Source organism: Pollicipes pollicipes, unplaced genomic scaffold (genome assembly GCF_011947565.3).
Source record: "Pollicipes pollicipes isolate AB1234 unplaced genomic scaffold, Ppol_2.1 Scaffold_3447;HRSCAF=4054_pilon_pilon_pilon, whole genome shotgun sequence".
Lineage (NCBI taxonomy): Eukaryota > Metazoa > Arthropoda > Thecostraca > Pollicipedomorpha > Pollicipedidae > Pollicipes > Pollicipes pollicipes.
In genome coordinates, this window is record NW_023596297.1 from 23,832,304 (window position 1) to 23,888,997 (window position 56,694).

The 56,694-nt window shown below is 51.3% G+C and overlaps 2 protein-coding genes across 3 annotated transcripts; both read right to left on the reverse strand.

The window, feature by feature from the left end:
* Positions 1-2,893: 2,893 nt before the first annotated feature.
* On the reverse strand, positions 2,894-33,691 carry LOC119092650 (complex I assembly factor ACAD9, mitochondrial). Of its 2 annotated transcripts, none has more exons than XM_037215612.1 (11): positions 33,265-33,691; positions 32,673-32,851; positions 32,054-32,290; positions 31,521-31,637; positions 30,544-30,664; positions 30,026-30,190; positions 28,892-29,012; positions 28,321-28,427; positions 27,774-27,940; positions 27,266-27,472; positions 2,894-2,923 (listed from the first exon to the last, which is right to left on the reverse strand). In XM_037215612.1, exons 1-11 carry the CDS (start codon positions 33,590-33,592, stop codon positions 2,903-2,905), a joined length of 1,770 nt encoding a protein of 589 aa, XP_037071507.1. In that variant the 5' UTR covers positions 33,593-33,691; the 3' UTR covers positions 2,894-2,902. The 2 variants fall into 2 exon arrangements, with proteins under 2 accessions (XP_037071507.1, XP_037071506.1); XM_037215611.1 differs by lacking the exon at positions 2,894-2,923 and adding an exon at positions 24,294-25,213.
* Positions 33,692-37,487: 3,796 nt separating this feature from the next.
* LOC119091735 (succinate-semialdehyde dehydrogenase, mitochondrial) lies at positions 37,488-46,374 on the reverse strand. Its single transcript, XM_037214588.1, has 8 exons — positions 46,303-46,374; positions 42,092-42,286; positions 41,469-41,552; positions 40,490-40,660; positions 39,526-39,980; positions 38,881-38,989; positions 38,517-38,745; positions 37,488-37,999 (listed from the first exon to the last, which is right to left on the reverse strand). The coding sequence occupies exons 2-8, from the start codon at positions 42,284-42,286 to the stop codon at positions 37,788-37,790; spliced, it is 1,455 nt and encodes a 484-aa protein (XP_037070483.1). The 5' UTR covers positions 46,303-46,374; the 3' UTR covers positions 37,488-37,787.
* Between the last annotated feature and the right edge of the window lie 10,320 nt (positions 46,375-56,694).

A 56,694-nucleotide genomic window follows, 5' to 3' on the forward strand; every position in this document is an offset into this window, starting at 1 on the left:
CTGGGCCCAATTTAGCACCACCCAGCTCAGCTCCGCGGGGACCTCCTAGACCTGGGCTTTGGCAATGGTGTGTAGCTGTAAAACTTTCCGTTTGGGCAAAAGAGGGGATCGCGACATTTTTCAAAGGACAAAATCAAACTCTTGCTTCCATGTCTGATGGCAGATGGCAACCGGTAACTGCCCCCCCCCCCCCCCACCCACCCACCCCATGATGTGCCGCCCCTGATGATACGTAATTGTGATTAATCGGATTGTTTTTGGTGCGGTTGTGTTTGATGCAAATGCGTTCAGATGCATTCCTAACGATCACCCACTCTTTACCCTGCCACCTGTATAAATGGTACATAGGTAATAACCTTGTTCATGCATCATAAAGTAATTTGAAGTGTACATGTTATTAAGAACGTGTGCCTTGATACACTAATGTTGTTGTGCAATGGGGCTCATTTATACCGGTGTTCATTCATTCATTGTCTCATTGAGCAGAAATCATGGCAACACGGCGTTTTGGGGGCCTCTGATAAGAGCGCACATGTATTCCACGCTCGAGTGATTTGCAACTGGGAGGGACTTGTGCAACACTTCAGACCCTAGTGTATAACTGTGGTGTTGCTTTCTATAGACGCATGTGTTTGAATATTTTTTCTCTAGCCTGGAATGTGATTGGAGCTCAATTTGTCATTTTGTAAAATATATTGTTGCGTTTGTTTGTGGACTGTGCCAGACTGTTGCAAATAAGAACACTCATGATATAAAAAGATGTGATAACATCAGCATCGAACATTAATTTGCAGCCAAAGGCAATTGCATGCCCAGAGAGGGGCACATTTTGCTAAGGGCAGCCTGGTAGCTGCCAAAAACAGCAGCGCGTGGGTGACCCGGCAGCCAACTTTTCGACATCCGACTTTGGATCATCCTATGATTTTTGCCGAGATTTTGTGAGATTACAATCCGCTTTGGCATACTACCTCAAATTGGCATATGGCCTTCTTGGTGCGTATTGACAAATTTGCGAACCATTGGCCTCAACCAATTGCACATCCCAATTTAGCAGTTTCCGCGTTATTTGCATTCAATCGTTAATGATTTCAAAATTCTCGCCCCGCTCAGGATGCAAATGTTGTTCTTGTGTAGCTTGCAATTGTACTTCTTCAGAGGGTTGTTGTGCTCACGTGCTGCAGTTGTTCGCTAAATCGTTTTCTTGTCCCGTATTTGGATTTTCCATGATATCACACTCTAACCTGCCTCGTCAAATAGCTCGAAGAAATCGAGGCTTTTGGCCATAAACCAGATTCATTTATTCGACACATACGCCCAAAAAGGCATATATGCTCCCTAGGGCACACACACACACACACCAAGGCGCGGTATAAATGCCCAAAAGCTCCGTAAACCACATTTGACCGCGCCTATGGCATCCCTGATGAAAATGTCCCTCTCTGACCAAAACTCTTGGATCTGCCCCTTACAGCAAGCTGCCAAAAAAGAACCTGTTCTCATCATCACTTCGCGTACTTTGCGTTCAACTTCGCGTACTACTCAGATTCACGCGACTTCAAAAGGATGTTTGAATGGCGCCTAAGGTATTCCCGCACTAGCCGCGAGTTTGTCCATATGGAGTCCACAATTTGCCCAGTCTCCTTAGTGCCTGGCAAAGTTGAACGCTGCGCCAACTTATCAAATCCCTTTCTCCTTAATTCGACCCGGCAGCTGACGCGATTAGCAAGAGCTTGACTTTCCACTCCTGAGCGTGTGACGTCACGTCTGTCGGGGGCGAGAAGGCGTGGCGTCCCGGCCGGCGGTCTGTGTGGCCGCGGAGTGCCGGCCGGCCTGGCCCAGTCCGGGCCGCGCTCTCCGCCTGGAATCTGGCGACCGGGGCTATTTTTACGGACCGAAACCGCCGCTCCAAGTAAAATGTTTACCCGGCTCCAAGTGATGCTGCAATTGTTGGAGCCCGGCTTTATTCGACAGATTAGAACTGTCATTGGTTGAGAAAATACGAAAGTAAAGCGTGGCTGCGTAGGGTGGCACCAGAGCGCCGTCCACCGGCACCGCGAGCCCAGACACTAAGAATACCGGTGGCCAAGGGCAGGCAAACAGGGAGGGTTTGACTACCATCGGCCGGGCCGAGTGGCTTCAGTTGTTATTGGCCGGCCGGGACCGGCGTGACGGCATTGACGACCCTCAGCACATGTGGAGCGGGACGGGATGTGGTGCTGGAGACGGGACAGGGCGAGGGGGACGAGGCAAGGTGTGCTGGGAGTCTGGGAGGTCAAGGTCAGGGATGTGCAGCAGTTTACAAGTAAGCGTGTGGTGGAAGACGGGCAGAATGGGAGGCAGGCGGGACGGCAAAGGGAACAGGATGTGGTGCAGGAGGCGGGATGGGCGTCTGATGGAAAACGGTCACAGGGTTGTCAGTGACATAGCACGTTGTTGTGAACTGGTGCCATGTGTGGTGGGACGAGACAATGGGGCTGGAGGGAGTGGGGTCAGGGCAGGCCCCATTAAGGGAGGCGGTACGGGTGTCAGAAAGACGGGGCGGGAGTGTGATGGGATACACGGAATGGTGTGCAGGAGAATGGCACGGCCCTTGTGGACGGCCGTTCGTGCTGCCCAGTCATCCGCCCCAGACGATGGGGATGTCCGGGCCGGCGCCATGAACTCTGGCAGGGCGAAATCGAGCTTGGTGTGGAGCGCCAGGGCCGGTCCAGACCTGGCACCCCACTGCTGCCAATTCGGCATCAAATAAATCCGCCGATGTGGAAGGGTCGGATGAGGACAAACAGAGGCGCGCCACGGGTGCGGCTCCCGGCACAGGTGCCGTTTTGTTGTTTGGCCCGCTTGGTCTGTGAACACGGAGAGCTCTGGTTCGACGTATTCAAACGCCGCTGCGCTGCGCTGCTCACGGCATGGAACATGGAACCTGGAACGACACGACATGGAACCTGATCAGCCCTAGCCTGCAGGGACACCACACATCAGGGTATAGGCCACAGGTGATGATGTAATGCAAAACCATTGCTGAGATTTTCGATGCAAAAGCACCTCGAATGTTGCGTTGCAGTTTAATTATACCAAAAGAGTCTTTGGTATCGGACATCATTGGAGCTGGTAATCAGTGGCAAATAGACTTCAGACCATTAGCCCAGGTTTCCTGGAGATGCAAATAGCAAATGCTAATGAAACCATTTCTCTTTGTCAGTCAGATGCGAATCGTGAGCCACGTATATGGGACATAATTTTGACATGTTAAAATCTTTAGGAAATAGTTTGACTTGACGAATAACTATTACTCGGCAATAGAGCACTTCCCGGACTGCGTTTTATGAATCCGGTCCAGTAATTCCGGCGCCCCAAGATCCAGTCCGCCTGCCAATCCGACTTTTGAAATCTCTGAATGGAACCTGGTTCGGTCCGGCTTAGCAAATATATACTTATAAAATGTCACCCTAATTTGTGCCCAAATTCTTTTGATTTTGACATAAAATGACAAAAGTCGTTGCTTTTTAACACGTTTGATATCAATATTCTGACTGGCTGCAAACACTAACATTCAACAAGTCAGTTTGAAGCACTGGCCGGATGTAAAAATTGGTCACTACCAATTAATACGCTTCATTGTTAACCTGCTTGGATGGAGCTAAAAATACATCTCAGCATAAATCTAGGGCGAAAATTGGTCATAAGTTTTGGTTATTCCGTTTTTACGGTATGGGTCTTTATTTCTCAGAAAGAATGCAGTATTAGTGAAAGGAAAAATAAATATTTGGGTCGTATGGAACAGCGTCATATCAGATGTCAATAATTTGCGTTTAAGACTTCATTAGCTATCTACAGCTGGCCATCCCTAGCCACCAGTGACATTTCGATATATTCTGATATTTTGAACATCTCTGATAATTGACTCTCTCTCTCTGAGAAATCATATGCGCAAATGCTTAAGCTCTCCTTAAATGCTTAACCAGTCCAGAAAGCTGGCAAATCTTGAAGACATCGGCCCGCACGCAATTTGTAAATCATACATTGCTTTCTGCCGATGCAACGTCATTAGGGCGCTTCAGTTTTTCCAAACATGGGAAGTGGAGCGATTTCCCGCTCCCTCGCCGTACCTGAAAGTAAAGCTAGCTGAAAAGTGTAGGGCACCCGCTCAGCATCCTGATCCGCGCGCAACAGCCTGATCCGCGCAGCCACCCTTTAAACAAACCGGGTATCTCACCTCAGTTATAACACCTAATGTGTTTTTGCCGTATTAATCCCAGCAGGATGAACGGCCAAAATCGAACTCACTATCGCTGTCAGCTAAATGCCTAATTTCCAAATCGTGACTGCCGCGTTCCAAATGGCCTTTCCGGCCCACGAGGTAAGCACAACAAACTAGAAGCACACTGCTGGGTCTCGATAAGGGCTTCCACAAGTAGACAACAATATACCATTCTGTGTGAACTGTTGCGTCACCTGCTAACGAGAACTGTCTGTTAGAGGAGGCGGAGACGGAACACATGCCATTTTAGCGCATTACTTACCAAACCAGTTGCTCCACGTTTAAACTCTGATATGTTGCTAAATCCTTTCTACTCTGTCAGATTACTCAGCATAGATATGGACATCCAAAAACGCTCATGCATCTGCCACTTCAGCACGAATGAATTATGTTGTACAACTGCTTTCCCAATTGCAAAACCCATTGTTACCTAATGTAACTCAATAAGACCTACTTGTTCCTTGCCAGAAAAGGCACGACACGCACTGCATGCATGCCAACTTACGCACACACAACTTTACACGGTGGCGGTGAAGAAGTAAAGCAACTGATCTGGTATCCACTCTTAAAGAAACTACGCTCTCGTCGGGTGTTCAATCGTTTCAGTGACGTGATATTGTCTTAGAAAATAGCATTTGTTCCTAGCCAGCTGTATGTACCGATGGAGCATTGTCGACTACTTTAAAACCGAATTCTTGCTATTTCTTTTTTGGTTCCTCTGAAGGCATAAGCAAAATAATCCATCATGATACCGATATTTCATCGCACCATTGAGGGGTTGCTCGAGAAATGATCAGCACGGCCCGTGTGTCTCTCGGGATGGCAGTTTTATTATTTTAGGGCGACGCGCCAGGCCATCAGTGCGCGATGTATACATTTCACGTATTTGGCGTCACGATGACAGTTTCGGTTTGGACCATGTAGCATTCTGCATGATTCACTGGTATTGATAATGAGCGCCTAAAATAAAATGCTGAAAATGGCACTGACCTGTATTAAGTACTTCTCTGCAACGCTAGGTGAACGCTTGTCAAAATGGCAAATAATAAGCTGTTATTTCTTTTCCATTAATCAGGGTATTTATGGTGTGGCTGTATGGTGCACAACATTTTGACTATGCGTTATGTACATTGCCAGTAATTTTCCATTGCTTGGCCCTGTCAGCTGTATAGATGGTAATCAGGTGATGGCTTGGTATCAAATTACTGGCATTACAAGTTAGTAGCCACGTTTGTGGACTATACCTCCTACTGGCATACTTATACCAGTAATCTAGGATACCTTTATATTAACAATGCTGGAAACCCGCATTCTTCGGTATGATTGAAGCTCACATCATATAATTGATGCAGTGAGGATTGTAAATCCAGCTAGCACCCTTCGAAATCAAATTGCCTTTCAATCCGTTCAATCACCGGGGTCCGCCCCGGTGGCTCAGTTGGTTAGAGCGCCTGCCTTCCGATGCACCCACCCGTGGCGGGGTGGGTTCGAGTCGCTTTAGGGCGCTCGCTATTTGCCCTTGACAGGTATGGCCTGCGGCCGGTGGCAGCGGTCGCGCTAAAGGTCAGTTGACGTCAGAGGGCAGGACGGACCGTGCCGAGCATTGCGGCACTTTAAGCTTTCGCCACCAAATTCTGCCGTTGCCTGAAATTGCGCGATCGGATGGTAGGGCTCAGGGCTCACACAACAAGCACTGCTTAGCGTGAGCTCTGATCCCGGAAATACATCCATTCAAAGGGTTCGGATCAAATCTTTAAAAAAAAAAGAAAAGAAAAATCTGTCTGACCTGGCAAATTCTGAAATCTGATCCGGTGAAAGTTCGTGTGCTGTCCAAATTGTCTAAACCTGTCCATGTGCCTCACGGATCCACCCGCCACCATGGATAGATCCAATCCATAAATTGTTCTGTCGGCAAATATCAGGCAATTTTCGCAAGCGGGGTGACCTGGGGTCGAACTCAACGAGCAGCGCCAATGAAGATTCTTCATTCGCTGACAGTATTTAATGTTTTTCTTTTGCGCATAAGGCTGCTTCTGCCGAATGCGAGTGATGCTGGTAATGCTATCTTTGACAAGTTCTGCTGAAAGACCCATGCTTTTTGACATAACTAAAATGAGGTCAAACAAGACAATAAATTGTAGCATGAATTTATGGTGTATATTTATGGCGTATCTAAAGCACGCACACTTCAGCAACTTGCAAACATGGAAAACATCGCGCCTAGATGGCTAAAAGATCTCGCAGCTATTACATATAAAACTCAAAGGACTCATCACGTCTTATGGCGGCCGCCGTGGCCGCCGTCCCCTGACCGCCGTTATTACCGCCGCCATGACCGCCGTTATTACCGCCGCCATGACCGCCGTTATTACCGCCGCCATGACCGCCGTTATTACCGCCGCCATGACCGCCGTTATTACCGCCGCCATGACCGCCGTTATTACCGCCGCCATGACCGCCGTTATTACCGCCGCCATGACCGCCGTTATTACCGCCGCCATGACCGCTGTTATTACCGCCGCCATGACCGCCGTTATTACCGCCGCCATGACCGCCGTCTCATGGCCGCCGCCGTAGTCGCCGTCATGACCGCCGTCGCATGTCTCCGCCGTGACCGCCATCTCGTGACCGCCGTTACGACCGCCGTCTCATGAGAACCGCCATGGCAGTCGTCTCATGTCTCCGCCATGGCAGCCGTCTCATGTCTCCGCCATGGCCGCCGTCTCATGTCTCGGCCATGACCACCGTCTCATGTCTCCGCCACGATCGCTGTCTCATGAGAACCGCCATGACCGCCGTCTCACGTCGCCGCCACGGCAACCGTCTCATGAGAACCGCCATGACCGCCGTCTCATGTCGCCGCCACGACCGCCGTCTCATGAGAACCGCCATGACCGCCGTCTCATGTCGCCGCCACGACCGCCGTCTCATGTCGCCGCCACGACCGCCGTCTCATGAGAACCGCCATGACCGCCGTCTCATGTCGCCGCCACGACCGCCGTCTCATGTCGCCGCCACGACCGCCGTCTCATGAGAACCGCCACGACCGCCGTCTCATGTCTCCGCCATGGCCGCCGTCTCATGTCTCGGCCATGACCACCGTCTCATGTCTCCGCCACGATCGCTGTCTCATGAGAACCGCCATGACCGCCGTCTCACGTCGCCGCCACGACAACCGTCTCATGAGAACCGCCATGACTGCCGTCTCATGTCGCCGCCACGACCGCCGTCTCATGAGAACCACCATGACCGCCGTCTCATGTCGCCGCCACGACAACCGTCTCTTGAGAACCGCCATGACCGCCGTCTCATGTCGCCGCCACGACCGCCGTCTCATGAGAACCGCCACAACCGCCGTCTCATGAGAACCACCATGACCTCCGTCTCATGTCTCCGCCATGGCCGCCGTCTCATGTCTCGGCCATGACCACCGTCTCATGTCTCCGCCACGATCGCTGTCTCATGAGAACCGCCATGACCGCCGTCTCACGTCGCCGCCACGACAACCGTCTCATGAGAACCGCCATGACTGCCGTCTCATGTCGCCGCCACGACCGCCGTCTCATGAGAACCACCATGACCGCCGTCTCATGTCGCCGCCACGACCGCCGTCTCATGTCGCCGCCACGACCGCCGTCTCATGAGAACCACCATGACCGCCGTCTCATGAGAACCACCATGACCTCCGTCTCATGCTTTTGCCCTGGTCGCGCTGCCGTTTCATGACCGCCGCCGCCTATCGTCTCACTTTAGTTTAACAGTCGCTCCCGTCTGAACTTGTGAAGAGTCTTTTTTCCACTCACTCAAGGCACGTCTTGATCGCCACCTGATCGAAAAGAGCATTATTTTCAAGTAAGCTCAATCAACCGCCCCCACTCAAATATACCTGATGGGACGATGGATCCGCTTATTGTTCCAGTTCCGTCCCAGCGCGCCTCAGGTTCCATGCGCTCGTGATGTTGATTGTTGTACTCTTTTTTTGGATGACATTTCTGTGTGGTTTCATGTGTTTGTACTAATTTGCACTGTTCTTATTCATCGCTAGGCTTTTGTTGGCTTTGATGGTGCTTGTGTGCATGCGTCGTGTGATGGCATATGTCATTGTGTTTTCTTGTTGCATGTAGGTGTCTTGCTCGATGACGGGCCTATGTGGCTCTTTGTACAGGAAGATATACATCCAACGAGTTGTAAAATATGAGCGATGGTGCCATAGCCATACGTAACCATAAAACATCTATGAGTCACAATTGCGCAATGTACATATGTAACCTATCTAGGCACCCGCAATGTTTGGCGGTCGTTGCTCTTCATCTCTGAGATGCTTTCCTAGGTAACACAACAGCTGAACGAGCAAATCATATCCCTAAAACATTTTGTTTTTATGAACATACTGCCTAGCGTAATCTTTGTCGCCTATTTAAATGCGAAACTCAGAGCAGCCCTGTATGGTTTTGGTCACCGTTATCTTCCAAAGGTCAAACAAGGTCACTGACCTTAAATGAGAACGTGACTTTTCGCTTAGAAACAGTTATCTAGGTTTTGCGGGCCCTTTGAAGACCAACGTGGAATTTGACCTCGTTTGACCTTATTTGTTTAGAAGGTCATGGCCTAGAGACCTCAAACTTTGACCTAAGTGAATCCATGTACAGGTCAATATACTCTGTGAATTGCGTATCTCTAGCTTTCTATGTTCCCGAGATCTCAGGGGGGTCGAATTGACCCCCACCCGAGCAAAGGGTATCCAGCCGGTCATCCGGGCGCGTGTTGATCTTCAATATGTTGTACGCTAGTTACGAAGCTGGATGTGCCACCCTCGCGGGATAAATCGGTCAATGTGCTGGTAGGGTAAACCTATTTATCAGGAGCATGCAGCGAAAATATAAATGAGTATATACTGATGCTAAGATTTCAAGTGGCTCAAAAATACAGATTTTGATACCTATTTTATGCGACTTAAATGTGATATTTGAAGTCACGCCCCATGATCGCATGATAATAATTTGCCCAAAAGGGTTTTGCTTTATTTTCGGCAAGTCGAAGATTGTACGTTTACATGGCGCATTCCCTAAATCTGGTGCTACAATGGACTTGATTAGGCGTTATCACTTCTATTTTGGAAGCAGGTCATCTGCCATACTAAATAAATCTTAAAACTCTTCGTCTTACATCCAACAAGCGTTGAACGCATTCGATCATAATGATAAACGGCATTGTACCAAAAATAGGGAATGTAGAGTCATTAGAACCTGAGCAACATAGGAATTGTACGTATATAACTGTTACATTTTTCAGTGGCACAGCAAGAGCTCGAAACCAGCGGCATATGGCCAAAACCTAACTCAGTTAGATTTGTGTCAAAACCATAAACACATCTTCCATGCTTCTTCAGATAAATATTGCATAGCCAATGATCATGAATACAACAAAATAAAGAAAAAGGGATGGCAAGAAACTCGGCAATGATACATGAGGCAATAACACACTATTTCAAATTCCAACTGCGTCTATTCATGCGATGACCCAAATTATGTCGTTTTTTGGGGGATCAACATTATCTAAACTGGTGGGAAACATGTTTTGATAGCGAAAACATTATTTTAAGCCGTGTGCATGTTAGTTGTTGAATGTCCCTTACCAATTAAAAAAGTGCATGGTGAAAGGCAAGAAAAAAGTGAAGAGTGCGACATCTGATGATTTTAGCCAGCGATACTGCACCCACAAAGTCGGCAGTCAAGTGAAGTTTGTAGCCTGCCAGCACGCATAACACTTGACAAGCTGATGCTCACGTTATCTGTTACTTATACCGAGTCGACCTCTCTCCGCACGCTGTTGATCTCTCACACCTCCACCACCTCCCCATCTCGTGTTGCACATCAGACCTCCCAGATGTCCACAGCTTGTCTTGGCCGCGGTCTCCGGGCGGAGAGCGGAGAGGCCGGGAGCACGACGCGCTCCGCGTCCGCTGCTTTTCCTAAACCCTGTCATTTGTACCCGCCATGAAATGCGACGTTCGCAATAACCGTGCGGCGGTCCCAAGCCAGGAATAGTCTCTCTATTTACCGGTGGGTATTTATAGCCGGATGGGCGGCGTCCGAGCAGCGGGTTATATTTTCCTGGCGACCCCCGGTTCCGGACCGGGCTCCAGGCCGTTGTCGACTTGGACGCGAAAAACCAAACAGGCGGCCGGCCAAATGCGAGTCGGCGGGCTTCTGAGCCAGTGGCGGCACCAGGCGGGGCAGGGGCGGCACCAGGCTAGCCAGAGGCGGCAGTAGGCCGGGCAGAGGCGGCCGCAGCAGGCCGGATATTGTTGGGGTGGGACCGGGACAAAGCTGACGCTGCATCTAAAATGAACTCAGTTACTTCCTTTTCCGGAAATGGAATGTGTGGTTGATGCACCTAGTGACAACCGCACATGTGTTGTGACAATTAGCTGTCGATATGTGTTTTGTAAACTGCGTTTCATCTATAGCCACGGTTTCACCATAGGCGTTCGTGCCCAGTGTCGACCATTGCTCCGGGCAGCAGTTTGGTCTGCAGCCCCAGGCCACGTCACGGCGGTTCAGAGTGCGCAGTCGGTGATGCGACCAGGCCTGATCGGGCTCCATTCCATTCGTTCGTCAAAACGCAGTTACACTGGGCCAAATGTGCCTCACCGACGTAGATGAAAGCCGTGGTGGTGTAGATAAATCAGCACATCTCCAGGAGAGACGCTATTTCTGGGCGGCGATCACGTGGCGAGGAACACTTTTAGACCATTCCAAGCTAAATCTAGCAGATTGGCGGGTAGAGCTCCTCGGGCTGCTTTGGTGCCACGTTTCCATGATTTCGACAGAGGGATCAAAAATAACTTGCTGAATTTAGATGCTACAAACGGAGTTGTTAGCAGTCGAGACATTGCTGTCGAATCGATCTAGGCATCACACAAAACATCACATGCGCATCACAAGAACAGAAAGGGAGCTGAAAATGTATATTTCGGGGCAGTTTCGATGCACTTCACGCGAAATTTTGGGGTGCATGAGGTCCCATGTGAAGCGTTAGTTATTACAAAATGTAGTCGACACAATCATGCAAACGAGGTGCGACATCACGCCGTGCCTGTCCGCCGCAGCCCTGGTTTTCATAGTCAATGTCATTTCTTTAAGAATTGAACATTTTTTATCAAAAGCTACAAGCTAGGCTGGCCAGGGAAGATCCATCCGAGGTGTCAAAAATTATCTATCACTGATGGTTCGACAGTTTTGAAACCATAAGGATTGATTGCTGTTATTGTTGTTGTTCTGGCTTCAAATGCAATGAACAGGGCATATCAATGTGTCAGCTATTCTCTCGCCTCCCTCACCTCCCTCTCCCTTTCTATATTTCCTTTGTCTCCCTCTCTCTCTCCCCCTCTCTCTCTCCCTCTATATTTTCCCCTTCACTCTTTCCATTGCATCCGCCGCCGAGCCTGCTGAGGCCCTCGATAGACCAACAGCGCACTGGCCGCCGGCGACGGCTCCCCGCCGGTCGCCTCATTTATCCTGGCCTGCACCGGAATCCTGCTGCCTCCATCGGACCACCGTAAATCATGTTGGAGTTGGCACCGCCGACGTCGATCGCCGGCCGTATCTGAATCAGAAGGCGGCTTATTTTGGAAGCACCGGAGCCCCGCACTTGTGGCGCGCTGGCGGCCGCTTACTGGCGACGCCCGCCGAACAAAGTGTGCCCAGCACCCAGCCGCGCCAAATATATGGCGCGTCGGACAGCGGCGTCGCCCTTTGCAAAGGCCCTCGACCCATTAACAGGCAGATGTTTTCAACAGGCAGGCAGGCGTGCTGTGTCACTGCCCTCACGCTCCCAGACCCCAAAAGAAGAATGACAGCAATGATGTCGTACATCAGGCGGGTTTTTTTTTGCAACCGGTGTTGCATGAACATCCTATATAGTTACGACTTCCCAAACCACCAGAAAAGCCAGTAACATCCGCATTGTCAGACAGCAGCGTTTGCGCGGCAGTGTGCAGCGGCGGTGAGATCAAACACCGGTGCCTGTCTGCTATTCATCAGCCCCCTGTTCTGGTTCTGACCTCGTCAGTGTCGGCCCGTGCCTCCTGACCGATGATTTGTTGCATCCGGTCTCGGTATAGTTTGCCGTCGTCCTTCGCCCACGTGCCTTCTGTTGGCTATTATGTCATCTATTTTTATGCATGCCCACCCAGCCTCCTGTAGAGCACTTCGAGGATTGGCTTTGCAGGATTTGGTCCAGTCTGGGCCGTCTAGTCCAGATCCAATCCGTCTGCCAATCCGCTTTTCCCGATTTGTCAATCCATTCCGGTCCGGCCCGCTTTACCAGAGCAATTTATGAAATGAATCCGTGCCAATCCGTTTCCACATCGAGGACTTCTAAATTCTGACAGGAACTTTATTTCACCTGCGTATCTTGAATTTAACTCGTCTGTTAACTTTCATTGGAGAAAACATGCAGATGCTGCCATAAAGCCAGGGGTACTAAAATACCTCACACAGCTTGTTGTTTGTTGTGAACGCAATTTTGCGTGAAAACCGGAATAAACAAAGTTCATGATATGATTTATCACGTCGCGATTTTTTAAGTCTTAAGTGTCACAGCCTCACAGAGACCAAAATCGCTCCTGCTTTCAATAACCTAAAAGCATGACCTCATTATTTAACATTTTCAGACCCTAGTTGGGTCTGAAAATGACCCTGGGGGGGGGGGGGGGGCACAATTACCTCCGGCTGAAGACCAGGCAAAAATTCCGTTAAACCTTCTTACGCTGTCTGGTGCAAAGCAAAGGAGAGGGTATTTCGAAACTGCGCTACGTCAATCCGGCTCATTTTTGTCAAGAAAGATCATAGCAAGTAAAGCAAACTGCGGCGATATATATATATATATATATATATATATATATATATATATATATTTCACCACGACACAACACGCATTCAGTATGCTTGAACGACAAGTGAGCAGGGGTGGAATTTGCGTTTTTCATTGGGGAGCCGAAACCATAAACCTTTTCCAATTCATCCTTGAGACGCGTTTCTTCACAAATTTTGTTCATTTGACTCTGCGGTCATAATGTAGATTTGGTGTAAGAAAGAAAGGCTTGTAGTTCCTAGTTGTTTGGGATCATGAGCTCAACACTGTTACGTGGAGTTAATGACCTTCAGCATACATGCAGGTACTACTTAAACGACGTTGTGCTTTTACACAACGATTATATTTACGGTGCTTAATATAACGAGCTACGCTCATCCTCAACAGCTCATCTCTTCAGGGTGAGCACGGAACAGCGCACGGACGTTTACATTTTAGTAGTGGCTTTTCATAATCGTTTCACGTCTTCTGAAACTGCAAGACGTCGATTTTGCATCCTGTTTTGGTTCAAAGACGGATTATTTGTTGGTGAAAAACCAGCCACTATTAAGTGCGACGGGAACCAAAACCTTTATTTCGTAGCACCAAAACAGTTATTTACTTTAAGCAACAAATCCAAGCGGGCTATTGCAAGAGTCCGAAACGTTCATTATAAGGAGTGCCACGATCTCTTTGCTTTCCAGCCCGCCCAAATTCTGCATTGTACCCTTCAGCAAAGAGGCACCACAAAACCTTTACTGTGGATTATCATAAACATGGTTTAAGCAGGTACCCAATTCCAGGGGGTACCACAATAGGCTCCAAAACATGTGCTTTCAAGAGACAACAAAGTTCAAGGGCACCGCAGTGTTCGTACCTCCCCATCAGGGAAGTCCGGGAGCAGCCCATTTGGCGATGGGTCACCAAAATCTGTATTTTGAGGTACCATAACCTTCATTTTTGCAGGCACTAAACTGAATGGGCCATTTGAAGGACCCCAGCATTTCATTGCCGAGGGTTACCAAAATTAAGGGCCACACAGCTTTTGTACCTTCCACCCTGACAAAATTCTGAGTCGGGCTTCTCGTCGAATTTTTTTCCGATGCCTTCATTTCGGGCATCACGACTTGTATTTTGAAGGGGAACGCGCTTCTAGGGAAGAACCACGAAGGTCTCAGAGCCTTTTAATTTCAAGTGCCGTCAAACTCCAGAGGTCATAAAAATTGTCCGATTTCTTTCACAAGCAATCAAGGGCACGACTATCGGTGGAACAAGGACACGTGACCTACCTTCGGTCTGTAGGACCCGAGGTCCTGAGGAGCCCTTTGGGCCGCAGGGTAACTATTATGAAGGGCTCGATAGCGAGGGTCCGAAGGGTAGGCCGGGAAATGAAGGGACCTCAGCCAGTGGGCAGTGCTGAACTCTCCGTCCCGCGCCGGCCTTGGCCCAGGGGCCTCTTCCCCAAGTCGGGGCAGGGCCGGGCCTGCAAATGTGAATGCGAAAGATGGTGCATTGGCCTGGTCCCTGTGCTGATCACGGACTCTTAGTGTCCAACATCAAAGGGATCCATGCCGGCAATAAGCCCGAAGTTGGCCATGGACATATTTGCTGAACAGGTACAGGAGTGGCGACTTAAATGTCAAAAGGCCTCTTGCGTTGGTCAGAACCTTCTTCCCAATGACAGGAGAATGATGAATGATGATGCGGCTATTTGCACCCACAATGAGGCAGTGACCTGTGCCAGTCAGAGGTCGCAGGGCCGAACGAGAGACACTCCGTACTGTTTCAATCAGGCGGCAGCGGTCGATAAGCCAAATTGGTGTCTTGGTGCCAATAAGACTTTAGACTTCCTGTGCCGGTAAGGGATCCTTTTGTGTCAGTAACGTGTCCCTACGTCAACCGTGTGTCAGGAGCCCAGGCTAAAGGGCCAGTGGCATCAGGGATGGGACCGGTGCATGATGTATCCCTTTGAGGGCATTCACATTGGCCAGGGCACCCCGGGCCCCGGGCCGCCGCAATGTAATTGCTCGTGACATCAGGATGAGACGAAAGGGCCCTTTAGTTACTGACGACGAAAATGGTCCCGTGCGATTTCAAGGTAGATGTTCAGAACGGATTTAGCATTCACAGCATCACGAACAATCGAGATTGCGCCATCGCGTCATGACCGTGGTGCTGTTCATGCTAAAACAGCATGGAAATACATATGCAATTGTGTACGAAATGTGCACGCATTACAGATTGCATAACGTGTATATTACGTATCACAATATGTTAGAATATTTAGATATTTCCATGTAAACGGCACAAACACGTTACTCACATTCCAGGGCTCTGGCCTTATGTTTTACTTCAAGAAAGAATGTCTCGTCAAAGGTTCACGAATTTCAACTGCTTTGCCGTTTTCTGCTACCGCGACCAACGTTTCTATATTCACGTCATGATATGCTCCTGGAGTGGCATCACGATTCAGGCAACGTGTGCTAGTTATTGTTTTTGCGTTAAACCATTCACTGTCGGGTTCGATTTCCCGCGGTGTCCGCCCTTTCTGGCAGAATGAGAGGCAGGCGTCACCTTATAGTCTTAGAAGCGCCGCAAAGCACCAATAACGCACACCCATTTACTGTGACGTTAGCGACTTACAAAATGAAACTTTTACGGGTCTTGTTTTACGCAAGTTATTGGGTATTGTTATATGAGTGTCTTCGTTTAATACCAAATTGTCAGCCACTAAAAAACCTTGAATTGTTTTTTGTTGTGCCTTCAAGGGACTAAAAGCGCATCGGAAGCCACGTTCCACATTGTGAAAGCCGAACAAAATATGGCGATTGCCCAGCCAAATATTGGGGGTGCGGCCCAACATTGGGGGGGCCTAGCTCATCATTGGGGGAGGGGGCCCATGGTCCCGTCCAAAGAGATGCAAAGTTCCACCCCTGAAAGTGAGCCTCCTCACCGACCGTTCTGACAAACTCCTCGGGTGCAGCAAGTTCTGTGTATGATGTCCGGGACAGTGGTGACCTTCGCTCAGCTGACTTGTCGGAGACCTGCGCGATGGATGGATGCCGGGCGCTCCATCGCAGCAGCGGAGAGAGCAGTCCCGGGTTCCGCTGCCCGGCACCACCTTGTAGTGCTGGGTGATGTCATTTAGTCCTCGAAAGTCCTAAGAATAACCAGGACTGCTGGTCAATGGGGAAAACCTAGCACTTTTTGTCAAATTGTGCAGGAAAAACCTTTATTCATATAAAGTTATCTGAAATAGTACAGTGTTTGTGCAATGTAAGGCATGGCAAGTATTAGAAAGGAATAAAGATTACCTAACAATAATCATGTACGTGATATTCTTTAAGTGAGTTGTATTTTTGATAAACTTTTGGTCATGGACCGATTTAGACCTGCCATAGCTTAGCGGCCTTACAAGGTTCATCCAATTTTCTAAACCAGTAATCATTTAGTCGATTACCTACAGCGTTCGCAAGTAATTCAGGAAAACCTTCGAAGGTTAAATGGAGCATGCCGCTTTTTGTACTTTTCATTTATTTTTAGGTCAGTCCCACCCCTTTTCTCGGAATCCCGAACACCTAAGAATTTCGGTATGAAGTAGCCACTCCTGCGGAGCAAATATCATTGGACTCCCTGCTCACCACTGTGAAAGAAATGTGTTTTATTTCCTTGCTGGTTCCGCCGCGTATGTTCTATATTAGCAGCACACTGATTTGTCAAAACGTTTGCGTAATTACTGCCTCGAATGCTTGAAACACTGTTTAAACAAAAAGATGAGCGAACATGAAGGTAGTATCACGCGAATTCAACGAAAAGTCACACCATCACTGATTTATGCTTCATGGAGTTTGCCCCAGTGGCTCTTCACGAGTCGCACGGTAGCTTTTGGGAGCATCACAGTAGTAGGTATCAGGGAGTAGAGTAGAAGTATCAGGGAGTAGAGTAGTAGTATCAGGGAGTAGAGTAGCAATGGGAGTATCACATGGTCCATAGTGACACACTGGTTCAAACTTCAACCAATGCACTTCTCGTTTGCAGGCCCCTGTCGCCCGCTGGGCCAATGGCGCACGTTCTTGCATACGCACCAGCAGTGCCACGGTGCTTGTCGTGAAGCCGGTGATCGCGATTGCAGTTAAAAAGCGTAGTGTTGCTTCAAAGCGTTGACAGCTTAACTTGGACTTGAAAATAATTAAAACTGATGTCCGTATTATGTATTGGCAGTGCTGCAGTGGCACTACCCAGTGTCATTATTAGGCTACCTGGTCCTGAGGTTTCACTAGAGCATGCATTTGAAATAAGCCCCAACGCTGGGCACTCTCTTTAAATTGGCCCCATCCCACCCGAGCACATTTTAAAGAGGAAATTCCACGTATCTTATACAAAAGTCTGTTGACATTAGCTTTGTTTTGCATGTAAAAAGCATCGTTGAAGATTTACGTGACGGGGACTGTTCAGGGATACTTTGTGACCTGTCTAACATGCATAGTTCACCAGATCTCGGGGCGGGGCTGTCAATAACTCCAATGCCCGTGGCAGAACATCTCACCGAACGACCGTGGGCTGGATATACATTTGCGCAATCATGTGCTGTTTATACTACAGCTGTGAAATCCAGAAGCCACATAAAACCAGATGGGATATTTGACGTCGGTCACCCTCGGGGTGATCAGGACCTCATCTAATCACCCCAGGACCTGACACGACTGAATGACACCACAACTCTGGCCTTGATAAATATATGCAGCCATGACATGGCACGTAATGTCTGGCTTCTGTAACCCCTCGCAGCACGCTAGGTTTCCGGATACAGTGACCAGTGTTGGGTGTCCATCCAACGTCCCGCATAGTTGAGGTGTCACAGTTTTCAACACTTGATCAGCGGAGACCGTATGCCCCTGGCGAGGGCAACATTTAGGACCGATTCCAAATTTAATCGAATGGTTTGTCAATTTCTGGTTCTTAAACCTGGACTGTCAATAGCCCGGCGACTTTAGTTGCGACAAAGCTGTAACTTGAGGTCCTGCATCGATGAAACCCGCGTGTTCAGAACTGTCATTAACGTGTGTTGTAAGAACACACGTCATCAAAGTTTTTCATCATAGTTTATCGAATGGCTTTTAACACAATGTATGGAATAGTTACAAGCGAAGCTGCTGACCAAGTGAACCTTTCTTAACACGTGCCCGGGCGACCGGTCGAATATCCTTGGCGCTAGTGAGGGCCAATTTAAACCCCCCTTGATATTTCAGCGAGTACAAGAATTAAGTGCAGTAAGACAGTAAGAACGCCAGAGACACTAAATTCATGGGGTGTGCTGGTCGGTACGTGAACTACCTTGTGTCCCAATTTGAGGTTCATCGGCCATGATTCCGGGTCACACAAGGTCAAATAAGGTCAAATTCCAGACTGGTGTCCAAAGCGCCCCCAGATCTTCTCATGCAACCACCATGAACCTATCCGAAGCAAATGGTCACCGATGCTTATTTAAGGTCAGTGATTTTGTGTGACCTTATGAAGGTTATGGTGGTCAAAATTGTACCAGACTGCCTCGATTTTGGCATTTCAATAAGCATCAAGGAATACGCTACGCAGGATGTTTCTAAAAGCAAAATGTTGGCCTGGGTTATTTTGAATCGGGGACCTTTTCTGACCTACAAGTTCATAGAAGATATATGATGCGGTTTCTGCTATCACAAAATTCAAAAGGAGTGCCAGAAACTACTCCGTATAGTACGCTCTAGAGTAGTAAAACAGGTTAGTTTTGACCATGGTCTGACCTTCATACCTGACCACAGGTCAATGGAATTTGTTAATTTGATTGTTGTGTTGCCTAGAAAACTATCATAGAGATGTAGACTTAGTCTGTCACTCTATTGTTGCATCAGATCGAACGATTCCCTAGAAATTACCTTCACTGGATCCATGGCCTGACTTTGACCTGCCTTAAGTCTGTGAACCTACAAGTTACATCTAAATTTTTAATATCAAACTATCCGTTATTCAATTTTCTACAACTACGCAAATTTCGGCGCGGTTACGCCGCGCTGTCGACAAATCATTCTGGAAAAACCTTTGGGGATCAAACTGACCTCCAACTGAGCGTGTGTTGAACTGAGATGATCCAACTTGAGAGACACGCCGTCACACTTTCTAGAAGGAAACACATTTGCACCCACTGATGGCAGCCTCGCGTGGTTATCAACAACGGAATGTCAAATTCTCCAAACCTTATGCTGCTTAGATTGCTAGGAATTTAAAAGAACTTTCATATGAGGTGATTTTCCCCTGAAACATTTCAATACCACCAATATTTCACCACCCCCATAGATTAACATGAAGCGGTAAGTGGCAGCAACAGAAAGCTAGAAAGCTGAACAGCACGGATCGAAACCAAGTCAAGATCTCGGCGACCCGGTGTCACAGCGACACTCAACTAATGTCTTCTGACGAAGGTGAACACGGGCGACGAGAAATTGGCGTCTTCTGACGGAGGTGAACATGGGTTACACGAGGCTGGCCTCTTCTGACGGAGGTGAACACGAATGACACAAGATTGGCGTCTCCTGACGGAGGTGAGCACGGATGACACAATGACCCGGATGACATCTGAAGGAAATGAAAGCATACGAGTGTATGGACCTGGCTTGTACGCGGTGGACCTCAGTGAGCTCAATGAGCCTAATATTTCGAAAGCTCGGCAAACAAAGTGGCATGGGAAAACACTGGTCAGACCGCATCAAACAGGTGTGACTGACCAATGATTAAAAGACCTTTCACAGTTTAAATTGGGCCAAAGTGGTCGAATTAGCACTCAGCACCTGCTATTTCAAGAACTAACATGTTACGACAATGCGGAAGACAGCGTGAATTAGCTCTTAGAAAACTGTCTCAAATGGGGACTAATAAACGTGGCACATGTGATCTGTAATACGTCATAGGCGGTCAAAGTTAGCAGGGTACAAACATCAAGTCAAAAGATTGTTGCGTCGGCTCGCACTGTAATGTCAAAAACTAAGCAGACCACAGTATTGGGGAAAGAAACGCTTCCGTTCAGGTTTAAGTACCATAACCTTGAAAGCGTCAAATCTGGTCACAAAGGTCGAAGTGTGATCTAGCTTGCCCTTAGATGACATTATTTTGCCAAATCACCAGAATGATACTAATGCACTTCAGAGTGATATAGATACGAACAGTAGTCTACAGTCTCTTTGGAATGCACTACGTGAAACAAATACGAGTCAGTACTCACTTGAACAAAGGAACCCTGACATGATCTGGAGAAAAACATCATGGATCAGGAATAAAACTGGGACAGGAACAAAGGAACCCTGACATGATCTGGAGAAAAACATCATGGATCAGGAATAAAATCGGGACAGAAAATTGACACGCTCATAACGTGTAAAAAAGACATAAGCTACGCTACCCGATAGTGCCGCACCGTGATCCAAACTTTCCAAAGTTTTTCCTTAAAATCCTTCGGGTGGCTTCTGCCCCACAGTAGGGCGAGAGTTAACTAATAATTAATATTTAATGTTATGACAACATGAAATATAGAAAAACTAAAACTGATCTAAAACCAACGAGCCTGGCCGGGCTCCCAGACATTTGCGAGCAGGTAACTGGTAGATTGGCGTGAGGCTTCAGCATAAGTGGACATGGTGTTAGATGTCAAAGGTGTCTGTCTTGATTAGCTTAGCTTTTGCCATCACCTCCAAAACATCTGACAATTTCCACTCACGTTCTCGCCTCGCTCATCCCACTCAGAACACGGTGTTATGCTAGTTGTGTTTTAAATCCGCATGCGCGAATTTAAAATACACAACCGGATGTAAAATACCAACCGAAAGTATACAATAAACCATATACGATTATACCTTAGAACTGCTCATTTACAGGTCCTCGTTGACCTCTAGAGATCATGCTATTCAGTGAGTGATACAACGTATACATCGGAGAGGTTATCTGAACGTTGGCGATGTGACTGAAATGGCAAAGGGGTGGTCAATATATGCTGGGTATGAATACCAATCTTATGCCACTTCCATACCCCACGCCAGCTCTCGGAGTTCTGGCCAGCTGTAGGCTGGACGGATGGCCCTTGTATACTATCGGAGCATCCAGCGCGCAGTCCTGTCTTAGCTTGACCTGTGGGAAATGGTAAAAATTGAAATTGATGAGAATATATTTAAGAAACTGCGCGTAACGTTAGCAGGTGCTGTAGAAAGGCCGTAAGGAGCTACCCGATATGTTTGGTGCTAAATATCTAAATATTTGTATATATATTACATATAATATACAATAAATATAATAAATATCTAAATATAAAAATAATATGGCGCTAAATACGCTGCAGAAGGTATTACAAACAATGTACAAAAAATATCTTCCGAAAAACGAACACGTGTTTCAGAAGAACTTTGCATTATTCGTTGGGCTTTTATGGAAATTTCAGTGCATTGCTAACTGCTTCTTTTCATACTTTTCCTGTCAATTTCGAAGTCTCAACAACAATGGCCTACGTTCGGCATCCCATTAGTCGTACGAGGGATGGTGTTTCGTGCTTGTTTGGCTCGTAGTGGAAAATGCCACCAGCAAAATGTTGTTCGCGTCATTATTTGCATTAAAAAAACAGCTGTGGTTTTGCACAGCTGGATTCCCTACTGTGTTAGATGTCACAAGTTTCCAGCTACTTCCTAGTTTCGCAGCTTTTAGTCTCTCGACTATGTATTTGCCTACCGGCGTTCAACTTAAGATCAACCGGACCCATTGTGTGTTCGAGATGTCTTCCTCCCGTCACTGAATTCATTGTGGCGATAAGTACGCGTGGTCAAAATATCTCAGCATGCGCTGGCAGGCTGCAGTGGAGGCAGGCGCTCAGTGCCTCCGTGATCTTTTTCAGTTCAGAGGGTTATTTTCACGCGCTCTGCTTATAGGAGCCCAAAAAAAACATTGGGCGGATTCACGTCCAGAAAATGCATCGACCACCGTACAAGGACCTCTTTTCCTTTCAAGAGCAGACCAGATGTCGTTCAGCGCCTTGATATGCCGGAAAAGGTTGGTCTCGCCCCAAATGCACCCAACAACTGAAAAGAGCTTGCTGCCGCCATAACATTAATCGATGTCATGGGGCAAACGATTAGATCCATGGGCGCGCAAGCTTACGTAGGTGACGGGCATACACATGTGAAACTGTTATCAAATATCGCGAAAATGTCACTACATTTGAAAAAAGAAACAGAAGCGTTCCAGAAAATCAGGATTTGGTTCTCTGATGGACACATTCGGTACTCTGAGGAAGCAAGCCCGGCTGTAGACCGTGGGGATCATTTTCCCAGGGATTGATAGATAAGTGGCGCCTTCGGCTGCCAGGTTAGGGGCCTGGGTTAGAGTCTCGGTTGCGCCATCGGTGCTGAATGCTCGTGTGGCCACTGCAGTTTCAGGCGCTACATAAAAGGGTGCGTGATCCCTTGCGTTGTACCTGTCATTAGGAGGAACCTTTTCTCATCCGGATCCTGATAACAAAAATATCATTCGACAACGCATACAGACAAACTGCCTATGCCTCAAAAGGTTTCAATCTAATTCGCTCGCCGAATCCCACAGATATCCGGAAGATTGGGCGTCTCTCACGTAGCAGTAATGGTGGCTTTCGGGCGCTCCGACTGCACGACCATATAGTGCACGAGGGCGTCCCTCACGAAAAAGCAACTTTGGACGCCAGAGTTTGATCCGTCAACACATTTAAGATATATGTGGGTCGTAAGCCGGGATTCAGCAATCTACCATTCAATGACCGACCTAAACACCGAAAGCTGCACAGGGAACTGAACAGCGACGCAATATTTAATAGCACGTCAACGCCACAAGGTTGTCAAGGAACAACCCACGCTGTTCTCAAGGAAGGGTAAACATCCTTAAAGGAATTCGAACCCGCTGATTCGTGCTATACTTCGCCCCAGCAGCGAAGTCTTCTGCTTCCTGATGTTGAGAAGAGACCGAGACTTCACTTACACATCGAATACGGGTTAGTAGCCTTTCGTTCCCCCCACATTCCACATCTCCGGGCTGAGCTGAATAAGCCTCTTCGAGAAATCCAAACAAAATGAACCATGAGAAAACAGGGTGAAAACGCAGTAGTGGTAGATGGTGGTCACATGGCGAGCTTGTTTTAGCGTGAGCATGTTTAAGACAAAGGCTACCAGGCTTCACCTACAATCCCACAAACCCCCAAACCCCCGTCGGCGTAAGGCCCCGGGCCACGTCGTAGCCGTGATAAGGTCCGTACAGTGACACCATATGCGGTGACCTGCACGACGCGAATCCAGGCCGAGCGCCGCCCTTCCACAGGTACCCCCTTGATCACGTCCCAAATTAGTCTATGCTTAGTCGCGATCCCGATCAGAGCAGAACTAAGCCACGGAGCATGTCGTGGTAGAAAACGGCGGACACAGGTGCCGGTCTTCTTTCGTTCCGCCCCTGACTACTGCCGCCACCAAACCCGGCGGCCGATCGCTCGCGCGACGAAACGCATCAAGTCACGGCACATCGAAACATACTCCGCAAGACAGGCAAACCGCGTGCCCGGCGGTACGGCGGCGCGGGAGCGATCGGGAGCATCGCGGAAATAGGCGGCGGCCAAACGAGCGCCGGCGGGAACTCGAGACCGCAGTTGCCGGCCAAGCAGACAATAATAGCAGAAATAACAAGCGGCCGCGCTGGCAGCCGGTGGTTCCCAACCCAGGCGGGCCAGGCGCCGTCGGCGACGCCCGCCGGCTCCAGCGGCCACCCCGACAGCGCGCGAGGCTCACGCTGAGGCCGACGGGCCACCCCAGGGGAGGGGCGTCGTGCGCCTCGGCAGCCGCCCAGCCGGTTTGAGGTCCTCCGGGGACATTTTGTCGGCGACGACAAGCTCGTCTGTCCCCGGTCCGATTTAGCCGGCGCTGTTGTTTTAATTAGAGTCGCCACGCGGCGCTGAGCAAGCCGGCACAGGTGGCTGACCAGGTCCCGGTCGGCGACGGCGGGGCGGCAACCGCGGAGGCGGCCCGGGTCATGGGAAACGCGTACAGGCCTAACTCAGGTGATGGTAGGAAGAAATGCGTCAGCACATGGCCTGAACCAATGAGGTGGCACCGTTGCTGCGATGACAGCAGTGGTGCTTGAGCATAGGGCTGTTTGTTGAAGTAGCGTGGCGAAGAAAAATGAGGTGAGAAGGATCGGTTTGACCTCCATCGCGACAGCGGTTGATGATCTTTGTAGAGGACTGTTCATCATGTCTTGAGAAGAACAGTTTCTCTGCTGCCGTCTGAGCTATACCAAAGCTCACAGCAAATGCTCACTCTCTCCCTATCTATCCCACTGCTCTGCAACACCAGACACTGGTGAGTGGCAACACTATACTCTGACAAGACTGCAGTGATCTCAGACAGCAGGACGAACCATGACGCCGCGCGCCTCACGACATACTGCGGCCAGCTCGCGCGCCCCCCGGCCGGCCGGCGCCGCCGGAGCCCGAGCTCTGGCGGCCGGGGGCATCTCTCGCCCTCGGCGCGGCGTCGCCACCGGACCCGTCCTGCTGCGCCGCGTATCTGCCGGCCGGTGCCCCGATCTCGCCCGCAGCGGCTCGCTGAAGCGCAGGGTCCGACGTCCGACACCTCACAGCCGACCGAGAGCGGCACGGCCGCACACACTCGGCGGCTCCGGCGAGACGTCCGTGAGTACGTCTCAGCCGGTGCTCATATGCATGCTGTATGTTCGTGATTCCGCTGGCGGCGTAACACACACGTCACTCTAACCTGGCCACACCCGGTAGACATTGCACGCCTGACCGGGCAGGTGGTGCTCCTCACCACCGAGCGCGGCCGCTCACGCCCACACCCGTCACGCCTGCCGCGGCCGGCGGCCGAGGAGTGCCCAGGCAGCTCAGTAGGTCCGGTGGAGCGAGTGGGCCGACGCGTAGCCGCCCCGCTCCAGCACAATGTCGGCCGCCCTCAGCAGCGGCGAGTCCGGCGAGGCGAGCGGGGAGCGCTCCAGGTGCTGGCCGTTGCGGCGGATCCGGTCCGCCGCCTCCATCACCACGGACGTCGCCAGCGCCATCTGCCGGGCGGCGGCGGGCAGTCGGTGACGGGTACTCCGCTGGACGCAACAGCGGAATTGGGGACGCAGGGACATTGTTAAAAGCAAAGATTTACGAGGGAATACAAGACCAAGGAACACGGTCACGGGCCCCAAACCTCAGCGCTGCTTGAAGATAGTATCTCGCCACAAGGTAAAAAATGGGAAGCACGCTACCAACAGGTGACCTAAAACCACGATCACCAAAATTCGGATTGACCTTTAAGGGGACTCCAAAGAGGGGCCAACACCTAAATCGACTCGCGCTAGGCCGCTGACCAGTCCGATAAAGCCACGACAAAGGCGATTAGAGAGAAGTCTTCACGAAACAAGCTATCTTGATAGGTCAAAACTGAGAAAAATACATGTGCACAAATAACGGCAGCAGGACTGAATGAGAGCTCTCGTATGCGTAAATATAGGGCCCGCTCGTCACTGGCGTCCTCCTGGAGACGTCCACGCCCCAGTAGGCGGATCGCACCGTAACCGCACATCCCTCGACTCGTCACTGTGCATATGGTGCGGGTTTGTCTACCACCAGACTCTTTCGGTACCCAACTGCCAGAAGTGTGTCAGTCCACCTGGCACCAATGTTTCTCTGAGCTCGTCACTGCCTGCGCTGGTTATCAGTACCTCCCCACCCCTGCCCTGACTCAACTGCGAGGACTGAGTCAGTTCACCAAACGCCGTCTTCCTGGCCCCGACCCTGTCAGGACCAAGCCGCCAGAGCCGCCTTTCGATCCCGACCTCGTCAGAACCAGGAACTGCCTTCCCATCCTGACCTTGGCAAGACCACCCCACCAGAGCCGCCTTCCCATTCTGACCCTGTCAGGACCACGCCCCCGCGACCGTGCCTCCCTGACCCCAACCCTGTCAGGACCACGTCACGTCGTTGCGCGTGCCGCCTGCGCCTCCCTCGGCGAGCCCCTGCCGCGGCCTCCGCGCGGCTCGGCGGCGGGGCACAATCCAGGGCCGGCGCACCCGTCCCCGGGCCGGCCCGCGCCTGCGGGCTTGTCGCCCCGGGCTGTTTACGGGGACACGGCCAGTATACGACCATCAGCCGGCCGTAAAGATCAGAACCGAGCGTTGCAGAGGCGGGGTTTGATTAATGCGGCTTTTAAAGATGCCCTCACAGCTGGAACCATGCGTTCAGCGTCTGCAGGAAGATAAATGGGTGTGCTAAATCCGAAAGGCGAGCTGCCGGCCGCGGATCCGGGCCTGAGTCAGCGGCGGCGCACCGCACGGGCACGCAGCGGCCCTCCCACCGCGCAGGACCAATACGTGCCGGCACGGACATGGCATTACGACAGATCGCGCGGCGCCAGCCAGCAACCGCAGCGCAGTCGGAGCACGAACTAACTCACAGCTGTGAAGTAGACATTGGGAAACGGCTGGAACATGGCATAAGCCTGCGCCATGCTCATAGTTTGAGACGCATTTCCAGCCCAGGCCGACACAGAAACGAACAACAGTGTAGCGAGAGCACCCGACGTCAGCATAATGACGATCCTAAAAACAACATGAACATGCCTTCTCCAAAGCCGATCACACCACAAACGTTATGATCTCAATTAGATCGCACGTTATGGCAACACCGCACCAATACCATATCAGCCACAAACGTACAGCCGAATGGCTCATATGCTGCTGTAAGCACTCCATTCTTCACTTTCCCTTAGTACCGATCATCCACTCTGATGCACCACACGAAACATCAGGGTGACCGGTCGTCCCTGAGTGGATCTGGAGCCTACTCTCCCCCCCCCCCCCCCCCCCCTCCTGGGTGTCGTTCTGAGCACAGGCGCTTTGTTAGTCGTGCCGAGTGAGCGCGCAATGATGCTAAGGACCGACGCTGGTATTGCTTAGTTCCCAGAGGTATTGATCATACGCTCTTCTCGGTGGGAACACAACGCAATTGTACAAAACCCATCCTCGTGATTTTGTGAGCTACCTTCCCCAATGCTGGTCCGCAGTTCTCTGCGGGCGCCACCCCACGTCCGCCCGACTGGGCCGCCGGCTGGCCGGGCCACCCACCTCGGTCTCGGCGTCACGCAGACCGATGCAGTAGCTGCGCGAGGCTCGCGCCAGCACGGCCGTCATGGCGTACAGCTGACCGACGCTGTCGGCCAGCCAGGCCAGCGCCGGCTGCTGGTTCATCAGGTCGGCGCCGAACCGCTCCAGCGCCTCCAGGCACGAGTCGGCGAACAAGTGCGAGCACTCCTCCAGCTCGTCCGCTTGCAGCTGTGGCGACCGATCGTCAGGAAGAACGAGGGGGTGGGACGAACGCCACGCCGCTGGTCAGACAGCGCCGCAGCACTGCCGGTTTACATTCGGATGCACTCGCAGCAGATCCACCGCGCAGGTGGCTATTCACTCGTCCCGCAGCACTGCACGGCCTCTGTACCGCACGGCGTCAGTGCCGGCGTCAGCAACCGCCAGTCGACGGATGAACAGGCGCGGACGAGCGAGCATCGACTGGCACACGACACGGGAATGATGATGCGGTGGCACAAGGCACGCTTGTCCACACGTGCACACGCACCTTGAGGCTGGGGTGGAGGCAAGCGTACAGGTGGAGCGGGTGGTGGGGACTCCTGTGACGCCCTCGCATAGAGCCCACCAGTTGCTTCAGCACGTGGACAGGAAACAGCATCGGGTTCCGCATCTTCGTCACCTCATCCGCGTACGCGGGGGTGATGTGCTCCAGACCTGTAAGAAAAGCATGCTTTGCAAACGGAATATGCAAGGGGAAATATGCAATGCTTTGCCATGCTCCAACCCAACATTCCTTCCTCTGCACCGAAAGTGACGCGATGTAATTGCCCGAGCACGGGAGACCTGTTACATAAATGCGGTGCTCGCAATAACGCGCAGGTCAGCCCAGCACAGATGTGAACGAACTTATAAACTTCCCGCCGATGGAAAAGTCACTGCTGCCCAAACCGCCTGTGACGAATCGAAAACCATTCGGAGAAAGCGCCGCCGGTCCCTCCGACCGCAGCAGCTTCTACGAATGCGGCTAGGTGACCGGAGCGCGCTGTTGCCGACCGGACCGGCGCAGGCTCGGGCCGGCAGCCGGCGGCCCGTACCTCCGAGGGCGATGAAGAGCCGGAGCAGCTCGTTAGAGCCGGTGTAGCGGAGAGCAGCCCGCGTCTCCCGGAGGTACCGCTCGGCCGTGTCTCCCGTCTCCTCCCGCCTGGGCACAGGGCAGGCGCTACGGTATCACGCGCCGCAAGCCTCCGCTCGGGGCCAGCAGGCCGTCACTAGCGCTGCGTTTAGGACAGCCCACTCGCCAACTGCAACACGCCTCCGACAGATACTACAGAACACTCTTATGCACATCATCTGTATGCAAACGGTGTGAACATTGTGTACATACTAACACACAAGGTAATGGCGATAGGATGTTCCATCTGTTGTACTTATATCCCGTCTCAATCACTTCGCAGAAAAGTTTATGGACACTAACACCAAAAATAAAATTGTCACATAACTGCTCAGCCCGTGCCACGTTCCTGCTTCCACCGAAGCACGGAGTGTACGGGCAAGGTAGCCGGCGGCTTGAACGCGAGGAGTAGGGAAATGTGTCGCGCAGGGGCGGGGAAGCGCAGCCCCGAGGGGTGGCGCGTCGGTAAGAGCGGAGTCCGCGCCGGCTCTGACCGGTAGTAGCCCTTGTCGCCGAGCAGTCGCAGGCAGCGGTCCACCACGCGCTGGGCCAGCTCCGAGCCGGTCACCTTGCACACGGCCGCCTCCAGCATGTAGTCCGGACTCTCGGTCAGGTCTAACGGAGCGGGGACGGGCGGTCAGCAGGGCCCGCTGGGTCAGCCAGGCTCGCTGGGTCAGCAAGGCCCGCTGGGTCAGCCAGGCCCACTGGGTCAGCAAGGCCCGCTGGGTCGGGAGGGACCGCTGGGCCAGCAGGGACTATTGGATCAACAGAGACCTCTGGGTCAGCATTTACCGCTGGGTCAGCAGTTATTGCTGGGGCAGCAGGGCCTGTTGGTTCAGCGGGGGTGGTGGGTCAGCAAAGTTGGTGGCTCGGCGGGGGCGCCGGCTCCGCAGGGGGTGGAGGGTCAGCAGGAAATGGGGCCAGCGGGGGGGGGGGGGGGGGCGGTCAGCAGGGTTGTTGGATCGGCACGGGTTGGAGGGTCTGCAGGGGATGGAGGTCCACAGGGCTACAAGGTCACCAGGCTGATTCGGATCTAATCGAAACCGTGGGAGCCAGAGGGTGCGTCACGTGGGCAAGCCAGGTCAGACCTAAACGGACGACACACGCCCGGTATCCCAGGTCCGCTAAGCATTGAGCGAGGCAGTGGGGCCGTCACAGACTTGGAACTTATACGTCGGGAGCAGGCGCGGTCAAAAGATCGCAGCGTAGTGTCAGCACGGATGGAACGCGCACCACAGGGTCAAGCATAACCCAGGTCAGGAACTGACCCACATGAGTTGGATCGACATGGTATGCAGCGCCATCTGCAAACACCCGTGTCCCGGGCCGCAAAAAGCGATGGGATGCCAGGGCTAATAAAGCATGGTCTATCGCCATCCGCAGATTACTGACAATAAAACACGAGAATGCGCCACCGACATGTAGCTGATAAACAATGGGACAACGCTCACTGTTGGCACACTGAACAGAAATGTTACAACAATGTATCTTTCCTTACTACGATTTCAGAAACTCGTGGATTTAGGCAAAGACTGGACCACGTAACACCAATGAGCAGCAGTAGGTTGAGCGCCGAAGGCCAGACCGGCCACCAGCGGTACACCGACGACCGCGCGGCCGAGCCCTACCGAAGATTCCCGCCGTGACGTAAGTGAGGCTCTCCATGAGATAGAGGTCGCGGTTGACGGCGGCCAGTGCCACCTTGGTCAGGCCGAAGTCGGCCAGGTGGCGGCCAAACGCCGGCCGGTGCAGGCAGTGCTCGGTGGTCAGAGCCACCAGCGACCGCAGCGAGCCTGCCAGGACACCGTCGACAGCGCTAGTCTCACTTCGGCAGCCGCTGCTTGCCGCGGCACACCGAATAGACAACGACCAACTCATACCAAATGTGTACTGAACCGCTGACCTCACTGTGCACAAGCAGAACTGCAAGTTGAGACACGAGACAACCAATACACCTGAGTCTATAATTTGCACACATTTGTATGCTTCTTCAGCACCATGGATTTCTACAGACCTGCTTCCCGTCCATCAAACAAGCGCATCACTGCTGTCAGTACACAAAGCCTGCCGGGCGGCGACATGCCCCCGCACGACAGGCGCTGCATGAGACGAGCGCGCGCTGCCGCCGCCCGCCGCACACACTCACCGACTAGCTGGGCGGGGTAGAGGGTGCGCACGTGGCTGAGCACGGGCAGCAGCACGGCGTGGCCGGAGCCTACCTCGCCGAGGATGTTCTCGCGCGGCACGGGCGTGTCGCGGAACTCCAACTGGTGGCAACACGGGGAAGTCAAGAAACGGCAGGTGCAATTGACTCGTTCCTTGATCTCACCGGCCTGCGACATCAGCAACAAGGAGCCAAACCAAGCTGACAGATGACAAAACAAGTGAAAGTAGCGCTAAAACATGGGCTCCTGTGTGCAAGTCGGGCGCAGCAGTGGATTCGTTTGCATCTAACCTTCTTTGTGGTTAATACATGATTTCGATCGCCGGAGGCATATCACCTTGGAATCAATCGCAGCGCAGGAAAATACAATATCTACAGATTACTTTGCCCGTGGACATTTCAACCTACTGCTTCGACGGAACTGATACGTGAGCACAAAACGCAGTCGCTTATCCCCGAGCTACTCAGAGCCAGATCCCACCTAGATGCCATTGATACAGCTACAGTGTACTAGCTACTCAGAGGCAGATCCCACCTAGATGCCATCGATACAGCCACAGTGTACGAGCTACTCAGAGGCAGATCCCACCTAGATGCTATCGATACAGCCACAGTGTACGAGCTACTCAGAGGCAGATCCCACCTAGATGCTATCGATACGACAACAGCGTATGCTACAACTGCACAGTCAGTAGCCCCTCATAATGTCTACCTAGAAGGGATGAGACGGTTTCTGAGCAGCAGCCGCCCGAACGCTCCTCAAATACAACACAGGTTGGTGAAGGCATTTATCACCTAGCACAACACTAGTCGTCTATTCATCATCTAGCACATTACGCATCACCACGCAAAAATGTCCAGTGCAGCATTGTCTTATCCTGGGCAGCAAAAAGCTGAGCACAGGGGCCCCGCAGTGCGAGGTTCGCATTCGCGGACAGGCGCGCGAACCCGTACTCACAGTCGCAAAGGTCGGCGCCCAGGCCCGGGTCGCACGTGCTGTACGTGATCCCGCCGGCGTCCTTCTCCACAATCATGGCCGACAGGTGCTGCATCTGGTTACCCAGATGGTCGTAATCCTGGTCACAGGGACAAGCATGTGGTCCGCGGAGTGGTGGGATGGAACATGCACCGGAGGCATGGGTCCAGAATGGTGGTTTTGATCATTTGGTGGATTCAAACAAAATGCTATGCCCCATGTGCCATTGAGATGCTGTACAGTAATGCAGAATCCCTCCTCAGTCAAAGGTGATGCATACAAAACCATGTTGGGGAAAGGCCACTAACCCATGGTGACACTCGATTTCTGCTCTGGATCTCACCACACAAACAGCTGCCAACTCCAATACACAGCTCCCATGCTGCCAGCATTGTGCCACCCCAGCAGATCCCCCAACCATTTCTCTGAGCTCTCTAAGCAGTGACCGCAGCCTCCCAGAGCAGCCTCAGCATCAGAGCCTCCCCTGCTCGGTGGGGGCGCCGCATGCAGCCTCACCTGGGCATTGGTGATGACCAGCAGGAGGTCGGCGGCTCGGCCACGCGACACGCCCACCTTGCGGCCGTTCAGCAGCAGAGGGCCAGCCTCACCGTCGTCACGCGCTATGCAGCGCAGGCCTGCCAGGTCGGAGGAGGCGGCCGGCTCGGCACAGCAGAAAGCAGCCGTCAGTTCGCCGCGTGCCAGCCGCGGCAGGAAGCGCGCCTTCTGCTCGGCTGAGCCGGCCTTTAACAGTGCCTGCAGACAGTGCAGGAGTTTAGTTACAGTGGACCAGGTGCATAACCCAGGAATGTACTGCTAGATTGGACAGCATGGTTGGCATGCTTCACAGCTTTTATGATATGTAAGCACAGCACAACAGTGTGCAACTTCTGCCCCAGTGGCCAAACATCACATTTCACTAGAGTTCCCACCCAAGCTGTGTCTACCTGCCTTGAATTTCACACTCAAAACATTTTTTCATATTCAGGTGTGCAGTGCAATTAAAGGTGACTGTAGTCAGCAGACACTTGAACAGGAACATAAGGTCACTCTGCTGCTGACATAAACAAGCAAATAGCCAAAATATACACAGTTATAGAGAATCATGATGAAGTTCACAAAACCATAGAGCTATCACCTGTACAAGAAAATTATGGGCCAGCACAGTCTGAAAATGGCTGCTGGCTGAGACCGCTTCAAGCACTCTTGCTGCTTCAGTCATGGTGTACCCAAGACCACCATACTCATCAGGCACCTCCAGCCCAAAAACACCACCAAGCTGAAGTGTGTCCAATGTTGGATCAGCATGGAATGTCTCTGAAAATAAACGTTGTTAGCTTTCGGCTTATCAGGATGCCCTAATATCCAATAATGTGACACAGATTTGGGTTTGGGCATATGCTACATGGCAATGCATGCCTTCCCTAAATGCTCAAAACCTTGCCAATGGCCAGTATATTGAATGGGGTCATCCAAGTGCTGTTAATGCACTCCATCATATCAATAGTTCTAAAACTGTTCTACCTTTTTGCTTCATATACTGTGTTGAGGTGTTTATCAAGATGCCCTATTTGATGGATAAAGTATGGGTACATCATTGATGCATGCCAAAATTGCACCTGCCAAACCACATGTAATAATTTTAAAGTAATCAGTAAATCAAGTAAGTGGTTGTGGTTAATAGGCAAGTGATTACATGAATACTGGTGGGAAGCAGAACCAACACTCACCATTCCTGTAGCCTAAAGAAACAAGCCTCTCATCCAAAGCATCTACTTGCTCCTTATTCAAAACTTCAGGAAATGATAGCATTTCTTGATCAAAATTTGCCTTGAAAAGTTCCTTCAGAAATGGCTCACGCTTCACTTTAGCAATATCTAGAACGATGTGACCCTTCTCCTGTTTCCTGTCAACGAGATCACGCTCTGGCAAATCCCAAGCCTTCTTGTTTAATGAAGTAGATGCGCATGAGAGAAGTCTCTGGCTTATTCGCAAGCATTTCTTGCTTTTCGAAGCATGGCTTGAACTTATGAACTGTAAAGCACGTCTGGCATACATCCTGTCAATTAGATGAAATGCTGTATTGCAATGTAGTGTTGGGTCCTATAAACACTCGTATGCCCTAAGCACCGCAGAACCCATGCAACACCGCGCTACGGCGACGGTGCCGGCTCTGGAAAGGTGCGTTAGTTACGAACCCAAAGCGCATGTTATGTCGAGGAAATGTAAGTAATCCATAGCTGTTCATGCTGTTAATGCCAAAACTTAGTAATTAATGTAACAACTTTGTATACAAACACCGGGAATCGGTAGAAATTGTCCTACTTTTGACAATGGCTTAGATTTTTGTACGTAGCAGATCAGATAAAACCAAAAAATAATTTAGAGAAATTCAGAACTCAAACACCGTTCATACAAAATAGGCAGTGCGTACACACCGTCCAAAACGGAGGGGCGGTTACACACTGGGCTTATGCACCCTCCAAAACGGAGGGCGGCTACGCACCGGACTTATACACGGTCTAAAAATCTTTCAGATGGTTGTACGTGCCAAGCGTACGCGGATTGGCAGCCTTGAAGGGAAGAAAGTGCAAAGATGCGGAATTCCGTGCGAAAAGTCGGTTCTATGCGTGATGGACATCAAACGATCACGAAATCCGTCAACTCGCTCTGACCATTTCTATTCTTATCACGAATTTTTGGCTCCCGGGCCCGCATTTCAGTGGATGGATGGCTAGCGTACTGGTCTCACGCACGGTAAGCCTGGGTTCGAATCTCGACGACGGCCTCTGTTAAGTGGGTGGCTTCATGGTCTATGGGCGCGGCATGATGATGCCAACTAGCTTCACTTCTAAGCGGAATGAATTCTCAATAGGGATTTTCATATTGGGCAGCACCGTAGTTCCTAATGCTAGGGGAGGGGTACAGAGATATTGAGGACCCGTGAAGGTTGACCGTAAATCTAAATAGATATGACACACCGAATAGCCAGTGGAAATGACGCATACGACGGCGCAGACATGTAGAATTACGTTCAGCAATTGCGCATAAAAATTCGTCGGCGCGTATTCGACTGCTGCTCAAAGGCGAAGGCACCAAGGCCAATAGGGACGGAACCTGAGCGGTCATGGGCGCCGCAGGAGACCATCACAGTGGCTCCTGTCAACAAGTATAGGGTCCTCAGAGCAAGCAAAAAGAACTCACGTGGTGGGCCAACGTGGTGGGTTCCTTAACGATCGGTAGTACCTCGACAGGCTGACCTATGAAGCCCGGTCATAGTACAGGACCCCCCGCGCAAAGCGGAATTATTCAAGACTATAAATTAATACCCCTGTACAACCAAGAGCGCCCGGGTAGGTTAACAACACGAGTCTCGATAGGAGGGAAAAGTCAGCCGCAAGTGAGACCAAAGAGAGAGAGATAGAGAGAGAGAGAGAGAGAGAGAGAGAGTCCTCGATCAAAATTGAGGGCCCCTGAGCACCGAGCGTCTCCATGCCTTACCTTATAAGATTCCTAGCAACGGCACAAGGCCCTTCAAGCAAGCAGAAAGTACCTGAGATTTAGATAAAGGGCTCCTGAGCAACTGAGTGTACTCTGGCATATGCGGCCCTGGAAAAAGTGTATGTAGCCTTTCGGGCGAATGGGAAGAATCCGTGGAGGAAAACCCGATTGATCAATAGTGCTCAGACATGGAGGCAGATAGCGTCCTAATAGCGCATTAGGCCATTCGAAAAAATGGGAAGATATCAAGGGTAACGTGGAAAGCTCCTTAGCGATCAGATTGACGCAGCAAGTGGGCACATAGGGACAGGCAGCCAACAGCGTAATGCCTCTAGACGGCGTAATGAGCACTAAAATTTCCCCCAAGCAACAGTCTCTCAATCAGCGAAGAATGAACTTCGTTTACTTATGAACTCTTCACTTTTGCTAGTCATGGTCCTTGGTCATCTGTGGCCCAAATGCATCCAATTTTGTTGGGTTTTTGTTGTAAGGAAACTGCGTCCGTCCGGCCGGTTATGGGCCCCTTTGGAGCCTTAAGGTTCCCTCGGCATGGTCCATGGGACATGGTCCTCTTCCCCCCCCCCCTCCCACCCTCTGCATCCGCCACCGGCCCCGAGCAGCTGAATAAATGGGGCCCGCTAAGAGCATAGGGTCATCCATTCAAATAAGAAATAGTCATGACGCAATGTGTAGGGCTCTGAACGATCGAGTGCGCCAGAACGGACTGACATATAAGGCCCCCGTCAAGAGCTTAGGGTCCTCCATTCAAATAGGAAGCACTCAAGACCCAATGTAGAGGGCCCCTGAATGATCGAGTGTGCCCGAGCAGTTCAACAGATAAGGCTCCCAAAAAGAGCGTAGTACCCTCCATTCAAATCGGAAATATTCAAGACCCAGTGCAGAGGACCCTCGAATGATCCAGTGTATCGGAGTAAGTAAACATAAAGGGCGCGGTCAAAAGCGTAGGGCCCTCCATTTAAATAGGAAACACCCAAGACCCAATGTAGAGGGCTTCTGAATGATCGAGTGTGCCCGAGCAGGTTAACAAATAGGACTCCCAGCAAGAGCGTATTGCTCTTGTTGGGAGTGCATTCGAATGGTAAGCACTGAAGATCCTAAGTAAATGCCCCCAGAACGACGTAATGTGCCCGAGTAACGTATCAAAAGGAGCCCGACAAGAGCGCAAGGTCCTTCATTCAAATAAGAAGTGCTTAAAACCCTGTGCGGAGAGCCCCTAAAAGATGGAGTATACCCGAGCAGATTATCGGGTCACCCAGACAGGAGTGTAGGGACCTAAATACAAACACCAAGACCCAATATATAGGGCCTCCGAACAATCTAATGTGCCCGAAGCGGCGAACAGATGGGGTCCCCGACAAGTGCGTAGGTCCCTTCATTCAGATAGGAAGTACCCAAGACACAATGTGGAGGGCCCCCGAATATTCAAGTGTGCCCGAGCAAGTTAGCAGATGGGGCTCCGGCAAGAGCGTAGAGCCTTCCGTTCAAATATGAATTACGCGCGGCACGATGTAGGAGGCCCTGAATAACCGGGTTAGCAGATAGGGCCCCCGAAAAGAGCGGAGGACACTCCACTAGAAAAGGAAGTACCCCAAACCAGATGTAGAGGTCCCCCACGATCGAATGGGCTCGAGCATCTTATCAGATCGGGGCCCCGACAGGAGTTTACGGACCTCCATTCAAATAAGAAGTATCTAAAATCCCATGCGGAAGGCCCCAGAAGATACATAACCCGAAAAGGTTATCAGATGACCCCGATACGGGCAGAATGTCCTAAATTCAAACACTGGAAATCAACGTACAGGGCCCACCAGTAATCCAGTGTGGCCGAGGAGGCGAACAGAGGGGGCCCCCGACAAGTGCGTAGGGCCTCATTTGAATAGCACGTGCATAAGTCCCAATATAGAGGGCTCCGGAACGATCGAATGTGCCCGAGTAGGCTATCAGATAGCCCCCGTCCCCGTTTTGGAGGGTGTATAAAGCCCGGTGCGTAACCACTTTCCATTTCGGAGGGTGTACACGCGCAGCCTAAAATATAATCGTGGCCGAGCGTGAAGGCTGCAGCACATTGAATCTAAAGGCAAGGAAAACAAGTGAGAGAGAGAGAGAGAGAGAGAGAGAGAGAGAGAGAGAGAGAGAGAGAGAGAGAGAGAGAGAGAGAGAGAGAGAGAGAGAGAGGAGAGGATAGAGAGAGAGAGAGAGAGAGAGAGAGAGAGAGGAGAGAGAGAGAGAGATAGAGAGAGAGAGAGAGAGAGAGAGAGAGAGAGAGAGAGAGAGAGAGAGAGAGAGAGAGAGAGAGAGAGAGAGAGAGAGAGAGAGAGAGCTGCATGCTTGGGGAGAGGAGTAAAGAGAGGAGATAACGAGTGGTTTTTGATCATCGTTTTTGTGATCATTTTGTTATTACAAAGCGTTGCAGGCAAGAAAAAGAGGTTGCTTGGCTGCAATATGTGTATTCAAAGTCAACAGCGTTCGTTACAATATTGCAAATCGGAAGCGTTGTTCAGGTCTAGCCATTCTTTTGTAGTGCGTTCTGCAACCGACAATCACCACTTCTTTCCCCTGAGTCGAACTAGTCACGGTCCGTGGACAGGTCCGGCCCGACTTCGTCACGAGTTGGCAAACGACGCTGACCGGCAGGTGGCTTGGGGCTCGGTCCTGCATGAGGCAGTCATCTGCAGACGCCCACATTGTTCAGCGCGGACTCAGCTTGCGACTGCGCGCTCTCGAGGTCAGGCTACAGCTTCAGACCGCCGAAGCAGATGTACTTCGTCTCCATGAAGTCGTCCAGGCCCTGCTGACCGCCCTCCTTTCCGAAACCGGAATGTTTGAATCCACCGAAAGGCGCCTCGCAGGTTGAAATGAGCGCCTCGTTTACACCGACGAGCCCATAGTCCAGCGCCATTGCCACGCGCCACGATTGCTGGTAGTCGCTGGTGTAAAAGTAGCCTGGAAATAGATGAAGCATTTGCCGTAAGCATAAGCAGCTGCCTAGAACCAATCAATAATCAGGTTCGATGGTCAGGTTCGATGGATGGTGGTGAAGTTAGCATGTATTGTTCTTGCGCGATATTGACTAGGACGTGGGTGCAAGACTTTGGCTGCTATTTTTTTCTGGTAGCTATTGGCGACTACCGAAGCAGACAGCCTGTGATAATCCAGGTCTGCGATCTGATAAAGTGGCTGTACGAACACATTGAAATCATCAAAATTGCTGCACGTCGCGTCCTTTTCACATGCAGCCCTTCCAAAAAGGACCGTTCGAAGTTAACGCAAACCTCCCGAAGTCAATTTCCAAAGAAGACAATATTTTCAGCGGCATTCCCGCACTGTCTCAGCCATCGTGCATCCGGCGAACGTCAGCGTGCCAGTGTAACGCACTGTGAATGACCACCAGACACGGGCTCTGGTTCGGCCTGCGGCCGGCGTGCGCGCGGTACCGTCCGCAAGCGCCCACCGCACCTACCTGCCAGGCCCATGTTGGTGTCGTTGGCCATCTGGATCACCTCTTCCTCAGTGCTGAACTTGTACACGGCCACCACCGGGCCGAAGATCTCCTCAGTGTAGAGACGCATCTGGCGACTGACGCTTGTCAGCAGCGTCGGCTCGTAGAAGAGGCCACCTTGCGGCGGCTGGCGGCCGCCCATCACCACCTGCGCGCCGTGCGCCATAGCGTCCGCCACCAGCGCCTGGACCTGGCGGCAGAGCGGCCGCACGGCCCGGCGTCAGCGGCCTCGCGCAGCCGTCACGTCAGAGCGGCGCGGCAGGCGGGCACGGCGGGAGACGTCCACACGAGGGAGAGCTCCAAGACTGGCTGACTCTGTACGTACTTTCTCCAGCTGCCGCTTGTTGATCAGCGGACCCTGGTTGTTGCCGGCCACCATGCCGTCTCCCACCTGGAGAGTTTTCTTCATGCCTTCCGCCAGTGCCTCGACAAACCTGGGATGCAGATTTCCCGTGTCGGCATGGCCGTTCAAGCCAAACGGAGGTTTAGCAGCACAATAACAGGTCGCTCGTGTATATACACGCAGCGTACGAGCGTACGCAAATGATTTGTTCCTTTCTCCTTGCATCTCAACGTACCAGGGTGCATCTTGCAGCCTTTACTTTGTTACATACTACTCGTAAGCATAATGAGCTTATTATCAACGCCCTGCCTGATATCAGTCATGCTATAAATATTTTACCTTTCTCCTCAATACACTGTTTGTAGCGCGCCAGAACAACAATCCCACTCAAAGGCTATCCTCCGTTCTCAATGATCACATAAAAATATCCATAGCCCGCTCCTCCAGCTCTCAATCCCCACCACAAATCCTTACCCAGACAGTCCACCTGCGGGAACAATCATCAAACCCCAATCCCTCTCATAAACCGGACCGGCCTGACACCGCGCCGGTGGTCCGCCCGGTGTTCCGGCCGGTGGTCCGGCCCCTGAGCGACGGCGCAGAGCCAGGTCGTGGCGTCCCACCGACCTGTCATAGATGCCGGCCTGCACGAACAGCCGGTTGGTGGAGACGCACGTCTGGCCCGTGTTGCGGAACTTGGCGGCCAGCGCGCCACGCACGGTCAGCTCCAGCGGCGCCGAGTCGAACACGACGAACGGCGCGTTGCCGCCCAGCTCCAGGTGAATGCGTTTGACGGCATCGGCGCAGTCGCGGTACAGCAGGCGGCCGACGGCCGTCGAGCCGGTGAAGCTGAGCAGGCGCACCAGCGGCTCGGCGCACAGCAGGCGGCCCAGCTCGGCGACGCGGCCGCGCGAGCAGGGCACCACGTTGACGAGGCCACGCGGCAGGCCGGCGCGCTCGCAGACGGCGGCGAACGCGAGCGCCGTCAGCGGCGTGTCCTCGGCCGGCTTGATCACCACCGAGCAGCCGGCCGCCAGCGCCGCCGCCGTCTTGCGCGCCAGCATCCCGATCGGGAAGTTCCACTGGTGGTGGGCCGGCGGCGCGGTTAGAAGCGACCGGGGAGGGTGGGGACTCTGGTGGGAAGACCAAGCATTTGGAGAGACACCGGGATGACACCCGATACTGAAACTTGTGCCAAGTGTGCCGTAGGCCCTGCCTGTTCTACTCTCTTCGCTAGGTGCAGATGGACAATGGAGGTTCATGGTTTTGAATTAGTGGCAGCACAAAAAGTTGAGTTTGCGTTACAAATGCATCTTGCTTAGTGACATGGTCATTTACATAAAACACGTGAGAACATTTGAACAAACAAGAGCTCACGGGTCCAAACAAATTGGTCAGGCCACACATGCCTTGCCAAGAGAAACGTAACTGAAGCTTGATCAACAAGTCCCAGGAGCACTCTAGGAATAGCTGAAAGTGCAGACTGCGTTAGCGTGTTCTGACCGACAGTGTTAGCCGAGACAGCCGGTACAGGTGAGGTTCACCGACCGGCAGTGACACCGAGGCCGCAGGCTGAGCCGGGGTCACTGACCGGGGTGATGATGGCCGCGACGCCGCACGGCTGCTTGACGGTGACCAGCTGCCGGTCGCCGGCCGGCGGCGGGATGTGCTGGCCGTAGGCGCGGCGGCATTCGGCCCCGAACCAGTCGAAGAAGCTGGCGGCGAAGCCGACCTCTCCCTCGGCCTCGGCCAGCGGCTTTCCCTGCCGGACACACGACCCGCTCTGAAGTACCGCAGATACCCGCGGGCCTTAGACATGGTGACTCCGCGCACGGTCACCTCCCAGACCCCGGGCAGGTGGTGACCCCGGGGTCTGGGAGGGCAGTCACCCGACCGGGCCACATGGTCGTGGTTTACCCCGGATGTGTTGGCCACACGGCACCCTCCGATACCTTCGCCCATCTCCACGACGCCCACAGCCCACAAACAGTCCGTCTAAGGACTCGCTAAACAGCAGAACTTGTCATCATCCACACCGCCGTAAACATGTGAAGGGTGCGTGCATGGCGCGACCACGACTGTAACCAGGCATGGGAGCTTCACCATTTAACACGCCTAGAGCTACGCAAATCACACATAGCTCATCGCTTACTCGGCATGGAGTTCGTATGCGTTGTCTACCTGGCACCACATTGCCATCAATGTTGCAATTAATCAGAATGTGTGTTTAAGCCAGCACCCCGCACAAAGATATTATGTCACGGGACTCTACCCATGGGGTGGAGCCATGTATGCCTTTGACGGAGCCATGCTCACATGTGTCCCATCCCCTCTCCCCACCACCCAATGAAAATCCAATATCAATGTCAAAGACCCTGCGGCTCTTCTCCCCCACAGATATGGATTTCATGCTCCATAATGTTGTTTTCCGAACTTGGGCCCTTGGTTCCTACACATGTCGCCTGATACCGGCGGCTGATATTTATAACGCGGTACTAGCTGGTACTGATATAACATTGGCTGGTCAGCTCCCACCGTGAAATGCCTTATTTCTGCGGGCACGTACTTACATTTTCCAGGCACAGAATTTCCCCGATTTCTTTCTTGGACTCCAAGAGAAGGTCTCGGATTTTGTGCAGAATGGCCGTCCGCTCCTGCGTGGAGGCCACATGTAATCACGTCCAGGCGCCGCGCCGCAGGAGACGAACGCGCGAGCGCGCGAGCGCCGTCAGCCTTCTTCAGCGCTACGCCTGCGCTGCATAGATATCCAGTAATCCTGATGCGGGGTCATTTGACACAAACTTTCTCCCGCCGTTTTGCGCTCAGGGGAAAAAGTCGGTTCAAGCACCAGTGACAGCAGTAAGTTATGGACGACTAGATTTCTTGAATCGTGCTGCCGGTGACGTTTGTCCTGCGACCTCAGTCGAGAGGGATTGACCGTCGGACGCTTTTTAGATTGACTGTTAGGGGTGACTGTCCAAACACTTCAGATTTAACACAAAATAACGATATGGCGTGGCGGAGAGCTGGGAGTTCAGCAGGTTTGCGGAACATTACAGCACACCAGGACAGATCGGAGCTGACCAGTCATGCCACACGAGAACTGAGCTCAGCGAAGCCGCTGAGAACAGACTGCTGGTCTACGGCTAGACCTCTGTGCGGCGGAAGCGAGAGCCGCTGGTGAACGCCGCACCTTGACCGTAGTTTTCCGGTAGGCTGCGAAGGCGCTGGCGGCCGCCTGGCAGGCGTCCCGCACGTCCTCCGCCGTGGCGTCGCTGACCGCCTGCAGACGGGCGCCATTGGCAGGGTTCACCACTTCAAACGTCGACCCATCAGAGGACTTGCGCCAGTGGCCGTCCACAAACAGCTCCGTCCGAGTCAGAGACATCTGTCGGCAGACAGCGATAAACACCAGCGACAAACACCAGCGGCGCAGAGCACGTGCCATAAGCAACGCGACAACACTGCGCCCGGTTCAAGTAAATGAGTGAGGCAGGTGGAGGTCGGAGAAAATGGCAGTGTGCGATAGAGTGCTTTGACGACATAACGCTAGTGGGCGATATAGCGCTGGTGGTGACAACAGAGAGAGCGCTATCAAAAACAAAGCTGGCTCTGAAAGCGATATCACCGCGCCTGGTTGGCCATAAACATACATTTCATTTGTAACATTTCCGCTACCATGTTCGTCGCTCAGCCCAAAAGCCCAGTGAAGCGGCCAAATCTGGCCAAACGAATTAGATAAGGGGAGGCTAACAAGACCTCGCCGGTACCAGACGGTGGAAATAGTAGCATAATTTGCTTTTGACCTGCTGCTCAGATAATTTATGCTGTATTCAAAACTGGGCTATCCCAGGATGCGGTGTTCGCGGCGGTACCGCTGTTCGTAAAGCGGTTTCAAATGCAGCAAACCGTTCATTGCCACCGATTCAATATTTTGTGAGCCGCACGTTAAAATCGCCCTCGAAGCCTCGAATAGAGCACTTAACAAATGGGCGAATGCTAGTACATTTATTTAGTGCGCACGCACTGAGGAAACCGTAACGAGCTGACAAAGTTTTCCCACGTCCTGAGAAAGCACCTCATAGCGATTGCATAAATGACACACGCATAATACGGCTTTCAGTTTGCTGACACATTCAGCGTGCATCGTCCAGTGGTCTCCAAACACTCGTGAGTTCTGTGCTTTCAACCATCTTTGGAACGGTCCCGTTGTCTCTTTTTAATCAATCGGTCCATATGCACGAGGGCTCAGACCATCCATATATGCGGGAAAGCCTCAAGACGTCAGCACTTTCCAACACAACAATCCTGAACAATTATTATGGAAATACCGTCGCGCACGGTGGATACTTATCTCTGATCGTTCACTATCATTCGGCGCCGTATACGCTTCTTGTAAGGAAATAAGTGTCAAGAAATTCGTGTAGCAATATTTCTTCAAGTAAATTTGATTCGCCGATTTAACACGCGCTTGGGTGGGGTCAATTTGACCCCGAAGGCTTTTCGGAATAATCTTTGAACAGTCCGGCATAGCCGCACCAAATGTTGCATATCTATAGACAATTCAATAGCAGATTGTTTGGAATGAAAAATCAAGATGTACTTTGTAAGGTCGCTGACCTACGGCAGGTCAAAGTCAGGCCTGATGCAATGACTGAGTGTTAGACGAAGACATACATCTCTGAAATAGTTTCCGAGGCAACATAACGATTGAGTTCACAAATTCCATTACCTAGGGCCAGGTATGAAGGTTATACCAAGGTCAAAACCAATCTGCTGTTTATTCTAAAGCTTGCTGCATCGGGTAATTTCTAGGGTTCATTTCGGATTTATCGATAATAGGAGCCGCATTACAAATTTTTCGTCGACTTGTTAAAGGTAAGAATAGGTCACTAAACCAAAATGACCCAGGTCAACATTTTGTTTGTGAAAAAATAGATACCTAGCGTAATCCTTGACACGTCTTTAAATCTCAAATCAAAGCAGTCCTGTATGATTTTGGTCACCATGAGTCCCGCATGGTCAAACAAGGCCACTGACCCTAATTGAGCACCAGTAACCTCTAGCTTAGACAGCTCTCTAGCTTCACGGTGGTTTCATGAGAAGGTCTAGGGCACTTTGAACACCAGTCCACAGTTTGATTTGGTTGATCGTATTTGGCCTGAAGATCATGGCTTAGGAACCTCAAATTTCAACACAAAAGAGTTCACGTACAGGTCAACACGCCCTGCGAATTCGGTGTCCCTAAATCCCCTTTGTTTCCGGCGTTAAACTTCCAGAGAGTGTTTATTCTAATTTCACTCTAAATCATAATCGAACTGCATTGCTTCAGAGATGTGCAGTTTCTTGCCATTTTGTGTAGTTAAATACATGGCGAAAAATACCGCTGTGAGCATCATCAAGTTTATGTGAGTGAAGACAATAGGACCTTCATAAATGAGATAAGCAATCATCAACCTTGGGTCCTAGGTCAATGGAGCTGTCCTTAAATCACGTTACGTATGGCGGTACAAGTTGTTAGTGAAGCATAACCGAAACATGACAAAACAAGAAGCAGAACGTTACGCTCAGGTGTGTTCGCAAGTCGTGCTTATATGTCTTTGAAAATATGTGGTAAAATATCAACGGCGATAAAATATTTTGGAAAATATCAACCGTTGGTTTCCTCTCATGCCAACACAACGTCCCATTCTTTTCCAGGCATCTAGCTCAATTAGGGGCCAAATGGACACCACCTATTTGGGGCGTTAAACTTAATACAGCACACCAAGCGGGGTAGGGTGGGTTTGGAGTTTTGTCTGCGTTAATCAGTGCGTAACCAGGGGAGTGGGCTGAAAATGGCAGGAAATACTCCACGTATTTCATCAGAAAAAGCGAAGTCCGGATGCATCGGCCACGACAAAAACGTCAAAGACTGCCACTGACAGCGTGCCTCGCTATCAATGTTGGCCTCAGATGGAGTATCTGCGAACCAGCGTTCTCCTGGTGACCAACGCCTGGCTCGACTGTTGACCATCCAGCCAGGGTCTACGGCGGCCATCAGTAAGCGTAGCTGTACCACAAGCGATTCGAGCTGCCCGCGATTTGCGAGTGGACGACCATGGAGCTCCGTCCGTGGTTGGTCAGTGGATAAACGGGTCGCTGCCCGAGAGGCCGTTGGCTCGGCGACGGTCGCCTGGCCATGAAACCTGTTGCCAGCCTGAACACCAGGGGCGCAGTCAGGGAAGGCTGTCGGCGGCGGCCCGCCCCCCTCTCCACTGAGCCCGCATTTTGCGCCTAGGCGGCACCACTAGGCGGCCCCTTAGGTTCTCTTTAGATGAGCGTTATCTAAGCCCCACCCCCACCACCTCACAATACTAGGCCAGACGCACATCTGCTCAGTGCGTTTCACATGCCCGCAAAAATAAGGTGTAAGTGAAACCCCACATTGGTCGAAAAGGAGTCATATCGACTCCGGTCTCAGCAGCCCAAACTATGCGGTTCTCCTCCGACTGTATCAGCACATGCCTGCACTTCGGGGGAGCAGCTTGAATGTCTTGCTCATGTTGCTGCCAAGTAAGTTTGTTGACAAAGCCGCACCCAGACAGGGAAAGGGCACGGACAGCGTCCTCCTGTCCAGGGGTGCAGTTTCGCAAATTTGATAGGGAAGAGGAGGGGGGGGGGGGGCTGAAAACTGACAACTGACGTACCGTACCCGCAAAATACTCCAACGAACATATTTCTCTCCGGAATAGAACTACTTTTCTTCTCAAAGTTGGAGGGGCTCGGGTTCCGCGTTGAGGGGAGGGGACTGGAACTTCCTCCAACTGAATGAGGAACTACATTCCTGCTTCCAACTTCAATCTTCGTGGAAGTTTACCATTCACCGTCCATGGTGATGATTGGAAAGAATGGTCAGGAAAATTCTCCTTTACTCCCGTCCTTTCCGACTTTATTTCGACGTTCTCATGGTCTTCTGTTCGGCCAACAAAACATTCCATCCCCTGCATCGGACACCGAAGCGACATCGATGTCCTGGATATAACAGGTATCTGTGCCGCACGCAATTTAGGCAAAATTTAGATTGGATTTAGACTATCTGAATTTGAGAAATCTGTGCTGCACATTTGTGAGCAAATGCCATTATGAAATAAAAATTCCTTGGAAACACTGGATCTCCAAGCATGAAAGCAGTAGCAACTGCGCACCGACGTTGGGGCACGCGGGTTGACGGCGCACCTACGCTGAAATGTTTGGCGCAAGTAGGCCACCACGCCGGACATGATCGGAGTAACATGCATTTTTTGCAGTCTACCATTGAATAATCCAAATAAAGTCCGTGGGCAGAGAAACGCCGCTGAGCGCATAAATCCCTTAACCCGGCCTATTCTCGACTCCCCACGGAATCAGCGTCGGGCAACCCACCGTTGCTGTGGTGAAGGTGGGGAGACGAGAGTTCCTTCGCGGCCCGCTCCCCGCGCCGGCTGCGCTGCTGCGTCTGCCATGGTGGACCGGGACGCACGCGTGGCGGCTGGCGTTGTCCTTGGGCCGCAGGGGCGGAGACGCCGCGGTCAAGGGGTGGGTGGGCCGACGGGGACGGGTCAGCGGTGACGTATCGCCCGGCGCCTGTGGCGCCTGAAGCAACCGTCAGAACCGGTGACCAGGAGGAGGAGATCAGTGAGCGGACCACGAGCGCACGGGATAGGGGAACAGCGGAAGTCTGCCGCGCTATCGCCTGTCTCGTGCGTTCGCCGCGCATGGTTCAAGGTCAACTACCGCGTGGTAACAGGCTGCCGTCGCTCGGCTCACATGGCACGCACGCCTTCACTGGAAGGGAGGGTACGCGCAGGACACTGATAAATGCGTGCACGTATTGCTTACAGACGTGCAGCCCCAGCCCGACAATGCAAGTATACAGTCTTAAGTTGGTCTAATGCCTGTGTCGAGGCCGTTGTTATGCATACCGGTCTTATCAGAAACAAATGTCGCGCAATGCGGGGGTGGATCCAGGATGTCATCAGGGAAAGGACCACGCACCGCCGTGGTGTCGCCCTCCTCCTTTCTAAAGCCCTCGGATTTCACTTCCACTTCAAAAGGTCAGATTCCAATAGAATTGCCAGCCCTCGCTACAGAACTGGAGTAATGCACTCGGATAACGAAGAATATATATCCGGGAATCCGGTCTGCTCGGTGTTGGGCGAGAGCGCGTCCCCCGGCTCTGCCCCTGCTGGGAAGGAGAAAACGCCACCCAGATCCCCAAGGATCGCAAGTCGCCACTCGGCCACCGAGCTTGTCACACAGCTTAGAGAAGTCCTGTAACCCGCCGAGCTGCTCGGAGAGGAGCCTGTTGTTTGGTTATGACCGCGCTGCGCTCGGTCGCCGGCGGTCCGGGCGACAGGGTGACCGTGTCTGGCCGAGGGTGGGCGGTGATTGGGCCAACCCACCTGACCCGTGTATGCGGCCTCCTGATGCTACGCAACACTTCACGTTTAGATGGCCCCTTGCCCGCCCAAGGCCACTTGGCTACAGTTGGCCGTGTCGGCACAGCACCAGGCGCTCGCCGACGCACGGAAACAGGTGGTGGATGCATGCGACCAGTCGGTGGCAGACTTCCGGAACGTTCACAGTCGAGTGCGACGATGCAAGCACCGGCTCGCTCAGGCGACTCTGTACCGCGAAGCGCGTCCTCGTGCAGGACCCAAAGAGAGGTATATTTGGAATCCGTCGGGGAAGGGGCGTCACGGGCGTCGGCAGTCGGTGAGACGGCCTGGTACGCCTGCCCCGCGGGTGCATGTTCTGAAGCAAGCCGTCAGGATTTTCGGCCCCCACGACCGCTCGTGACCGTCCCGCAGAGTGGCGGCAGCAGTCGAAACAGCAGTGACGTCGACCGTCTCGCCAGCGACGACGACCGCATTAACGTTCGCGGCAGCCGCGACAACAGCTGTGGTCACAGTGAATGGGCGATCCGTATGCGTCATGCGGCAGGATATTGCGCACATTGAAATCGCAGCGTGTTCCCAAAACTTCAGGCGACTAAGATCTCGACCACCTTTTCGGTGCTCGTTGCGGGCAGCCGGGGAAGTGACTTCCACTGACGTCATACGGCGGCTCGCGCATAGTGTAAGCGAATTGCTTGGTAATTACCTGGTATATAGGATCTTCGGCGTCGGGTGGTACGAATCGGTGGAGTGGAAGGTGTGAGGTGGGCAGGCATTTGATGCCATTATATGGGATTTGGAGCTAGAGAAAGGTTCTAGAAGCATTCAATTTTTTGTGAATCTGTTGACGCCAATATTGCAAAGATTTTTTGCTAGATGGGTTGATTAATACCGTTTTAGACAGAACGGGCCCACGCCAATTATGCAGTATTCTTCAAGAACTTCCCCCTTTTTAGAAGAAGAAAAATATTCACCGCGAGCGTTTTACGCGCAGTACGAAAAGGGCCTAATCAGCTCGCGTTAGCAGAATTGCCCAACTTTGGTATCATACAACCCGGACGATGTCTTAAGGACCACAAAAAAGAGGAGGCAATCAGCATTATTCATTTAGTCGCTTCGACCATTGCTTCTCACAATGATCGCATGATTGCCTATCATCTTCAAGAAGTTACCATATGACAGTATTATAATTTCGGCAACAAACCAGCAATACGATTTTTAACACGGAGACAGCAGAAGATTTACCACATGTACTAAAAGGGCAACAGAATCAGCAAATCACGGACATACAAGCAACCGTGAAAAGTATCCCAGTTCTTCACATTCGTGTCTCAAATTCTCTGTTGGTGCGCTTGACCTTCCTGCATACCATAACTTTAATCATTTTTATCAAAATATCTGATAACTTACGGCCCATCGCAAGCAGGCCGGAAAGGCGCCTACACTCTTATCTTATTGCACTTCTTGTACTTCCTAAATTATTTCCAGTTGTGAAACTTGAATTGATATTTGCAAATGGACAACACAGACAGAGAGCCAACAACATCGGTTAAACTGAAATACTTCCAGCAATCCTAAAAAACGGACCAAACCACGGGAACCGAACACCGGAGCAAAGCCAACGTTTTCGGTACGGTACATATACGTATATTAGCGCAGTGCACCTCGTACACAAGTCCGGATAATGCGATTCACACTTATTACAGCTAAACACATCGTGCTGACAATGTCCCTTCAGCTACAACACTTAAGTTCAACTAATATGACTACTCCGTTGCCGTGAGATGCTGCCATCATGTCGTGCGGAGGGACTGTATAGGCACCCTCTTAAAGAAGTGCAGCTCTTGTACAATTTCAATGAGCGAGGCAAGAAATCGCTCTGACATCCAGAAAGATACTCTGCCGAGATTATATGCCAACAGCAATCCTAAGAAAGCGCAAGCCCCGGGAACCGAAGACCAAGGTAAGGCCAGCGTTTTCAGTACAGCACATATACGCCTAGTAGTGCAGTGCACCTCATACACGAGTCCGGATAATGCGATTCGCACGTATTAGAAATGAACACATCGTGCTGACAACGTCGGTTGAGCTGCAACACTTCGGTCCGATGGCTACGACTCATGCCCTGTCGTGAGATGCGCCATCCTGTTGTGCGGACGGACTGTAGTAGCACCCTCTTAAAGTAGTGCACCTCTTGCATCAGTTCGATTGGAAGACCTAAAAACCACTCTGACATTCAGAGACATGCTCTACCGAGATCATATGCCAATAGCAATCCTAAGGATACGGACCAAGCCCCGGAAAGCGAAGACTGAAGCAAAGCTAGCGTTTTCGGTACGTATACATACGCGTCTTTATATGTATATGTCTTCATATACGTTTCGGCACATATACGTCTATAAGCGCAGTGCACCTCACACAAGAGTCCGATTAATGCGATTCACCCTTATTAGAAATAAACACATCGTGCTGACAATGTCGGTTGAGCTGCAAGGCTTCGAACCGATGAATAAGACTCATGCATTGCCGTGAGATGCTGTCATCATATGCGGACAGACTGTAGTAGCACCCTCTTAAAGTAGTACACCTTCTGTATAATTCCGATTGGCGAGCCCTAAAAACCGCTCTGACATGCAAAGACATACCCTGCCGAGGTAAGGTGCCGACAGGAACCCCAAGGGAAGAAGCCAAGCCCCGGGAACCGAAGACCGAAGCAAAGGCAACGCTTTCGGTACGGTACATATATGTTTATTGGTGCGGGGCACGGGAAACAAGAATCATTATAATGCGATTTACACTAAGTAGAAATAAACACATCGTGCAGACAATGTCGGCTGAGCTGCAAGACTTTGGTTCAATGAATAATACTCACGCACTGTCGTGAGATGTCACCATAATGTGCGGACAGACTGTAGTAGCACCTTCCTAAAGTACTGCATCTCTTGTATATTTACAGTTGGCGAGACCTTAAAACCGCTTTGACATCCAAAGACATACTCTTCCGAGATAATGTGCCAACAGCAATCCTAAGGGAACGGACCAAGCCACGGAAACCGAAGACCGAAGCGAGGCCAACGTTTTCGGTACGGTACATACATGTTTATAAGCGCAGCGCACATCATACACGAGAGTACCATCTCGGCAGAGAATGTTCTTGGATGCCAGAGCCGTTTTCAGGTCTCGCCAACTGGAATAATGCAACACGTACACAATTTTAAGAGGGTGCTTCTACGGTCCGTCCGCGCAACATGATGATGATATCTCACGGCAATGCATGCGTCTCGTTCACTGAACCGAAATCTTGTAGCTCAACCGAGATTGTCGGCACGATGTGTTTACTTCTAGTAGGTGTGAATCGCACTATAAGGCCTGGTGTTCCAAGTGTCCCGCGCCAATGAACGTATACGTACCGTGCCGAAGACGTTGTCTTTGCTTCGGTCTTCGGTTTCCAGGCTTGGCCTATTTCCTTGGGGCTGCTGTCGGCATTCTATCTCGGTAAAGTATGTCTTTGGATATCAGAGTGGTTTTTAGGTCTCGCCAATTGGAACTATACAACAGGTGTACTACTTTAAGAGGGTGCTACTACAGTCCGTCCGCGCATGATGGCAGCATCTCAAGGCAATGTATGAGTATTTTTCACTGAACCGAGGTGCTGTAGCTCCACAGACTCTGTCGGCACGACGTGTTTATTTCTATCAAGTGTGAATTGCATTATCCGGTCCCGTGTTTGGGGTGCACTGCGCCAACTGACGTATATGTGCAGTACTGAGAACGTGGGATTTACTTCGGTCTTCGGTTTCCGGGGCTTGGCTTATTTCCTTGGCATTGCTTCTGGCATGTTATCTCAGTAGAGCGCGTAGTTGGATGTCAGAGTGGCTTTAGGTTCCGCCAATTTAAATTACACCAGAGGTGCACTACTTAAAGAGGGTGCTAATACAGTCCGTTCACACAACATTATGGTATTGCCTCACGGCAATGCATGCGTCTTATTCACTGAGGTGCTCCTGAAACCACATGTGACCTGAAAACGACTCTGGCACCCAAGAACATTCTCTACCGAGAGAGTACTCTGGTGAATGAGGTGCGCTGCGCTTATAAACGTGTATGTACCGTCCCGAAATTCCAATGAACGAGACATAAAATCGTCCTGACATCCAGGAACATGCTCTACCGAGATAATATGCCAACAGCAAACCTAAGAAAGCGGACCAAGCCCAGGAAACCGAAGACCAAAGCAAAGCCAACGCTTTCGGTACGGCACATATACGTCTATCAGCGCAGTGCACCTCATACACGAGTCCGGATATTGCGATTCGCACTTGTTAGAAACAAAAACGTCGCGCTGACAATGTCGGTTGAGCTGCAACACTTCAGTCCATTGACTTTGACTTGTGCATTGTCGTTAGATGCCGCCATCACGTCGTGCGGACGGATTGTAGTAGCACCTTTTTAAAGTAGTGCACCTCTTGCATGAGTTCTATCGGCGTGACCTGAAAACCACTCTGACATCTAGAGACATACTCTACCGAGATGATATGCCAGAACCAATCCTAAGGATATGGACCACGCCTCGGAAACCGAAGGACCGAAGCAAAGCCAACGTTTTCGGTACGGCACATATACGTTTATTGGCGCGGGGCACTTGAAACACCAGGCCTTTTAGTGCGATTCACACTTACTAGAAGTAAACACATCGTGCCGACAATCTCGGTTGAACTACAAGACTTCGGTTCAATGAACAAGACTTATGCATTGCCTCCAGATATCACCATCATGTTGCGCGGACGGACCGTAGAAGCACCCCCTTAAAGTAGTGCACCTCTTGCATTATTCCAGTTGGCGATACCTGAAAACGGCTCTGGCATCCAAGACAAGAATATTCTCTACCGAGATAGTACTCTCGTGTATGATGCGCGCTGCGCTTATACACATGTATGTACCGTATCGAAAACGTTGGCCTCGCTTCGGTCTTCGGTTGCCGTGACTTGGTCCGTTCCTTTGGGGTTGCTGTTGGCACATTATCTTGGTAGAGTATGTCTTTGGATGCCAAAGCGGTTTTTGGGTCTCGCCAATTGGAATGATACGAGAGGTGTACTACTTTCAGAGGGTGCTACTGCAGTCCGTCCGCACATGATGGTAACATCTCACAGCAAGGCATATGTCTTATTCATCGAACCAAAGTCTTTGCAGCTCAGCCGACATTGTCTGCATGTGTTTATTTCTAGTGTAAATCGTATTATACGGACTCTTGTTTCAGGTGCCCGCACCAATAAACATATATGCACCGTACCGAAAGCGTTGCCTTTGCTTCGGTCTTCGGCTCCCGGGGCTTGGCTTCTTCCCTTGGGGTTCCTGTCGGCATATTACCTCGGCAGGGTATGTCTTTGCATGTCAGAGCGGTTTTTAGGGCTCGCCAATCGGAATTATACAGAAGGTGTACTACTTTAAGAGGGTGCTACTACAGTCTGTCCGCATATGATGACAGCATCTCACGGCAATGCATGAGTCTTCTTCATCGGTCCGAAGCCTTGCAGCTCAACCGACATTGTCAGCACGATGTGTATATTTCTAATAAGGGTGAATCGCATCATCCGGACTCGTGTGCGAGGTGCACTACGCTAATAGACATATATGTGCCGTACCGAAAACGCTAGCTTTGCTTCAGTCTTCAGTTTCCGGGGCTTGGTCCGTATCCGTTGGATTACTATTGGCATATTATCTCGGTAGAGCATGTCTCTGGTTGTCAAAGTGGCTTTCAGGTCTCGCCAATCGGAATTATACAGAAGGTATACTACTTTAAGAGGGTGCTACTACAGTATGTCCGCACGACACGATGGCGGCATCTCACGACAATGCATGAGCCATAGCCATCGGACCGAAGTGTTGCAGCTCAACCGACATTGTCAGCACGATGCGTTTATTTCTAATATGTGTGAATCGCATTATCCGGGCTCGTGTATGATGTGTACTGCGCTGATAGACGTATATGTGCCGCGTCGAAAACGCTGGCCTTGCTTTGGTTTCCGGTTCGCAGGGCTTGGTCCGTTTCCTTAGGATTGCTGCTGGCATATTATCTCGGTAGAGTATGTCTCTGAATGTCAGAGAGACTTCATGTCTCGCTCATTGGAATTATACTAGAGGTGCACTACTTTAAGAGGGTGCTACTACAGTCCCTTCGCACGACATGATGACAGAATCTGACGGCAACGGAATAGTCATATTCAATAAACTAAGTGTTGTAGCCTAAGTGACATGGTCAGTACGATGTGCTTAGTTCTAGTAAACGCGAATTGCATTATCCGAGCTCGTGTATGAATGCACTGCGCAAATGGACGTATATGTGCGGCACCGAAAACGATTCTTTGCTTCGGTGTTCGGCTCCCGGGGCTTGGTCCTCTTTTTAAAATTGCTGAAAGCGTTTTAGTTCAACCGCCCTGTTGGTTCTCAACCTGTGTTGTGTGTTTGGAAACATCAATTTAAGTTTCACTACTTGAAAATTTAGGGGCCGTTAGAAGTGCAATGATAGGGTAAGAGTGTGGGTGCCTTTTTGTCTGCGATTTGGCGATTGGGCGTAAGTTATCAGATATTTGATGAAAATGATCAAAATTGTGTTATGTACAGAGGTTAAGCGCACAACAGAGAATTTGGGGCACGAATGTGAAGAACTGGGGTGTTTTTCTTCGCTGCTTGTATGTCCGTGATTTGGTGATTATGTTGCCCTTTTAGTACATGTTGTAAATCGTCTGCTGTTTGCGTGTTAAAAATCACATAACTGGTTTGTTGCCGAAATTATTATACTGTCAGATGGTACTTTCTTGAAGATGATAGGCAATCATGCGAGCATTGTGGGCAGCAATGGTCGAAACGACGAAATAAATAATACTAATTACCTATTCATTATTTTGGGTACTAAAAACGTCGTTGGGTTGTGTGATTTCGAAGTTGGGCAATTCTGCTATAGCGAGCTGGTTAGGCCCGCTTCGTACTGCGCATAAAACGCTCGGGGTGGAGATTTTTCTTCTTCTACAAAGGAGAAGTACTTGAATGATACTGATCGTACCGGGATATCTTGCGTCGCACCTAATCTGGTTACGTTTGTGGGAGATTCAGGCACATGACAGCGTTTGCCTACATACTTCCCTTAAACTGCAGTGAGCCCATCGTGGGCCCAGAGAGCCAGTGGCGGTGAATGCCGCGGGGCAGACTATCCCCTTGTATGAGGTAAGGGCCTGAACTATTTTTTCCCAATATTTCAGGTGTCCCAAATGGGGCTCCAGGCGGATTTTGGGAGATAATCGTTTATTGTGTGCCATCCAAGCACGCGTAGAGAGCACATCTCAGGTCCGGAAAGGGCCAATTTCAAAGCTGGAAATCCCTATTACAGTTTCACTTCCGTTAACGCTTAGGTCCGAGAAGAGCTTATCGCGGATTCCACAAGCCCTATTTATGCCAGGGGAGAGGCCAAAGTTTTGGTAAGATGGGGGGGGGGGGGGGGGCGGCACACAGCTTGATAAAGGGCTCCCGGTGAAAAGGCATCCCGAAAAAGTCACCAGATTTAACAAATTCCACTTCGAGGGGCCCCAGCCTCCTTCATTTGTCAGCATTATGCCAGCAAATACGTTCGTTGAGGGGCCAGTGGGTTGAACACTAAGGAGACCCCCTGCCTCTTGCGGACAGGGAGCCCCGTAAGTAGAACAGTAGGGGACCCATTACATTTCCCGGTTACGGGTTGAAGGGGTTTCCGTTCCGACCCGCCAGCCGGCTTCTATTCTGGAGACACGGTGTTCGGGACCCCTGGTCGATCAAGAGGACCGCAGAGAGGTGCATCGTGCATCGGTCCCCTCCCTGACGCGAATGGCTCTCAGACCGGAGCGATGGATACTGGACCGAAGGGCGCCTCATCGACGCCAGGGTAGTGGTTGCCGACACAGGGGGTCCAGTAACCGGCAGATGACTCCAGTTTATCGAGCCCCTGACCGAAATGGGGTTGAGGTCCGGGGTCACGTTTGTTCTTGGGCCCGTGTCCGACGCTGGGCCCCTTCACTGTCGCATTTAAACCCTTTCTTTGTCATTTATCCTGTCTCCTTTCATTACCAGCGGACCCGGTCAACTTAATAGGCTACCCGACATTCGGGGTCACGTTCCCGTCCCTATTAAAAACGGAACAATTACTGACTAGAGGCCCTTGCCAACATAGTCCTCGGTTAGGTGTATTGTAGCCCCCGTAACCAACACAGTGGTCCCTATTGCCTCAGGCACACCGAACAATGCAAAAGGCCCTCTGGACGGCAGTCGCGGGCCCCAAGATAGTCCCGGCTTTGGAATTGGGCCACAGGCCACCATGGAGCAGACTGTTTGAAATCTGTGGTCCTCAATCCTCATTGCCCCCAGGAGCCCTTAATCGGCGCACGAGGTCCACTAATGGACATTTGCAAGCAAAGATCTATTGACACAGCCCCAGGCCAACGCTATGTGGGCCCGGCCCCCCCCCCCCCCCCCCGGTCTGCCTCTCGCCTTCAACTTATGACGGGCCCGTCTCAGGTCTGGAAAGAGCCCTATTTCCAGGTAAGAAATGGGCCTATGTAAGTTTAGGCCTGGCGATGACCCGTCTCCAATAAGAAAAGACTAACTGTAGACTCAGAAAGGGGTCGTTTTCGGTTAGGAATGGACTCGCGGTAAGTTTAGAAAGCTGCCTTCCAAGTCTGGAAAGGGCCCTAGTAGACTCAAAAGGGTCGTTATTAATCAGGGGTTATTCATTTTAGACTGAAAGAGCAAAGACCGGGCATCAGAGGCCCTTTGTCAATTCTGTGCAACTCCCTTGCCAAGGCTCCGGATGTGCGCCAGCACTGAAATATAGGGGCCCATCGATTTAGGGGTGGGCCCTTCAAAAAGTCTCCCACCTCACGCTAAATTCGGATATGCTGCCAGTGCAGATGGATCGCATCAGCAGGCACAAAGCACATGATAATCATCAACAGATCAAGGCCCACGGAATCACACGAGGCGAAACCATCAACGGAAACGACTTCATCTACCGAGAACGGACAGCCGGCCAGATAGTAATGAAACTTTTTAACACCTACAATTACTGCTAAGCCTTTTCTATCGGTCTGAGAATTGCGTTTCTTGGTTTCATTCAGCGAACGCGAGTAAAAAGCTACCGGCCGCTCCCCTGCGGCCGGTAGCATAAAACACAGCCGAGCACGACTGCGCTAGCGTCACAAGCCAAAATCATTGACAGCTTCGGATCAAAATGAGCCAGGACGGAAGTATTCTTCAGAACACTCTTTCCACCCTGAAAGGCCCTGCGCTCCACGGCCGTCCACTGCCACGACTGATTTTTTTTTCAGAGCAAAACATAACGGTGGGAGCGTGGCCG

What these genes read in the sequence shown, in the direction of transcription:
- LOC119092650 (XM_037215611.1), bottom strand. Translation starts at nt 33,592, where the DNA reads ATGTATGCCAGACGTGCTTTACAGTTCATAAGTTCAAGCCATGCTTCG. An exon ending in GCTCTTCATCGCCCTCGGAG is followed by an intron (nt 27,941 to 28,320) that starts GTACGGGCCGCC and finishes CTTTTCTTACAG; the next exon opens with GTCTGGAGCACATCACCCCC. An exon ending in TGCGTGACGCCGAGACCGAG is followed by an intron (nt 25,214 to 27,265) that starts GTGGGTGGCCCG and finishes GCCGCCCGGCAG; the next exon opens with ATGGCGCTGGCGACGTCCGT.
- LOC119091735 (XM_037214588.1), bottom strand. Translation starts at nt 42,286, where the DNA reads ATGTCTCTGACTCGGACGGAGCTGTTTGTGGACGGCCACTGGCGCAAG. An exon ending in TCGCGGCCATCATCACCCCG is followed by an intron (nt 39,981 to 40,489) that starts GTCAGTGACCCC and finishes GCCCACCACCAG; the next exon opens with TGGAACTTCCCGATCGGGAT. An exon ending in ACAAGCGGCAGCTGGAGAAA is followed by an intron (nt 38,746 to 38,880) that starts GTACGTACAGAG and finishes CTCTGCCGCCAG; the next exon opens with GTCCAGGCGCTGGTGGCGGA.